Source organism: Hevea brasiliensis, chromosome 13 (assembly GCF_030052815.1).
Source record: "Hevea brasiliensis isolate MT/VB/25A 57/8 chromosome 13, ASM3005281v1, whole genome shotgun sequence".
Lineage (NCBI taxonomy): Eukaryota > Viridiplantae > Streptophyta > Magnoliopsida > Malpighiales > Euphorbiaceae > Hevea > Hevea brasiliensis.
Window position 1 is genome coordinate 79,760,973 of NC_079505.1, and position 72,089 is coordinate 79,833,061.

The 72,089-nt window shown below is 35.3% G+C and overlaps 4 protein-coding genes and 1 non-coding gene across 10 annotated transcripts; 2 read left to right on the plus strand and 3 right to left on the minus strand.

The window, feature by feature from the left end:
* The first annotated feature begins 275 nt into the window (after window positions 1-275).
* LOC110660781 (ninja-family protein Os03g0419100) lies at window positions 276-6,822 on the plus strand. Of its 3 annotated transcripts, none has more exons than XM_021819214.2 (3): window positions 276-377; window positions 3,866-4,512; window positions 6,196-6,822. In XM_021819214.2, exons 1-3 carry the CDS (start codon window positions 352-354, stop codon window positions 6,609-6,611), a joined length of 1,089 nt encoding a protein of 362 aa, XP_021674906.2. In that variant the 5' UTR covers window positions 276-351; the 3' UTR covers window positions 6,612-6,822. The 3 variants fall into 3 exon arrangements, with proteins under 3 accessions (XP_021674906.2, XP_021674907.2, XP_057988371.1); XM_021819215.2 differs by lacking the exon at window positions 276-377 and adding an exon at window positions 3,354-3,412; XM_058132388.1 differs by lacking the exon at window positions 276-377 and adding an exon at window positions 3,486-3,644.
* Window positions 6,823-28,449: 21,627 nt separating this feature from the next.
* Window positions 28,450-28,556, minus strand: LOC131172258 (small nucleolar RNA R71). The gene has a single exon (XR_009142741.1). It is a non-coding gene; the product is annotated as a small nucleolar RNA R71 (small nucleolar RNA).
* A 14,083-nt stretch (window positions 28,557-42,639) lies between these two features.
* On the plus strand, window positions 42,640-46,761 carry LOC110660783 (glycerophosphodiester phosphodiesterase GDPD6). Of its 3 annotated transcripts, none has more exons than XM_021819219.2 (8): window positions 42,640-42,678; window positions 43,222-43,409; window positions 43,904-44,087; window positions 44,262-44,336; window positions 44,603-44,712; window positions 44,984-45,202; window positions 45,677-45,832; window positions 46,352-46,761. In XM_021819219.2, exons 1-8 carry the CDS (start codon window positions 42,666-42,668, stop codon window positions 46,595-46,597), a joined length of 1,191 nt encoding a protein of 396 aa, XP_021674911.2. In that variant the 5' UTR covers window positions 42,640-42,665; the 3' UTR covers window positions 46,598-46,761. The 3 variants fall into 3 exon arrangements, with proteins under 3 accessions (XP_021674911.2, XP_021674910.2, XP_021674912.2); XM_021819218.2 differs by having other exon boundaries at window positions 42,646-42,756; XM_021819220.2 differs by having other exon boundaries at window positions 42,646-42,756; window positions 46,341-46,646.
* A 734-nt stretch (window positions 46,762-47,495) lies between these two features.
* LOC110660784 (replication protein A 70 kDa DNA-binding subunit B) lies at window positions 47,496-51,176 on the minus strand. The gene is made up of 12 exons (XM_058132389.1): window positions 50,967-51,176; window positions 50,452-50,598; window positions 50,092-50,328; window positions 49,712-49,889; window positions 49,347-49,617; window positions 49,160-49,262; window positions 48,949-49,073; window positions 48,791-48,869; window positions 48,560-48,704; window positions 48,201-48,361; window positions 47,976-48,096; window positions 47,496-47,875 (listed from the first exon to the last, which is right to left on the minus strand). The coding sequence occupies exons 1-12, from the start codon at window positions 51,092-51,094 to the stop codon at window positions 47,678-47,680; spliced, it is 1,893 nt and encodes a 630-aa protein (XP_057988372.1). The 5' UTR covers window positions 51,095-51,176; the 3' UTR covers window positions 47,496-47,677.
* A 1,456-nt stretch (window positions 51,177-52,632) lies between these two features.
* Window positions 52,633-54,691, minus strand: LOC110660688 (uncharacterized). 2 transcript variants are annotated; one of them, XM_021819063.2, is made up of 3 exons: window positions 54,395-54,691; window positions 53,089-53,827; window positions 52,633-52,986 (listed from the first exon to the last, which is right to left on the minus strand). In XM_021819063.2, exons 2-3 carry the CDS (start codon window positions 53,799-53,801, stop codon window positions 52,767-52,769), a joined length of 933 nt encoding a protein of 310 aa, XP_021674755.2. In that variant the 5' UTR covers window positions 53,802-53,827; window positions 54,395-54,691; the 3' UTR covers window positions 52,633-52,766. The 2 variants fall into 2 exon arrangements, with proteins under 2 accessions (XP_021674755.2, XP_021674754.2); XM_021819062.2 differs by having other exon boundaries at window positions 54,085-54,691.
* Between the last annotated feature and the right edge of the window lie 17,398 nt (window positions 54,692-72,089).

The following is a 72,089-nucleotide window of genomic DNA, read 5'->3' on the forward strand; positions in this document are numbered from 1 at the left end:
CTTTTTCTTGAATTTTCCTTGCATCTTTATTTTTGGACAGTGACAAATGGTCCACGACCAAAAACACTGTGATATAGAAATTGATTAACCTTGCCATTAGAAGATAAAATTTGTCATGTTCCTTTCCTTTCTTTGAATAGCAAGGTAAAATTTCAGATTCAAAAGAATCATGTGAATAAACAGCAAAACTGCTTTAGAATGCTTTGTTGTTACCGTTTCTTTTATTTACAGTTGCATTTCTTTTCAATGAGCATTTACAGGGTAGGCGATGACAATGGAGTTACAAGCATGAACTCTGTTTTGCAATTTTGCTAGTCTTGGAGGAGAGGGAAGGACGGAGACGATGGAGAGATGGGCAAAGAAGTAAGGGCATTAAGGTAATTTTCTTTACAAATTAACTTGAATAAAATTTTAATAAAAGAAATTAAAGTTGAATGAAGTAAGGAGCGACCATCAAACTTACTATAGCACAAACTAAGAGCAAGAACAAGCTCTTTACAAATAATTCTAATTAAAGAGACTAAATTATTATAAATATTGAAAATTATAAAAATTAAACTGTGAATTTAATTGTTAGAATTGTTAACTTATTAAAAATATATTTTAGTAAAAAATTATTTTATTAATATATAATATATTTTATAATTAATTATAAACACGTGCATGTCTCCTGCTGATCTAAATAGGTAATATCTGTCCTCATGACTTAGGCTTTGTCTGATTGGGGTTATTTTGTTAGGAAATTTCAAATTTTAAAAATTGTGAAAATATTGTTTGTTTGATTATTATTATTATTATTATTATTTTTTTTTTTCTTAACTTCATTGAAAATTGAGGAGCTAACTTCCTCTCCTGGAGGAAGTAACTTTCTGAGCCTAACTTAAAGAAATTGAAGTTATTAGATATAAAAGTTATTTCTTTTAATTTTATTTTTTTTTCATTTTAATGTATTTGGATTCATGAAAAATTATAAATTATTTTTTATATGCATTCATATAAAAAATTTAATTTAATTAAATTAAATTAAAAATATTTTATTATATTTTTTGATATTTTATTTATTATTATGTGAGTTGAATTTTTGAGTAGTATATTAAATATGCTATATTAAATTGAATATTTAATGGAATTTAATATTTGAAGAAAGAATATTTAAGTTTTTTTTTATTAATTTGAAGAAAGAATATTTATGTATTTTTTATTAATTTGAAGAAAGAATATTTATGTATTTTTTATTAATATTCTTTTACTTTCAAAAATTTAATATCTCAATTAAATATATTCAAATTATATTTTTAAAAAATAATTTTCTTAAAAATGTATTTTTAAAAAATTAAATTTTTAAATAATTGGTATTTTGAACCAAATGAATCCTTACTTTCATCGAAAACTCAAAACAATAACAAAGAGTGCACGTGCAACTTGGAGGGTGCACTTCACTTCGGTGTACTGAGTGATCTGATGATCCCTAACCACCCCACCCCCTCCCCAATTTTTTTTTTTTTAATTTTATTAATTTGAATCGATTCTACAATTTGGATTCTGAAAAATTAATACTACATAATTAAGTCATTTATTTACTTTTATGATAAGCAGGAAAATATTGGTATGTCAACAGTTAAGGTATTTGAATACCTTTTACCCTTAATTTATTAAAAAATTAATCCTTTAATATTTTATATCATTTCGATGATAAATAATAAAATTATCATAATTTTATTAATGGATATATATTTTTTCATTTTATATATTTTTAATTAATTTAAATTTTATTAAAATTTAAATCACATAATTATATTTGAAAATAAATTTATTATTATTCTTTTAATTTTCGGTTATAAGAATTCAATTAACTAAATTGAGCATATTTTGAAAGTTGGATAATTAAATTTTAATCTCATAATTCAAATTGGTTAAGAACCTATTTCCATGATTTGATTAACTATTATCAACGATTAATCATATTAATAATTTTTATAAAAACTAAGCTAACAAAATACTTTAATTAATAAATAATCATTATTAAATTAAATATTTTCAGTATAAATTATTATAAAATAGTCAAATTATAAAAATAGATGCCTGTAATGAAATTATATAAAATTCTCATATTAAATTTATATAAATTTTCGAAATAAAATAATATATGCAGTTAGATTTAATTAATCAATTATTATCAAAAATTAAAAATATAACCAAAATTAATATTGATTTCTTTTTAAATATTTAATTTAAACTAAAAATAAATTGTTTGATTAATTTATTTTATAATTAGATTTCAAGTGATTCGATTTAATTTTAATTTTTCTAATTTTGTGATTTTATTATTTCACATCTAATGTAGAGAAGTGCATTATTTTTAATATTTAAAATATTGTAATAGAAATATTTTTTATATTATTAATAATTATATTTTAATTAAATTTTAAAATTATGACATTATACTTTCTTGAAATTTATATTGACTTATTAATGTTATTTGCGAATTTTTAAATATTGATATTATATTTTGAAATATAAAATTTTAAAAAAATTAACTTATCAAATTATTATGCTTTTTTAGTAAATTATTTATAAGAAAAGACTTTAAAAAAATAAATGGAATATAAAGCTCACGACGTGGCAAGATCAGGGAGGCATTGAACGGTTGAACTAAGTTCCAGTGATGAACCAAGCCGCAGCAGAAAGTGTGCCAAATTGCCCGACCCCACTCTACATATACGGAAATCAGAGCTACCAAAACAACCCTGATTGCGACACGTGTCCGGAAACTGACACACTTATATTGCACAGAAATTATTACATATATCCAAGCCGCGCTTTTGTTTACTTCCCACTTTCCCATTCAAACTTCAATCACTATTGCCACGCTAACTTTTACTTCTTGCACTCTAATTTTCTAATACCATTATCACCCATTGCCAATTTTATACTTCAAATTTTATAGCTTCACGTGTGATATATATATATATATATATATATCTCACCAAATGAATATAATAATAATAATGATAATAATATTAATAATGTGTAAAAATCAACATAATTGTGCGTAATAATTTAATTATAATAAGTCTTATCCGTATTTTATCATATGTATCAATTAAAATTTATTTATTATAAATACAATGATTATAAAAAATAATTTTTCTCATTTTAATTGAATTAGCGGAAAAAGCTTTGAAATAAAAAAAAAAAAAAAAAAAAAAAAAAGAAAGAAGAAGAAGAAGAGAGCAGAAGAAAAATAGAGGACATAACAAAACTAACCCAATGGATTAAAGAAGGAACAGGTGTTTTCTGGCATCATGAGTCAGCAGAGAGAGCTGCAGCTTGCAACCTGCAAAAAGACTCAGAGTCTCAGAGACAACACACAGAGGCTGTAATAAACCGTACATGATGACATTGATATAATGTATGCTCTCTCTCCACTGATTGCCACGCGGCTCTTTTCGAAATGTGTTGTCATCTATAGAACCATAGGAACTGTCTTTGCTTCTCCATTTCATGAGTTAGCCATTTTTGGTTTCCTTTCGGGTGGATTTTTAGCTTATCTTCCCTCTGTTTGAAGTTCTTTCTCTCTGGAATCAGCCAGAAAACTGTGCAACTTCATCTGCGTTTATCACCTTTTTCTTTATATTTCTCTTGTTAGTTTCTTGCTCTCTCATTCTCTCTATTTCCATGATTTTCCAAGTGGTTTGTACTGATAATTTTGGCTTGTTTTTGGTTGGTTTTTGAAACCTCAAATGATTTCATTTCCCACTATCTTTGTATAGATTCTTCAGTTGGGTTGTCATTTTACAATGATTTTTAAGCTTTTGATTCAAATTGTTTGTTTTGTCTAACTTTATCTGCTCTCTGGTGATAGAAGAAGCAACAGGAAAGATTCAGTTCAGTCCTTTCACTTTCTTTTTGAAATGGAGGAAGTTTCTGAGAAAGTGAAGATTGAAGAAACCGAAGTTTCCCCCATGCAAAACAATGGGCAACCAAAAGACGTTTTGAAGAGATTTTCACCGCTGGAGAATCCCAAAGAAACTACCCAATTGCTCACTCGAGAAATTAAACAAGAAAAACCAGACATCAATCTTGGACTCTCTTTGGGTGGCATTTACGGTGAAAACTCCAATAAAAAACCTCTAACTAGATCATCATCAATCATTGGAGTGCTGACCCCGAACAAGGACCCTGAGGAGCTTGATTCTCCACTACCCAAGTCCTTCCTTTCATTGTCAAGGTCTTGCTCAATGCCTACTGAGGCAGAGCAAGAGCAGAGAAAAGCAACTCTGATGGCTTTAGCTAGGAGGAGAACTGAGTCCACTGACAGATTCATGACGGAGAGGAGTAGAAAGGGAGTCACCGAAAAGGAAAAATCTCCAACTAGAGAGCCAATGCCGTCTTCGCCCTCTAAAATAGCTGCCTGGGCTGCTGCTTCTGCTGCTAATAGCCCTGCCTTGTGTCGTGCCCTTGTTCAGATCAAGAGGCAGGCCTCTTTGTATGGCAACAGAAAGCTTGAAGGTATATTTTTCTTTCTCTCTTATCTGGTATGCTCGATTTAATTGAACTGAAGCTAATTTTGATTCTTTGGTTACATGCTCAAAATTACTGATGTATTTGTTTATAAAAACACCAGGTTTTGCATATTAGAAATATCACAGCAGAAATTTAGCAGCGTTTGCTTATTCAATACCAACATTTGTTTCCATAGTTGATGTTCCTCTCATTGCTTCAATAACTTTCTCATTAGTCACTTGTATATGTTAAATTGTTTGTTTTAGATTGTATGATCAGTCAGTATCACATATTAAAAGTATAGTAGAATACTAAAAAACTAAACTGATTTAAAGAAGAGTGCTTTTGTAATTGGTGAATTGATTGCAGTCTTTGAATAGAAATGAAGAATAATGCATTTTAGTGCAATTGCTAGTTTATATAGCGTCTTGTCATTGGAATTAATAAGAGGAAGCATGTAACAAAAGTCATGCCAATAAGCTAGGGAAATTTATGGGAATCATCATGCAAAGATAATCTAAGAATGTTTGGTTTTGTTGGCAACGAATGTTACAAATGATGTGATCATGTCTTGAATTCATTTCTTAGCCGAAAAAACAAGGAAGAAGATGAATTCCTTCGTTTATCGACAAAAGAAAATAAAAAGGATAAAAAATGATTTGGTGAAACAAGAAACAATATGGATTTATGTATCCATTCTGCATATCGACAGAAACATGGAAAGGATAAAATGACTACGTATTTGCCTTCTAAAGACCTCAATCTCTGGCATGTATGACAATATATATGCTTCATAGTGCAATTTGAATTTCCAGAATAAGAAGTTTTGCCAAATGGTTTCACATTTTGCATACTTGTATGCCGATTGTCGGTTCCAAGCATCCTATGAATGGCAGATTAAATTATATAGAGGCATTAAAGTGAATTGGGTTAACTATCTTTATTAAAGTTTTTACTAAGTTGAAGTGGAAAGTGGATCTCTATATCTTCATGTACATGACTTCTGCATATTCTAACATTTGTGCTCCATAATTTCTAGCTTAGGAGCATGTAGACTACTAATTTATTGATGATTCATATAACCAAAATATTCATGTCAATTTAGTATGTGCAATGAACCCATTGATTGATTATTATCTTGGTGATTTTCAGTACCTTCCAAGACAAATCACATGAAGAAATGGTAATGGCAGTTTTGAGCATAAATTAATTCTAGATTTTTCTTAAACATGTTGCAGTATATCTAATTAGAAACAGGAAAGATGAACAAATTGAACTGTATTGAAAGGAATGCATATTTTGTTCTGTATTTAAAAGGAAAACGGCTTTGTTTCCATCACAACACGTCTCTGTATCTTCTGTAAATTCTTTTACCATAAAGTTATGTATCAACTTGTTAAAAAAAGCAGCGCTTGAAGATATTAAGCACGGTTGTATTTGAAGTGCAGCAGCTTTATGAGCTAGCAGACTGATAAATTTTCTGTGCATGTAATTTGATAATGAAAGCTGTGTAGGTTACTCATTGGAGAGAGGTTTTCCTAGTAAATTTGATATATGCTCTTGAAGCATTGAAGTCCTTTGTTTTTTTGGTTTTTTCCCCTAACCTTGATCTCTGTGTATTCTCTTCATTTTCAACTTTAGCTGTGAGAGATGTTTTGAATAAGATGGAATAAATTAATTTCCATACAGGAGAAGAAGGTTCAGCTGCAGGGCAGGGTGTTAGCAGTTCAAAATCGTTACAAATGCAGAAGGATGCAGAATCCAAGGTCATGTTAGGGAGGACAATCTCAAATGGAAAACCGGTCAAGGATGCCGAAACCAAGCTTGAGAATCCATCAAAAAAGATTAAACTTGAGAACAATGGATTTCAAGATAATGGAATGGATGTGATGAAACAGATGCCTAGTGTGACAACTACCGGAGATGGCCCTGATGGAAAGAAAATAGAAGGGTTTCTGTACAAATACAGAAAAGGTACAGTAAGCATAGTGTGTGTTTGCCATGGCAGCTTCCTTTCTCCAGCAGAATTTGTCAAGCATGCTGGTGGAAAGGATGTTCCAAACCCCATGAAGCACATCACTGTCTGCTCCTCTATCTCGTTCTAGATCGCGGCTTGGCTTCCTCGCCGATTATGAGAGATATAGGAAATGAGAAAACCTGAAACTAGTAAGCTCCCCTTTTTTTCCTGTCTCGTCTCTTTTTTGCTTTTGTTTAGAAACTTCCACCCGATGGTGGAACCTTTTTCCCTTTTGAGAACTCTTGGAAGGACTGTGTTTAGCTTTTAATAGAAGAGTAGCTGCATGCTTTTGCTCATAACCCTCCCTATTCAAATTGTTTTACATTATTGCTTCCATGGTCATATATGTTAAGCACTCGATGATGGTGAAAGCAATGAATAATCCATCTACATGTGCTGGCTGATTAGATGTGATTGTGGTGTAGAATGCAGAACCCTTCTATAAACATACGATAGGTAGGTAGTGGCTGTGGCTGTATCACCTCTTCTGAAATGCTTTAGATAGAAGCTGAAAATCCCACTTGAAAAAGTAGAAATTCTATTTAATTGTCTTCTGCGAATTGCAATTTCTTATGGTATTTGTCTTTAGTGATGAACTTATCAGCAGCTATTAGCTAATAATGATACTGAAGAAAGAGACTGCTATCCGCTAATAGTAATACTTCCACATTTACATTGATAAAATAAAGAGATGAATATTGAATTCTGTATGTTTTATGGATTTTTATTGTCTATATTATATATTTAATATAGAGGATTTTATAGTTGATAAAATAAAGAGATGAATATTGAATTCTGTATGTTTTATGGATTTTTATTGTCTATATTATATATTTAATATAGAGGATTTTATAGTGAAATTTACTTAGTAAATTTCACAATTCTCATATTATGAATTCATAATGATAACAATTTTTTTAAGTTTTTTTTTAGTTTTTATTAATTAATTACTATTACTACCGTAACAACTCAAAAATAATAAAAAAATAATAATAAATTAATTAATTACAAATTAAATTAAAATTTAAAATTTTTTCAGGAATGAATCTGGACAAAATGTCTATCCAGGTTCATTCCCAGAAATTCAAAAAAAAAAAAAAGAAAACCCAGCAGCCCCTCTTAAACTCTCTCCCGTCACTCTCCCTCCCCCTCCCTTTTTCTTTCGACCGGCGAGCCTCCAGCCACCATGGCCAGCTGGCGAGGTGTCCCCCCACCCTGGGCGACGCTGGTTTCATCCGAAGTCCGATCAAGGCGATTCAGGTGGCGTTGGAAGCCTTGTTCTGAGAGCTTTCTTTTGATACTAATTTTGCACAAATGGAGGTCGGATGAGTGAGATATGGAGGAGAGAAGTTTCGAATTTTTTAAACTTTTGGGTCAGATCTAGGACGATCCGACCGTTGGATTGACGATCCGATACCACCTATGGACTGAGGGAGAGGAGAGGAACATGATGGTATGATCAGATCCGATAGATGTCGCCAGCGACCGGCAGCCGACTACCGTGCGCGGTGATTCCGGCGGTGGCTCCGGTGAGCTTTGGAGATGATTCAACTTTCAGAGGTGTCCTCAGAAATTTGAAAATGTTTGAGACACAGATAAGCTTTGGGTAATATTATTTTCATTATTTCTCTATCTGTGGAGCATAAATGCAGTGTTTCTTAAATAGGAAAAAATTGGAGAAAAATTCTAAGAAAAATATATGATGAAAGTAAAATTATTAAAGACCACAGAGCGAAATTTTAGAATTTTTAGAGATTGTTTGAGTAGATTTTTACAAAACGTCAATTATAGGGATTAAAACGTAATTTTTAAGATTTTGAGTATTGCTTAGTTTGGAGGGCCCAGGAGGGGCCATATAATGATGATGAGATATGGGTTGAGTTTAGAAGTGCTATTTGAACCATTTTTGGCAGGTTGGGTAGATCCCAAGTATAGGAAAAACTCTGTCCGATTTATGGCATGAATTAAGCTGTCTGTTGTCTCTTTATAGTTTTTTCTTTTGACTTAGTACTAATAAATTTATAATATAATTATTTAGATGATCAATGTCAGCTATTTTCCTTCATCCAGCAGCCACAATAGTCCTCGGTGTACTGTGAATAAAATATTAATTTTAATTATAATTTCGATATTATTATATGTTCAGGCATGTCCATGCATCACTTATAAATATGTATCTATGTAGTTAAATACTAGACATGTTTTATATTGCATTCATAATTGATAAAGTGTCATGGATGTTATTTGTAGTAATTTGGAGCAGTGTGCGTGCGTGTGGTATAGTATTGGATATGAAGAGAGAGACTCGCTGGGACTCGGTCCTTTATGGATAAGTCGGGGTAGATATGGCTTGAGAGACACTCGCTGCGACCCCGCATTTGGCTTATTAAGCGAAAGTCTGGCTTGAGAGATAGTCACTGGCAGAGGTTAGATTAAAAGGGTTGTATAAGATATCAGCTCCCATATATGTACTGTCTGAGCATTACTGGGTGTGTGAGTGCTCCAAATTACCTTTTTACTGTTATAAAAATTAACGTTGGTTATTTAATTGTTTTTATTATTTTTTTTTTTAAATTTGAAATCTAAAACTCTATATGTGTTAGCAGTAGTATAGACCCTATTATAAATTGTGTTAATTTAAATTCTTCAGGTTAATAAATAAAGATTTGTATGATACTTAAACAATTTGTAAATGATATGACCGGGTTGAGCTGGGCTCCCCTAATTTGAGTTTTTGATAATTATTGAGTTAAGTTGGCCCGGAATAAAATTATAATATTTTAATTTAAATTATTTTTATATGCATGTTGGGCCTAAATTATGGGCCTGGTTATGGATTTGAGAACAGTAAGGCTTACTACAGGCCTTAGGGGCTTTATGCCGGCTCAGGTCTTAGTGCCGGTCCGGCCTATAGTTTGGGTCATGAAAAGAGTGGTATTAGAACTTAGGCTCCAGATTCATGGTAAGGAATATACTTGGGAGTGTAAAAGGAGTATGCGGAGTATAAGATTCTGTTTTGTCTTTTTCTGTAATTCTTTCTTCTTAGATTCTGTGTTATACCTCGGGAAATATAAAAGTGCCTCAGTTAGTGTCTTAATTTTTGTGGAGTACATAGAAATGTGAAATAGAGTTAGTAAACATATTGAGGTTTATCATGAGGATACGTACTCCAAGAAATGCTATGTTTCTGTCAGTATGGGTTTAAGTGTCGTGCCTATATGGTGTAAGACACGAGCACATAAAGGTGATTTTTGGCAATATAGTTGCTTCATATGGGAGCGAGGATACCACTGTTAGTAGTCATTAGTGGATAACCCCGTCAAAGTAAGTGTATAGTATTAGTGAGTTCAAGAGAGATAAGATATTCGGGAAATCTAGTATGTGGGACGTACCGTAGTAACTATGCAATATTCTCAATATTTGTGCTGTAAGCTGCAGATTACAGTATCGATATGAGATCATTGTATAGAGCTGCGTGCATCCCCGTAGTGCTTCATAATGAGGGTGTTTGCGGATGGCCTCTGTTTTGGTACAGTAATGCCAGAACAGAGTTCTATATCTGCAGAGGAGTTGAGAACTCCTGGTTAAGAGTCTAGAGTTAGAATATTGAAAGGTCACAGTTGGGTGATAACTAGAGTCAGTGACTCAGTTACCCTAGCATGAGCTAGAGTTACATCAAGAGTTGCCATCAGACCAAAGGTTGCGGATTAGTTGCAAAGTAAAGGTGACATCTATAAAGTGAGACCATCTGGTCTTTAGTATGAAATTTTGGATGGTTTTTGCAGTACGACAAACGTTTTGCTTAGAGCTTAGTGAGAATAGTATACATTGTGTGTATCAGTAAGGTGTAAAGTACAACCCTACTACCTAGAGAAGGTCGAAACTATGAATTGATGATTTACAGAGCTATGATATAATAAGAGAGTCATTAATTTGACATGGTTTTGGCAAGGTGGTAAATGTAGTACCTTTGTTGCAGTAAGTTAGGATATAATCCTATCTTTTCAGAAGGGATAGAAGGTTATTATTGATAATGATGACTTATGGAATAGTATCCCAGATCGGACTGTTGCGTGAGATAGAAAGTTGTTAGCTCAGGTGTTCTGGAGATTGATACAAGTTCCATTATATGAACCATAAATGATTAGATCATGATGGATGTAAAGCCTTTGAATTGAATGACGGGTTTGGGTGCCCAGTATCTTAAGTTTTGGCTAGCTGAGTTGTAACACCCTCCCGGTAGCAACTCCGTACATTCTACTGTTCCGGTGACCGGTGTCGGTCCGGACAGCTAGAACGTCCGAAAAAATATTTAAACTAAAGTCAAGAACCAAAATTAACTCAAATATTAATAAGAAAAATTTAGAAAAAATTTTAGAAATAAAATACAACCAAGTCAAATGAGCCGGTGCTCAAGCGAGGGGTAACCAGAGGTAAGTTGCGGTTCTCGCAACGAGGAGCCCTAGACCCAGGGAAAAATTCATAAAATAATTTTTGGAACTCCAGAGAAGGGTCATTGAGGTTCCTATGGCATTAGAATGTCAAGAAAATATTTAGAAAAATTTTTCAATCGGTACAGACAATTTTGACCCGTTAAGCCAAACGGAGGGCATTTTGGTCATTTCGCCTTCAGAGACGATTTTTGGCCGACTTGTCCAGTTAAGTAAATAATTATTATGATCTAAAATATAAATAAATATTGCTAAAAATTGAATTGAAAATAAGTAGAAAAGAAAAGAAAAGAAAAATGAAAGTAAATGCTTAAATATGCCATCATGCTTAAGTAAGCATGATGCAATTAAATTTTCCCACCAATTGGAATTTGACAAGCACACACTAAAACAATTAAAAAAGGAAAAAAAATGGACAGAAAATTAGTTTTCTTCTTCTTTTTTTTCAGCTTGCCGAATCCTTCCATGGAAGCTTTCATCTCCTTCTCCACTCAAGCTTGAAAAATCTCTTCAACCTTACCTCAAATTCCCTAAGTCCTTTCACTAAAAACTTGTCTATACCTCTTGGAAAGTGTTTGGCAGCCTAGAAAGTGAAAGAAAGTGAAGATTAAACTTGGGAAAAATCTGCCACTTAAAGGTTAGTGCATATTTGTATATAAACCTCTTTTAATCCATGATGGTGACTTGAAATAAGTGAGATTTTGTAACTTAAATGAATAAAATTTGAGTGTATGCACCCCATGGATTTCGGCTGCCCTAGGGAAGGAATAGAATTGGGTGTTTTTGATTGACTTGGAATGAACTACAAATCAAGTTTAAAGTATATAAACATAAGGATATTGATTTAGTTAGTTAACTAGGGTAGTTTGTACAAAACTATAAATTTGAGCTAGGGTTTAGGAGAGAAAACTTGACTTGGCTTATGAAATTGTTAAAGAACACTCTAATGGTCAATTAGTGACCATTTTAGGTAAGTTGACCACAATTTGGACTGAAATATAGCTTGGCAAAGTGAATGTGTAGACTGCCTAAAGACAAAGAAAGAAGGTAATCGAGATTTCAGTCCACTTAGACAGCCATAACTTTGGCTGTGTAGGTCCAATTGGTGTTTGGCCAATTGGACATGAAACTAAGCTTATAATGGCACATTTTTGCTGAAGAAACCATGTCCAAAAGACCAAAGCAAGAGGACCAAAAGTTGGCCCCAATCCGGACACCCTGCAACAGTACCTGCAGAAATGACCAAATGAACAGTGGCCATAACTTACTGTAGATATGGTCAATTGACCTGAAATTTTTACAGCAACAAGTTAAGACATAGACAAACAACTTTCATGAAGAAACCTATCTCAAATTATGGCCATAACCTATTCAAACATGCACTCACAGTCACTGTTTATGTTACTGTAGATATGGTAATTTCTGCAGAATGGAAATCCGGCCAGCTGTGGTTTTTGGACCATATCTGGAGCTACAAAACTCTAAATGGTGTGATTCAAAAAAGGAAATTCAACTAGACAAAATAAGAAACAACTTTCATGTTTACCATTTCTTCAAATTCCCACTGCAACAGTGTCCAATAGAACAGTAAAATTGAGTTATAAAAACTGAAAATTCTGCTTCCCTTGGTTTAAACTTTGAAATGGTATAAATGCTTAATGCCAACAAGTTTTGAATGCCAAATGTGGTATATTGGGAGTGCCAAAGTCAATGTACATATTTTCTATCCAAAAGTCAACATTTTTGTTGACCAATGAGGTGAATAGTGACACCAAAACTTGAAATTCAAAATTTGAAAAATTTAAAAGTATCAAATGCCCTAGTATACCTAACTAGATTAGTTTGGATAGTTTGGCATGTCAATAGGGTATTGTTTTAGCAGTACTGCGAAAGGAAAAGCTTTGTGCCTGTATTCATGGCTTTATGCCCGTATCCATGGCTTTTATGCCCGTATTCATGGCTTTTATGCCCGATTATATGATATCATAGCTTTTAGCTATATTGACTGCATACGTGGTTGATGTTCTGCGTCCCATGGTATGACGGCTCGAGGCACCGCAGTGCCCAGTGCCAACGACCCGTTATCTAGTCCAGTCATCCAGTATAGGTTACTTGGGCAACCAAATGAATGGAAAAGTATAACTGTGAACTGATTATTAAAGAAAATACGAAAATTAAGTATCAGGAATGATTACAAAAATACAAGGAAGCTCAAGATCATGAAAAAAAAAAATTAACGAAATGCATGAAGAAGTTAATATCATAAAACATGATTAGCCCTCGACTAAACAATAAGTTAGTAATTACTCATTTCTTATGAACACAATAGCAAGGAAATTATTATTTTTAATTGCATATTATATTTTCTTGTATTATTGGCACCACTAAGCTTTATGCTTAGCGCGTCGCTTTTGCAACGCGTAGGTACTGAAGATTTGGACAGAGGCCCAGAGACCACGATTCGGTAAGGCAGTTCACAGTTCTGCATAGTGTCCGTGTCACCTCACCGTCTACAGTGCATTGGTAGGACACTAGGCTTCATTTTGGTATTTTGTAATTGATTTTTATTTTCCTTTGTGTAAATGAAACTTATGTAATGTATTTTGATTTTCATGTAAATAATGCAAAATTGTGTTTGTAAATGGAAAAGTGAATATTGATCCGTGGATCATTACATGACTATCAAATGTGATGAATGATTGAGAAACGAATGGTTGAAAAATATTGAGATTTTGATATTGGAGTTTGTGAATAGATGAATATGATTATTAGAAGTGTTTTTCACAGGTTCCGAAGAACTGTTTTCTCCATTTTTAGCCGGTACTCCGCCGGATTTTCTTTAAAATTTTCAGAACCTCAAATAAATTACAATTTCAATAAATGAATTATATTTCACGAGTTATATTCAAAACTACGATAAAAATAAATTGAGATAAAATAGAGTGCTCCGGCACACTGAGTGGCATAACTTGCTCGGCTACACTGTAGTCGGGTAAGGGGTGTCACATTTAGTGGTATCAGAGCACGGTTTAGGCGTTTCTGGGCCTAGATTGAGTCCATACCATGCATTGCATTTGTAAGAGTCGAGATGACACTAATGCAGATCTGTTTGTCTTTCTTATTTTGAATAGGATATGGACCCTTCATCATAGAGAGTAGTCGAGGAGGAAGTGGAGAGTCATGCTCCACTCAGAGCAGTGAGACCGGGGTAGGGAGAACCTACTCCACCAGCTCAAGCGAGCTGCCTCGGCCTCCACAGGCCATGTTCCAGCAAATGGCCGATTTCTTTAGACAAATAGCCGGAGTAATGCCAGCACCACCACCACCACCACCAGCTCCACAGCAGAAATCACACCTGGAAAGGCTAAGAAAGTTTGGAGCAGTGGACTTCTATGGTAAGAGAGAAGATGATTCTGTTGCAGCCGAAAATTGGTTGAACAGAACAGGCAGAATTCTAAAACAACTCCATTGCACTCCAGAGCAAAACTTGGAATCTGCTGCAAGACGATGCAGATGAATGGAGGGACACTGTGTCCAGTGAAGTGCAGCCAGAAATAGTGACATGGGACTTCTTTCTCTCCGAATTTAAGAAGAAATATGTGGGTACTGTATACCTAGAAGAGAGAAGAAGAGAGTTTATTAACCTGAGGCAGAGACAGTTGTCAGTGGCCGAGTATGAGAAGGAATTCGTAAGATTGAGTCGCTATGGAAGGGAGATAGTCCCTAATGAAGCTGAAAGGTGTAAGAGATTTGAAGAGGGATTAAATGATAATATAAAGATCATGATCACTGCCTTGGGGATCACAGACTTCGCCAAGTTAGTGGAAGCTACATTAAAAGTGGAGAAAGTGAGAATAAATGAACAAAATAGGAAAGATAGGCAGCGTAAGAGGGAATTTGGACCAGGACAGTCAAGTATACCAACTGATAGTAAGAAGTTTAAGGATTCTAGTTCACAAGATCAGACACAGGGCCACAGAGGCCAGATTGGAATATCTATAGCTAGTTCCCCGGGCACAATAACAAGGGGATCAACCCGGCTCGAATGTATGCATTGTGGTAGAAGATACAGAGGGGAGTGTCGATTGTTAACTGGAGAGTGTTTCAAGTGTGGGGCTACGGATCATTTCATAAGAGATTGCCCTCAGAGGAGTGGTTCAATAGCTCCGGTACAAGTTGATAGATCTTTCCCTATAGTTCAAAGGGGTAAAAGATCGGGTAGAGCAGAAATGGCTGACATTTCACAGAAGTTTGTTTCTGAGACAGTTGAAAAGCCCGAAGTCAGGGTGGCACCACAAGTATATGCTATGGAAGCTCAGGAAGAGCCAAACCTGCATAATCGATGAGGCGATACAAGGAAGTGAAGAAACAAGAAGGTAGCAACTCCCCGATTACTTAAGTCAGGTAAATTTCGAGGACGAAATTTAAATTAGAGGGGAAGAGTTGTAACACCCTCCCGGTAGCAACTCCGTACATTCTACTGTTCCGGTGACCGGTGTCGGTTCGGACAGCTAGAACGTCCGGAAAAATATTTAAACTAAAGTCAAGAACCAAAATTAACTCAAACATTAATAAGAAAAATTTAGGAAAAATTTTAGAAATAAAATACAACCAAGTCAAATGAGCCGGTGCTCAAGCGAGGGGTGACCAGAGGTAAGTTGCGGTTCTCGCAACGAGGAGCCCTAGACCCGGGGAAAAATTCATAAAATAATTTTTGGAACTCCAGAGAAGGGTCATTGAGGTTCCTATGGCATTAGAATGCCAAGAAAATATTTAGAAAATTTTTTCAATCGGTACAGACAATTTTGACCCGTTAAGCCAAACGGAGGGCATTTTGGTCATTTCGCCTTCAGAGATGATTTTTGGCCGACTTGTCCAGTTAAGTAAATAATTATTATAATCTAAAATATGAATAAATATTGCTAAAAATTGAATTGAAAATAAGTAGAAAAGAAAAGAAAAGAAAAATGAAAGTAAATGCTTAAATATGCCATCATGCTTAAGTAAGCATGATGCAATTAAATTTTCCCACCAATTGGAATTTGACAAGCACACACTAAAACAATTAAAAAAGGAAAAAAATGGACAGAAAATCAGTTTTCTTCTTCTTTTTTTTCAGCTTGCCGAATCCTTCCATGGAAGCTTTCATCTCCTTCTCCACTCAAGCTTGAAAAATCTCTTCAACCTTACCTCAAATTCCCTAAGTCCTTTCACTAAAAACTTGTCTATACCTCTTGGAAAGTGTTTGGCAGCCTAGAAAGTGAAAGAAAGTGAAGATTAAACTTGGGAAAAATCTGCCACTTAAAGGTTAGTGCATATTTCTATATAAACCTCTTTTAATCCATGATGGTGACTTGAAATAAGTGAGATTTTGTAACTTAAATGAATAAAATTTGAGTGTATGCACCCCATGGATTTTGGCTGCCCTAGGGAAGGAATAGAATTGGGTGTTTTTTATTGACTTGGAATGAACTACAAATCAAGTTTAAAGTATATAAACATAAGGATATTGATTTAGTTAGTTAACTAGGGTAGTTTGTACAAAACTATAAATTTGAGCTAGGGTTTAGGAGAGAAAACTTGACTTGGCTTATGAAATTGTTAAAAAACACTCTAATGGTCAATTAGTGACCATTTTAGGTAAGTTGACCACAATTTGGACTGAAATATAGCTTGGCAAAGTGAATGTGTAGGCTGCCTAAAGACAGCAGCAAGGTGACTGAGATTTCAGTCCACTTAGATAGCCATAACTTTGGCTGTGTAGGTCCAATTGGTGTTTGGCCAATTGGACATGAAACTAGGCTTATAATGGCACATTTTTGCTGAAGAAACCATGCCCAAAAGACCAAAGCAAGAGGACCAAAAGTTGGCCCCAATCCGGACACCCTGCAACAGCACCTGCAGAAATGACCAAATGAACAGTGTGGCCATAACTTACTGTAGATATGGTCAATTGACCTGAAATTTTTACAGCAACAAGTTAAGACATAGACAAACAACTTTTATGAAGAAACCTACCCCAAATTATGGCCATAACCTATTCAAACATGCACTCACAGTCACTGTTCATGTTACTGTAGATATGGTAATTTCTGCAGAATAGAAATCCGGCCAGCTGTGGTTTTTGGACCATATCTGGAGCTACAAAACTCCAAATGGAGTGATTCAAAAAAGGAAATTCAACTAGACAAAATAAGGAACAACTTTCATGTTTATCATTTCTTCAAATTCCCACTGCAACAGTGTCCAATAGAACAGTAAAATTGAGTTACAAAAACTGAAAATTCTGCTTCCCTTGGTTTAAACTTTGAAATGGTATAAATGCTTAATGCCAACAAGTTTTGAATGCCAAATGTGGTATATTGGGAGTGCCAAAGTCAATGTACATATTTTCTATCCAAAAATCAACATTTTTGTTGACCAATGAGGTGAATAGTGACACCAAAACTTGAAATTCAAAATTTGAAAAATTTAAAAGTATCAAATGCCCTAGTATACCTAACTAGATTGGTTTGGATAGTTTGACATGCCAATAGGGTATTGTTTTAGCAGTACTGCGAAAGGAAAAGCTTTGTGCCTGTATTCATGGCTTTATGCCTGTATCCATGGCTTTTATGCCCGATTATGTGATATCATAGCTTTTAGCTATATTGACTGCATACATGGTTGACGTTCTGCGTCCCATGGTATGACGGCCCAAGGCACCGCGGTGCCAAAGCCAACGACCGTTATCGATCCAGTCATCCAAAGATAGGTTCCTTGGGCAACCAAATGAATGGAAAAGTATAACTGTGAACTGATTATTAAAGAAAATACGAAAATTAAGTATCAGGAATGATTACAAAAATACAAGGAAGCTCAAGATCATGAAAAAAAAAATAATTAACGAAATGCATGAAAAAGTTAATATCATAAAACATAATTAGCCATCGACTAAACAATAAGTTAGTAATTACTCATTTCTTATGAACACAATAGCAAGGAAATTATTATTTTTAATTGCATATTATATTTTCTTGTATTATTGGCACCACTAAGCTTTATGCTTAGCGCGTCGCTTTTGCAACGCGTAGGTACTGAAGATTTGGACAGAGGGCCAAGTAGACCACAAATTCGGTAAGGCAGTTCACAGTTCTGCATAGTGTCCGTGTCACCTCACCGTCTACAGTGCATTGGTAGGACACTAAGCTTCATTTTGGTATTTTGTAATTGATTTTTATTTTCCTTTGTGTAAATGAAACTTATGTAATGTATTTTGATTTTCATGTAAATAATGCAAAATTGTGTTTGTAAATGGAAAAGTGAATATTGATCTGTGGATCATTACATGACTATCAAATGTGATGAATGATTGAGAAACGAATGGTTGAAAAATATTGAGATTTTGATATTGGAGTTTGTGAATAGATGAATATGATTATTAGAAGTGTTTTTCACAGGTTCCGAAGAACTGTTTTCTCCATTTTTAGCCAGATTCACTGGATTTTCTTTAAAATTTTCGGAACCTCAAATAAATTACAATTTCAATAAATGAATTATATTTCACGAGTTATATTCAAAACTACGATAAAAATGAATTGAGATAAAATAGAGTGCTCCGGCACACTGAGTGGCATAACTTGCTCGGCTACACTGTAGTCGGGTAAGGGGTGTCACATGAGTAAACATGGAAAAAAAATTAAAATTAATAATAATAATAAATAAAATAAAATAAAATTATTGTAAAACTAGTTCTCGAGGTAGTAAAGGTATTATGTAGGCTACAGGATAAGAATAGAGATCACACAATAAATGTATGACTGTAATTTTATGAGTTCCTTTTTAACTTCATATTGTTCGAAATAATAGTATAATCCAATTATAATAGTGTTATGAGTAAAAAAAAAATTAGTGAAGATAAATCACAGAAGGCCAGTGGATAGAGAAAGTGCAGAATAAAAATTTAGACAATTGATTGCAGATGCAATGTAATCTAAATGCTAGTAAAAGTACTAGCTAGAGTAGTCAAAAGACCAAATCTGAGTAGCACAGATATGTGATAATCTGGTAGAGACTCTGAAAGATACAGTTAGCAAGTACAACTGTCATGTTAGGAAGAAGAATGGAACTAGGGATAGAATAGTCAAATTCTATTTTGGGTAAGACAAATGAAATAAATGAAAGGACAACCTGAAGGGCGCAGAATAAAAGGAACAAAGTTAAGATATAGGGTAGGCTAAGTGTTATTCTTGGCAAGGTGAATGACAATGATGGAGAACCCAAAATGGGACCACATTAGTGAGAATAGTGATGGAGGTATGGAATCTAGTAATGTGATATTCATAGCATGATGTAGTTGAGGTAGTGCCAGGGGCTAAAATATAGAGCTTAGAGTTGCATGATTGGATTATACTTTATCTATTCCCTATTCCTAAAGTGAAGTGGATAGCAATAGGACAAGATTCTTTTAACTTGTTAATGGTATCAAGAAGATTAGACGAGGAATACAATAATAATGAGCAAAAGCTAGAAGGTGTGCGATGGTATTGTGGACTATCTAATTAAGCAGAGAAAAAGAAGTTAGTAAATAGTAAGTTGAATAAAAGTCAATCTAAGGGATCATGTCACGACCCAACCTATGAGCCAGACCGGCACTAGAATCTGGGCCAGCCTAAAGCTCTCGAGGCCCATAGTAAGCCTAACTGTTCCTTAACCCATGACCATGCCCACAATTTAGGCCCAATATGCATATAAAATAATTTGAATTAAACTGTTATAATTTTATTTCGGGCCAACTTAGCTCAGTAATTCTCAAAAACTAAAATTAGGGGAGCCCAGCTCAACCCTGTTACATCATTTACAAACTATTTAAAACTCATAAAAAATTTTCATTTGTTAATATAAAAACTTAAATTCATGCAGTCCCTGACAGGATTAATGCTACTACTAGTACATGCGAAGTTCTAAATTACAATTTAAACAATAATAATACAGTTAAGTAATTTTCTCCATAACCTGCGAGGAAATGAACAGGTTATTCTGAAAAATGTCTCCTCCTGTGGCCTGGAAAAATAGGTGAACAGGAGTGAGCGTTCGACTCAGAGAGTAAAATATCAATTTTAACCATAATCTCTATAGCTATCTAAAGCTAATATACGCTGTGGAGTGAAATGCAACATCGTCATAAATTTTATATAAATAACATCAAAAAGGCAATTTGGAGCACTCACACACCCGATAATGTCAAACAATACATATATGGGAGCTAATCCCCTACACAGCCCTCTTAATCCAACATCTGCCAGCGAAGATCTTAAGTCAAACTTTCGCTTAATAAACCAAATACGGGGTTCTAGCGAAGATCTCAAGCCGTGTCTACCCCGAAGGACCAGGTCCCAATGAAGATCTCAAGCGTGTCTGCCCATCCTGTCCATATCCAACACTATACCACACGCACGCCAACACAAGCACACTGCTCCAAATTACCACAAACAATACCCATGGCAATCCATCAATTAAGAATGCAATATAAAATGTGCCTAGTGTTTAACTACATAGATATATACATATAAGTGATGCATGGGCATGCTTGAACAAATAATAATATCGAAATTACAATTAAAATTAATATTTTACTCACAGTACACCGAGAACTATTGTGGCTGCTGAATGGAGGAAAATAGTTGACCTCAATCACCTAAATAATAATATTATAAATTTATTAGTACTAAGTCAAAATAAAACTCTAAAGAGACAATACACAACCTAGTTCATGCCAGAAATCCGATAGAGTTTCCCCTATACCTAGGACCTACCCAACCTGCAAAAGGCTTCAAAATACACTTCTATATCTGTCAATCACACAATCACAACTCAATCACATTACAACGCCCCTCCTGAGCCCACCCAAACAGTGAACAATCACAATTTAAAAAATTATAATTTAGCCCCTATAATTAGCCCTTTTGCAAAAACTACCCAAACGAACTCTAAAAATTCTAAAATTTTGCTCCGCGGTTCTTAATAATATTATAAAGCTATTGCAAAAGGAATTATAATTTTATGATCATCTACGAATATTTTATGAATTTTATTCTAAATCGGTGTTAGCTGAAAATGAGCAACTTGGAGTTCGAGTTTACCTATGCCAATTCTAACACCTGGAACGCGTCCAAAACGTCTAAAAATGCTAAGATTGACTATAATATCAACCACGTTCTAAGACGGTCGTCCGGCAGCCGGATCTGGTTGAAAATGCGGTCCCAACGCCGGTGAGCTATCCTCAGTCCGATCTCACCTAAATTAAGTCCAAATTTTGTTAATAATTATCATAAAATTATTTTTAAATTTTCAAAATCGAAAAAGTTCAAAAATCTCACGAAGCGATCTGGACTGTCCGATTATCGCCTTTTTCAAACGATGTCCGATAGGAGCAGGACTAATCCTATCTCGAAGTTCTTGTCGTCCTGAGTCCATCGGTGGCCTCAGATTTTCGATCCGAAGGTCGGATCGCTGGAAAAGTGGCAGGAAAGCCACTGCCATCGCTTTCTCTCTCCACTTTCTCTCTCTTCGAAACTCGCCGAAAACTCCACCATTCCGGGCATGGCTGGTTGGAAAATGGGGCTGGGTTCGTGGGGAGTTGGTGGCAGCTTGGATCGCCGGCGTTGGTGGCCGGAATCAACCCGACTTCTCTCTCTCTCTCTCTCTTCTTTTTCCTTCCCTTTATTCTCTCTCTTTCTCTTCCTCCATGTCGCTTGCTACCGTGGCTACCGCCGCCTGACATCGTCTAAGGTGGGGGAGTGCCACCGGTGCTAGTGCTGGCCGACCGGCTGGAAAACGAGAGGGAGAAGGTGAGGGGGAGAGGGTGACGCAAGAGAGAGGGGAGAGGGGGCTGCTGCGTTTTTTAATTTTCTATGTTTTTTTTTTAACTTCTAATTACACTATTAGTCCCTCAACTTTTTAGGGGTTTACAATTAGGTCCAAAATTATTTTATTTATAATTAAAATTTTTTTTTTTGGGTTATTACAGATCAAATAGGTATGATGAGAAGAAAAGAATGATAGATAATGACACATAGGCTTTAGGTTAGACTTTTGAGATAGTGAGAAGGTAGTTAGAGGTTCGTTATGAATGTCAGGCAAACATTTTTAGTGTGATCAACAGAATCACTTTGCAGTGAAGCAATAACGACAGAACAATAGTAGGGGTAGAATGAAAAGCGACAAGTATGGGTGGTTGTAAATCACTAGAAAGTTCAAAGATCAAATTAATGACCATAAATAAGGGTGGAATTAGTGCTGAAAGAATTTATTAGTGAGAGAAATCTTTCAGGATTTAACAAAAGTTAAGGGCACAATATAAACTATGATAGATATGAATCATAGGTCGAATATAAGTAAAGTTAATAAATTATAAAATATTATGTCAGGAAGGACAATGGTACGGTAAAGGGTTCATGCAAATGATACCTTATAGGTAGAGCACAATTGTGCTAGGAGATGATGAAATTTGAAGAGAAATACCAAGAAACATAGGTTAAACGTTATTATATGGACAATCAGGCGTGGTTGAATATAAGACGATATTTTTTTTTCTTTTCAAATTTAGCTCGTGCTTTTGGTTCTAGAGGGTTATATAAGGAACAGAGACTGAGTTAAGGAGACCTAGTTATTTGAGAGTTTGATAGGCACCAATTCATACACAATTTCCTGATATGAGAATGACAATAAGTGCATACTTAGTGTTAAGTGTGAAAGGACGATCATAGTAGTGATAGGAGTAAAATTGAGTTAGCTACTAAGGCTTGCAACTATTTTAAACTATGAGCTGGAGGAAATATTAATTGTGGATGAGTTTCAATATATGAAATTTTTGCTAATGGGAAAAGTTGAGGCTGAAGTTTGGAAAGCTGTGGGCAGTATATGTGGTTATATAAAGTAGAATGAACTAAGTATCTAGTTGAGAATTGTGGCAGAACACACATTTACCACTACCTCGTCAGTTCAGGTGGAACTTATAGGCTCAAGGATTGTAGGAAATAATAATATTTTGATGGGCATGTTAGGAAGGAAGTACAGGGAGAATCATATATGGTGAATATCCTAGTGGTAACCAATCGCAGAGTTAAAATTCTAGAAGTAACAGAGTTAGTAATCAAGTTGAGAATAAAAAGTATAAAGGGTACAATTAATGCTAATGGGATGAATGTCGCCAAGGGAAAGGCACAAGGCAAGAAAAGACAAAGAGGAATAGTATGAGAAGAACACTAAAGAATGTCTAGGGCAAGTTATTGTAAAATGGCAGGTTAAGAGAATAATGGAGTCTCGATCTAAGTACCAATGTTTCAGGAAAATACCTCAAATAATAAGAAGTTTCAAGCAGAAAGCAAAGAACTCCCTTTTTGGGAAAAGATGGTAGGATATGATAAGTTGTTTTAACTGGGTGGCTTAGGAATACATAAACTTTTGTTAGGTCAGAGAAGAGACCCAATCCACTTTCTAATATTGATAGATAGAATATGAACGCTCAACACTTAGATGGAGCTCTACATAACTAGTTACATAAGATGGACATGAGTTGATTTGAGAACCTTAGTAATGACACAAAGGAGATTGAAAATTCGAAGTATCATGGGAGTAAAAAGATGCATAGGTACTAACCGTTGAAGTCAAAGGACAAGTAAAGATTTAGAATAAGATGCCTATGATAGGTGCTACAGGAACCATCCTATGAAATATTATAGGATAAGGAACATAAGTCATGTCCTTGGGAAGCAGAAGGTTGAGAGTTAAGCGCCAAGGTTGATTGAAGTTAAGAGACATAAAGTCAAGTACAGAGAGGTATAGTGAATACTTGAGGTGTCAGAAAAATGGTCAATGAATAGTTAAGAGAAAAGAGCATCTCTAGTAAAAAAAAAAATGATGACAGTTAGGGTACTACAGTAAAAAAAATCCGAGAGTGAGCGAATGCGATCTATACTGCACGAAGAGTTTGGAGAATAAAGCATTTTAACCATCTTTGCTTAGCTGGAGGGGTAAATACTCGCACCTATCCCAATAGCCCTTTTTCCTTATCCCTTGTTTATTTGAAAATTCGAGTACGAATTTTTCTTAAGGGGAGAAGAATGTAACAACCCAAAAATAAAAAATTAGTTAATTAATTAATTAATTAAAAATTAAATTAAACATTTAAAATTTAAAATTTTTCTAGGAATGAATCTGGACAACATGTTTGTCCAGGTTCATTCTCAGAAATTCAAAAAAAAAAAAAACCCAGCACCCTCCCCCCTTTAAACTCTCTCCCATCACTCTCCCTCTCCCTCCCTTTTTCTTTCGATCGGCGAGCTGCCAGCTGGCCGGATCAGCGCCAACAGCAGCGCAAATGGAGGAGTTTTCCTCATCAACGCACGCACAGTGGGTAGCAAATTTCCGATGTTATTTCGGCTTCATCCGACTTCCGATCGAGGTGATTCAAGTGGCGTTGGAATACTTGTTCCGAGAGCTTTCTTTTGATACCAATTTTGAAGCAAATGGAAGTCGGATGAGTGAGATATGGAGGAGAGAAGTTTCGGGTATTTTAAGCTTTTTGGTCAGATCTAGGACGATCCGACAGTTGGATTGACGATCCGAGACCACATATGGACTGAGGGAGAGGAGAGGAACATGATGGTATGATCAGATCCGACAGATGTCGACAGCGACCGGCAGCCGACCACCGTGCGCGGTGGTTCCGGCGGTAGCTTCATTGAGCTTTGGAGATGATTCAACTTCCAGAGGCTTCCTTATCAATTTTTGAGACACAGATAAACTTTGGGTAATATTATTTTCATTATTTCTCTGTCTATAGAACATAAATACAGTGTTTCTTAAACAGAAAAAAATTGGAGTAAAATTCTAAGAAAAATATATGATGAAAGTAAAATTATTTGGAGATATTCTATGGTATTTATTGAATTTTTGAGTGATTGTAGAATATTTTTGAAAAATATAGATGGATTTTATTTATCTTTTAACATATGGGCATATAAGATTATTTGAAATTATGATATTTAAATTTTATATGATTGATTGAAGCTTGAGGATGGAGATTTAAATATGTGAATATTGAATTTGGTTGAATTAAGAATATGTTAGCTGTTGGAAACTTATGAAATTAAGTAATATTTTTGAATAAAATATTCATGAGTGATTAGAAAATTACAATTACTTTTGTGATAGCTTTATGACTTTATTAAGGACCGCAAGGCAAAATTTTAGAATTTTTAGAGCTTGTTTGAGTGGATTTTTATAAAATGTCAATTATAGGGACTAAAATATAATTTTTAAGATTTTGAGTATTGTTTGGTTTTGAGGGCTTAGGAGGGGCCATATAATGATGATGAGATATGAGTTGAGTTTAGAAGTGCTATTTGAACCATTTTTAGCAGGTTCGGTAGGTCCCAGGTATAGGAAAAATTCTATCAGATTTTCGGTATGAATTAAGTTATCTGTTGTCTCTTTAGAGTTTTATTTTGACTTGGTACTAATAAATTTATAATATAATTATTTAGGTGATCGATGTCAGCTATTTTCCTCCATCCAGCAGCCATAATAGTCCTCAGTGTACTATGAGTAAAATATTAATTTTAATTATAATTTCGATATTATTATATGTTCAGGCATGTCTATGCATCACTTATTAATATGTATCTATGTAGTTAAACACTAGGCACGTTTTATATTGCATTCATAATTGATGAAGTGCCATGGATGTTGTTTATAGTAATTTGGAGCAGTGTGCGTGCGTTGCCGTACGTGTGGTATGGTATTGGATGCTTGAGAGACACTCGCTAGGACCCCGCATTTGATTTATTAAGTGAAAGTCAGGTTTGAGAGACACTCGGTGGCAAAGGTTAGATTAAGATGGCTGTATAGGGGATCAGCTCCCATATATGTACTGTCTGAATATTACTAGGTGTGTGAGTGCCCTAAATTACCTTTTTGCTATTATAATGTAAATTGTATAAAAATTATGATGATGTTGAATTTCATTCCACAGGTGCATTAGCTTTAGATAGCTATAAAAATTGTACTTAAAATTGGTATTTTACTCTCTGAGTCGAACGCTCACTCCTATTAACCTATTTTTCCAGGCTACAGGTGATGCATACATTTTGCATAATCATTTAGGTTTAATTTCATAGCCATTTTATTTGATTATTAGTCACTTTTAGCTAATTTCATTAGTTATTTAGTTAGTTTTTCATAATTGTCAATTTTGGATTAATTTGTAAATCTTACTTTGTTTTGCAGGAAAAATGGTGTTTTTGGAAGGACTAAAAAGAAATTCTGCCATTGAGGAGTAATCTCTACAGCCAAAGATGTCAAAAACAAGTCTCAAAGTTGAAATATGCATTGGCCAAATTGCCCATAACTTGCCGCATAAGTTATGCAGATCTGCATAAGGAGAAGAAACACTGTTCCAATATCTGCCGAATTGTGCATAAGGAGAGTGCATAGCTTATGCAGATTCACGCCTCCCTTATGCAATCTCACGGAATTATGCATAACCTATGCGCTTGGTCATGCAGTTTTGCATAAGTGAGCTAGAAACCAGCCGAAAACTGCATAAGGGACTGCATGACTTATGTAGTCTACTTATGCAGTCCCACAAAGATTTCATTAATGAGCTGGCAGAAGATTCCCTCAGAAAATCTCTCCTCAAACACACCATTTTAGGGCTCCATGTCAGAAAATGTTATAAATAGCTCTATTTCCCATTTTAGAAGAAAAAAGAAAAGAGAGGAAGAAAAGGGAAAGGAGCAGGCAGCAGCTAAAGAGTCACAATCACCTCCCACACCATTTCCAATCAGATTTGGAGATTTCTTTCTTTTCTTACATTTTTCTTACATTTCTAGTGTTGAGCTTTTTGTTTCTTAGCTTAGATTAAAGCTCTATTTCCATATAAACTCAGAATATCTTGTAAATATTATGGATAGTGAGTAGTTTTCATTTGATTCTGGAGTAAGGGTTGTAATATTTGAGATATTTTGTGGATTTTAATTGGGTAATCCATATTTTGTGGTCTTAACGAGTTTTATTCATTTCTTGTGTGCTTAATGACATACTTAATGTAGGATCCTATTAAGTGATGTTCTTAATCCATGGTTGAGGCACCGAAAGGAGAAAGCCTTGTGATAGATAATCAAGAAATTTGACTTAATTAACTTAGATCTAGAAATAGACTAAGGATTAAGAGAATTCACAGATTAATTAAAGAACTTAATGGGTCTTAATTAACTCTAACTCTACGAAAGTAGGATTAGATTGATTAAGGCACTCTTTGTCTCACTCGAAAGGGTATTCAAAGGATTTAAGAATTAATCTCCTTAAAACCTGTAAGTTCCACAAGATTGGATAACCAATTTAAAATCCCAAAATAGCTTGAATATGAAATCCCGAACTCCGGAATCGCCTTTTTTATCATTGTTAATTTCTAATTGAATTCAATTACTTGCCATTTTAAATATTTCCATATTTGAATTTGCTTATTTTAATTTGATGCAAATTTAGTTAAATCATTACATAGTTGAATAGATTATTAATTTTGCACATATAGATTTCATACTCTAATACCCATCAATTTATTTCTTCAATTTCAAAAATAGTTCAATCTAGTCAACTTGTTATATCAAAAATTCAATCATTAACACAACTCCTCGTGGGAACAATATCTTTTCTATATTACTTGTACGACCCGTGCACTTGCGGTTGGGCCACATCAAGTTTTTGGCGCCGTTGCCGGGGAGTTATTTGTTTAAGATTGAATTCTTGATTATTTTAGTTATTTATAGTTTTATCTTTGTTATCTTTTCATTTTGTGTTTGTTTGTTCTTTTTTAGGTACTTTTAATCTTTTATGAGAAGAGCTAGAAACACAAGTGACACATCTTTATTGTTTAATCCTGAAATTGAGAAATTTTGTAAAGCCAACAAGAAAGAAACCAGAAAAAGGAAAGAAGCTTTGAGAGAAATTGAATTAGAAGCAGACATGGCTGATGAAAGAATTAGAATTGGTGGCGGTAATGTTGGAAATGATCGAAACAATGAAAATGTAGCCCAAGGTGAAGAGGTTGTAAATGCTAATGTGCCTAGGGGAAGTATGATGGATCATGCTTTTCCTCGTTTTGATGACTTATGAGAAAGCATAGCAAGACCAAGAATTGATGCAAATAGCTACAAGATGGATTTTGGAGTTCTTCAAATGATTCAGAATTTTCAATTTGGGGGACATCCTTCTGAAAATCCACACACACATCTAAAGAAATTTGCTATGATCTGTGACATGCAAAAACAACCTGGAGTATCTGATGATGCAGCAAGATTGAAGCTATTCCCATTCTCTTTGAAAGATAGAGCATTGGATTGGCTTGATTCTTTACCTCACGACTCCATCACAAATTGGGAGCAACTCACTGATGCATTTCTTGCACAATATTTTTCACCTGGAAAAACTCAAGAATTGAGGAATTAAATGACAGCTTTTAGACCAAGAGAAGATGAAACTCTTTATGAATCATGGATGAGATGGAAGGAATTAGAGAGACAATGCCCACATCATGCCATTCCAAAATGGATGATAAACCAGAATTTCTACACAAATGTCACTCCTGCAATCAGAGGGATTATTGATGCTCAAACAGGAGGAGAATTTATTATGAAGCATGAAGATGAAGCTTATGAGCTATTGGAGAAAATTGCAAAGAACACTCATCTTTGGAGTAGTCCAAGAGGACCAGTTCCAACTCAAAAGAGGCAAGCTACTGGAATGTACGACCTTGATCCATTTAACATGATTAATGCAAAGTTTGATGCACTTACAAATGTCTTGGCTAAGACGATGGAAGATTTGAGTATGTTGGTATGTTCATCATCATCATCTGGAAGTTCACAACAAGTTGCTTATGCAGAGGGAACTACCAGCTGTGGAGTAGACTATGGAGAGCAAGCTGCATATGTTGGTAATTATGGAAACAAACAAATGGGGAATCCTTACTCTCAAACTTATAATCTAACTTAGAGGAATCATCCCAACTTTTCATGGGGAAATCAGCAAAGTCAAGTTCCAAATTAGAATTTTCAACCACAACAGCAACAAGGAATTCCATATTAGCAAAACAGGCAACCATTGCCTAATTTTCAGCAGAGAAACATGAATCCTGCACCTCCACCAAAACAGCAAGAACAAAGTTCCACTATAGAAGCTTTATTACAACAGATTCTTGCTAACCAAACTAAGCATGATGAGGAGATGAGAGAGATGAAAGCAAGGCTAGAACAGATGCAAACACATAATGAGAATCTTTGGAAAATCAGATTGCACAACAAGCATCTTCCTCAGGTACCAAGTCTTTTGGAAAACTTCCAAGTCAACCAGAAAATCCAAGAGAGCAGTGTCAAGCTATTACTTTAAGAAGTGGGAAAGTTGTAAATAATGAGAAGAGTGAAAATAGTGATAAGAGAGAAAATGAGAAAGAAACTGATGAGGGTGAAAAACAAGAAAGTGAAAAACAAGAAAGTGCAGAAAAATGTAAAGAGAAAATTGAAGAGAAGGAAGAGAAGTACATACCTCCAGAGCCTTACAAACCACAACTCCCCTTTCCACAAAGATTTCAAAAAGCCAAGCTTGATAAGCAATTTGGAAAGTTCTTAGAGGTTTTAAAGAAGCTATACATAAATGTGCCTTTTATTGATGCTCTTTTATAAATGCCCTCTTATGCAAAATTCTTAAAAGAAATTATCTCAAACAAGAGGAAACTTGAAGACCATGAAACTGTAGCTTTGACAGAAGAATGTAGTGCTATCCTCTAAAGGAAACTTCCTCCAAAGCTCAAGGATCCAGGGAGTTTTTCAATTCCATGCCACATTGGGGAATCATGTTCTACAAAAGTTTTATGTGATTTAGGGGCTAGTGTTAGCCTCATGCCCCTCCCCATTTATGAGAAGCTCAATATGGGAGATCTTAAGCCAACCCACATTTCTCTTCAGTTAGCTGATAGATCAATTAAGTATCCTGAAGGGATTTTGGAGAATGTGCCTCTGAAGGTTGGGAAGTTTTATATACCTGTTGACTTTGTCATCTTGGACATGGAAGAGGATTCTAATATTCCAATTATCTTGGGAAGACCCTTTCTGGCTACAGCAGGAGCATTGATTGATGTTAAGGGAGAAAAATTGACTCTTAGAGTTGGTGAAGATCAGTTGGTTTTCAATATTAATAACACTATGAAGAAGCATCATTCTGAAGCTGATACTTGCTTGAGAGTTGATATCATTGATGAGCTGGTTGAAGAACACTTCAAAAAGAAATATCCAGAAGATCCACTTGAAAATTGTTTGGTTCATGGAGGAGGCATAGACTATGACAACCCTCATGTGGCTACATATGCTCAACATTTAGAGGGAAGTCCACCATTCATTTCTGCTCCAGTTTTTCAACTTACACAAAAGGAAAAAGTCAAATCTAAGCAACCATCATTCAAGGAAGAAGATGCACCTAAGGTAGAACTTAAGCAACTTCCTTCTCAGCTCAGGTATGAATTTCTTGGCACTAATAACACTTATCCAGTAATTGTAAATGCAAACTTGAGTACCTTAGAAGTTGATAAGTTGTTAAGAGTGTTGAGGCAATTTAGAAAAATTTTAGGATATACCATAGATGACATTAAGGGAATAAGCCCACACTTTTGCATACACATAATTATTTTGGAAGAAAATTGTAAGCCATCTATTGAACATCAGAGAAGGTTGAACCCAAATATGAAAGAAGTTGTTAAAAAGGAAAACCCAAATATGAAAGAAGTTGTTAAAAAGGAAAACCCAAATATGAAAGAAGTTGTTAAAAAGGAAATTTTGAAGTTGCTTGATGCAGGGATCATATACCCTATCTCAGACAGTAGTTGGGTGAGCCCAATACATGTTGTCCCAAAAAAGGGTGGAATGACAGTGGTCAAAAATGAAAATAATGAATTGATTCCCACAAGAACAGTGACTAGTTGGCGAATGTGCATAGATTACAGAAAATTAAATATAGCCACTAGAGAAGATCATTTTCCACTTCCCTTCATTGATCAAATGTTAGAAAGACTGGCTAGGCATTCTTATTTTTGCTATTTAGATGGGTATTCAGGTTTTTTTCAAATCCCTATCCATCCAAATGATCAGAGAAAACCACTTTTACTTGTCCATATGGAACCTTTGCTTATAGGAGGATGCCATTTGGGTTGTGTAATGCACCAGTCACTTTTCAAAGGTGTATGATGGCAATCTTCTCAGATTTCATTGAAGACATAATGGAGGTTTTTATGGATGACTTTTCTGTTTATGGATCTTCATTTGACATATGCTTGGCTAACCTTTCTAAAGTTTTGCAGCGATGTGCAGATACTGACCTTGTGCTAAACTGGGAAAAGTGTCATTTCATGGTTCAGGAAGGGATAGTGCTTGGACATTTAGTGTCTAATAGAGGAATAGAGGTTGATAAAGCCAAGGTTGAAGTGATAGAGAAGATGGCTCCTCCTACCAATGTCAAGGGAATTCGAAGTTTTCTAGGACATGCCGGGTTCTACAGACGCTTTATCAAGAATTTTTCTAAAATAGCCAAACCTTTGTCTAATTTGTTAAGTCATGACATACCATTTGTATTTGACCAAGAGTGTTTGGATGCCTTTTGCAGGTTGAAGCAAGCTCTTATCACTGCACTAATCATGCAACCGCCCGATTGGAGCCTACATTTTGAAATTATGTGTGATGCTAGCAACTATGCAATTGGAGCTGTTCTTGGTCAAAGAAAGGACAAAAAGGCTTATGCTATTTATTATACTAGTAGAACACTGGATGAGGCTCAAACAAATTATACAACAACTGAAAAGGAATTCTTAGCAATTGTCTTTGCATTGGAAAAGTTCAGACCTTACATTATTAACTCAAAGGTGGTTATATTTTCAGATCATGCAGCCATCGGTATTTACTCCGTAAAAAGGAGGCTAAACCTAGGCTCATTAGGTGGGTTCTGATGCTACAAGAGTTTGATTTGGAGATTAGAGATAAGAAAGGAGCTGAAAATGTAGTTGCGGATAATCTTGGTAGGTTGAAATTGGATGATGAAGAAATGAATGAAGTGCCTATTGATGAGTTTTTCTTGGATGAACAACTTTTCTCTCTTGTTGCTAAACTACCTTGGTATGCAGACTTTGTGAATTATCTATCTTGTGGAGTCTTACCTCTAGGAATGACATGGCAACAAAAGAAAAAGTTTTTGCATGAGGCAAAATTTTATAGATGGGATGATCCTTTACTCTTTAGGAGATGTTGTGATGGTTTAATAAGAAGATGTATTCCTGATGAGGAGACACAGAGTGTTATGCATCATTGCCATGCTTCAGATTATGGAGGACATTTTGGAATCTCTAAAACAACTAGTAAAATTTTGCAAGGTGGTTTCTTTTGGCCAAATCTTTTTAAGGATGTGAGGAAATTTGTGTTGGAATGTGATAAATGTCAAAGGAGTGGAAATTTGTCAAAAAGAGATCAAATGCCCCTAAATGATATTCTTGAAGTAGAATTATTTGATGTCTAGGGAATAAATTTTATGGGGTGATTTCCTCCTTCATATGGTAATAAATACATTCTAGTGGGAGTTGACTATATGTCAAAGTGGGTGGAAGCTATTGCAACTCCAACTAATGATGCTAGAGTGGTAGTGAAATTCTTGAAGAAATTTGTCTTGAGTAGATTTGGAGCTCCTAGGGCTGTAATTAGTGATGGGGGTTCCCATTTTTGTAATAAGCAATTTGAGAGCTTAATGAGGAAGTATGGTGTAGTGCACAAGATAGCTACCCCATACCATCCTCAAACTTCAGGACAAGTTGAAATTTCTAACAGAGAACTCAAACATATCTTGGAGAAAACAGTGACCAATTCTCAGAAAGATTGATCTGTCAAACTAGATGATGCTTTATGGGCATATAGGACTGCTTACAAAACCCCTATAGGAACTACTCCCTTTAGGTTGGTATATGGTAAGTCTTGTCATTTACCTGTAGAGCTAGAACATAGAGCATATTGGGCCATTCAGACCTTGAATTTTGATCTTAAGCAAGCTGGTGAGAAAAGGTTATTGCAACTTAATGAGCTTGAAGAATTGAGGATGGATGCTTATGAAAGTGCCCGTATTTATAAAGAAAGAACTAAGGTTTGGCATGATAAGCATCTTAGGAAAAAGGAATTCAAAAAGGGTGATTCAGTTTTGTTATTCAACTCAAGATTGAAATTGTTCCCTGAAAAACTTAAATCAAGGTGGACTGGTCTATATAGAGTTTCTAAGGTTTTCCCTTATGGAGCAATTGAAATTTGGAGTGAAAAATCTGGAAATTTTAAGGTCAATGGGCATAGATTGAAACATTACATAACTGGAGACCCAATAAAGGGAGCAAGCTGTTATAAGCTCTCCAATCCCTCACCTCTTTTCAGTGAAATGCATGAAAAGTCCAGCTAAGGACTATAAATTAGCCCTCTTGGGAGGCATCCCAAGTTCTTTTATTTTCCTTTTTATTGATTTACTTTTATTTACATTACTTTTGCTTTTATCTTAAATCTCCCCAAATTCAATTTTTGACATTGTTGAATCTTGTCCCTTGTAGATGTATTTCAATAGAGGAAGGTTGGTGAACTGCTGGGGAGTGACCCTTAACTAATATTTTGTCCTTCAACTCTCCCAAGATTGATTGATTTTTACTGCATAACCTGTGCAGGTTTGCTTCCTGGTTTATGCAGAGAAGAGAAGAAAAAAAAACGAAATTTTGCAGCAAAGAAAGGTCTGCAGCAGATGGCTTACGTTTCTTAGTGAGGTTGGGTGTATAACTTTTAAGTATTTGTGCTTATCATGTTAATGTGATGGTAAGTGGGTCATTTTTGTAGTTTTGAGCTTATTTGGGTTGTGAGATTCAAGGTGGACATACTGCATTTTATTGGCATAACTTGGGGAGTCCATTCTCATTTGTGGATAAATGCAACTTTATGCAGATTTTATTGAGTTTTAATGTGCTAAATGTTGATTTGCAGAATTTGAGTTAAAATGGCATGATTCACAAATGCCACTTATGCAGGATTCACTTCTACAAGCTTGTGTGATGCAATTTTGATGGATTTTGTATATAATGATGTGTTTTTTGTGACAATTTCTCATGATTTATGCTTCATAGAATTATATTTCTTCATTCTAGGGTATTTTTCACACTTGCAAATCATTTTCAATTGTAATCTCAATCTTGTTGAATTGTGCATAAGTAACTGCATAGCTTATGCAATCCTGCATAACCACAATTCTTACCATTTTTCATCTCTGTTGCAAACTGCATAAGGATGTGCATAGCTTATGCAATTCTGCATAGCCACATTTTTGTCAAATTTCATACCTGTCGAAACTTGTATAAGTGTGTGCATGACTTATGCGCTTTTGCATGACTTCAAATCCTGCATTTTCTCTTTCTGCCAAGACCTGCATAAGGAGAGTGCATAGCTTATGCACTTCCGCATGACCACACTCTCCAAAAATCAAAACCTGCCGAGACTTGCATAAGGAGAGTGCACGGCTTATGCACTTCTACATGACCACAAATTCTGAAAAACCAAAACTTGCCGAGACTTGCATAAGAAGAGCGCATGACTTATGCACTTCTGCATGACTAATTTTCTTGCATTTTCTCTTCCTGCCGAGACTTGCATAAGGAGAGCGCATAACTTATGCGCTTCCGCATGACCACACTCTCCAAAAATCAAAACCTACAGAGACCTGCATAAGGAGAGTGCATAACTTATGCACTTCCGCATAACCACCAACTCTGAATTTCAAAACTTGTCGAGACCTGCATAAGGAGAGTGCATAGCTTATGCACTTCCGCATGACCTATTTCTCTGAAATCCAAAACAGGCCGAAACTTGCATAAGTTAGCGCATAAGCTATGCACTCTTGCATAATAAGTTTTTCACACTTTTTATCTTCCACCGAAACCTGCATAAGAGAGTGCATAAGTTATGCACACCCAATTTTCCCCTTATGCAGTTTTACACAAGTCCTGTTCAAATCAAAAATTTTCTTCGGCATCCATTTTTCCCACCTCCACTTTTCGTCTTTTCTATTCACGACTGTCCCTCCACGTCCATTTATTCCGACATTACCCTTCCCCTTCTTCTCCACTCATCTTCCCGCCGCCTTTACCCTAGCTTCCTTCTGCATGCTTTATTTTCTCCCTCAACTCCTCCATTCTCACCATCGACACCCAATGGAATCGCCTCCTCATTCCCCTCAAACTTCCCCTCCAAGTCACGCCCTTGGCAATGCGGCCTCCTAACCCCGATTCCCCTCCACAAGAAACCCCTCCACCACCTCCCTCAGCCACTTACAAGAGAAAAATCAGGTCGAAATCCACCCGACCCATGGCTTCTGCACCTCCTCTCTCAAAACGCAAAGAACCACCCACCACCCCACTGTCAGAGCCTCCACCCAAAAACCCCAAAACTTCAGTCTCCACACAAGCCAAATCACCCTCTTCCAGCAAAAAGCAAATGTCAGCAGCATCACAGGTATCAAAACTACCTTGGCCCCTTCCTGATGCAACTCACAAGGCAACCTTTAAGAGACTTAAGGAAAGGAGGGTGCAACCCACTAGGTATATTTCTGCAGATTCTCTCCAATCACTTGGTTTATTTGATAATGTAGTTGCATACCTTGATGGTTTAGGTTGGATGGAATTTGTGCATAAGCAGGAAATAGTTTATCCAGCTTTAGTTTTGGAATTTATTTCCTCATTCTCTGCCACCCTGAAATTGCATGACGTAGATTATAAGCCAACTATGAAATTTAGATGTTTGGGGCAAAATAGAGAGTTATCATGCAATTTCAGGATGGCAGAGAATGAGAAGCCAACTATGAAATTTAGATGTTTGGGGCAAAATAGAGAGTTATCATTGGACCAATTTCATAGCATTTTTGGTTTTGCAATTGATGGACTATTTAGAGTACCATATACAGGGGTAGAGGTAGCAAACAAAGGTGTTTGGAATGCTGCTCAGTTTTGGAGGATTATCACAAACCAACCTCAGACTTTTTCTGCTGGCAGATCCAAAACCTCTCAAATACTAGACCCTGCACTTAGATTTATCCATAGGCTTATTGCTAGCACTATCTTGGGCAGAGGGACTAGTTTTGGTGCTGTTGGGAAATCTGAATTATTCATGCTATGGTGTGCTTTTCACAAAGTTATAGTTTTTCCTGGTTACTTATTTTGTGAGCATGTGTTACATATTGCCACCAAATTCATAGGTGACATTGTCTTGGGTGGGCTCATAACTATTATAGCCAAGCATTTTGGTTTTAATCCGGAAGAGCATCCACTACCAGCACTTTCAAACACCCTATATTTTGATGCTACACACCTATCTAAAACTGGATTCAGCTTGCCACCTTCTGACACTGCACAACCAGCAGCGGACACAGAACCCACTGCACAACCAGAGGCACAATCTGTCCCACCAGCCCAACAGCATTCTGCTGAACCTACACCACCCACTCAGCCTGCACAAGACATCCCAGCAGATTCTGCACAACCTACACCTTCTGCAGCTGGACCCTCTTCATCAACAGCCCCTCCTACCTTCAACACTAAAGCCTTATTCACCTATCTTGAAAGGCTTAGTGATGATATATACTTTGTGGATAGAAAGCTTGAATCTGGTCTTGATACCCTCAAGGATCGTCATGATCAACTCTTTGATTTTGTCATGGAAACCAGAGATAAGCAGAAAGAATTAAAGGAGATGATGAAGCAGCTCATGATATTTCTAAGAATGCCACCTCCACCTCCATCACCTCCTCCAGAACCATCACTTCGACAGCAAACAGCTCCAACCAGTCCTTTAGCAGCATCTTTGGACAAGGGCAAAACAATAGAATTAGATTAGTTTCTGCTTTACTTTTGTTCAAACTTGTAGGAGTTTTTCTTTGTAAATATGTTGAAACAATTTTAGTTTGTTTTGAATTCTATTTTTCTTGAAGTTTTATTGGATGGCTATTACATTAGTTTTTCATTGATTTTCATTGCCTTTACTGCCCTTTTATGCATACTTGTCCATACACTGTATATATTTGCATGCTTCTACTGGTGTTTGCACATTTTTCCTTGCTCATTATCATGCAGCAGCTTTTGAATATACTGCATAGGCTGTCAATCCCCTTATGCAAATGTTCTACATAGCCTGTGCAGTCCTTATTGCCACTCATGCAGAACTGCATAGCTTATGCACCCTCCTTATGCACCTTTTCTGGACAGCATTTTATTCTGCATAACCTATGCAGCTTCTTTTGCATCCCCATTATCTCTTGAATTCTCATCTGCTCTATACCAGGTACCTCATTCTTTTTGCTCTTAAATTTCACAATTCCTGGTAATTCCTGTTTACTTTGAGTTTTGATAATGCACTGCTTGAGACATTGAGGACAATGTCCAATTTTGAGTTTGGGGGTGTGCATTTTGATTTTTGCTACATTTTTCACATTTTGAGTATAGGAACATCTCATCCCATTCCATTTACATATATTGTAAATATTTTACATATACATCCATACATACATATACATTACACATTTATACACACATTATACATCACTTAGAAATTGTACACATTGCACACAAATAGATTTCCTCCATTTAGTTAATGCATTGCTCATTTTTAGGAATCATGCATCATGCATTGAAATCTTTTGCCAAATCCCTTGAGTATTGAAAAATTGCCTATGAGAGTGATTTGACTTACCTTTAGTTGGGTTTGTGGATTGAAAGTTTCCTAAGAAGTGCAAAGTTTTGAAGTGTCTATCCCTTGCCTATATCTTCTTAGCCAAAAAGCCACCCAACTAGTCCTTTAGAGATTGGAATGTTTAGGGGGAATTATTGGATATAAGGTGGTCAAATGATGTCTCACCAATCCTAGAACAAATTTTCTAAACCTTTCAAGACGAAATACCAGCTTGTACTTGAAAAGAGAGATGATTAGGCATTCTTTGATTTAAACCTTCTCATTTTAAACCTTTGATCCTTTTCCTAATTAAAATTTTCCCTTGCAAACCCCTTTGAGCCTTTTTTATCCCTAATTTTTCTTGAAATCCTTATTGCTACCTAGCCAATGAACCAAACACTCCAACCCTTTTCATGAGAATAATTATTTATAACATTAGGTACAAAAAAAAAAAGGAGATAAAAAAGAAACAAAGAAAAATATACAATAAAAGGGAGAAGAAATGATTGTCATCTTGTAAAAGTGCTAGTATATGTGCTTTTCACTATTGTCATTCAAAATGAAAGAAATCCACCCAAGTATTAAAAGAACTGAGTTTGGGGGTGGCAATTTTAGGGACAATCATCAAAAGAAAATGCAAGATACAAGTTTAAAGTATCAAAGTGTCCCTCCATTTTTTATGTGTTTTGTAAAATATGCTAGCACTTGATAATCCTCATTGTGTATTTCTCCCCCTCATATAAATATATAAAAATAGAGAAAAAAAATATAATAAAATAAGAAGTGTACCTTATGTTTCAAAATTGAAAATATTCTCATGTTTTGAATCCTTTTTACCCATTTTTCTTCTTAGCCTCATTTTTGAACCCCATGGCCCCATTACATCTCTAAAAAGACATTTGATCTCTTGATAGTACTTGCTACATTAGTGGAGATAGGAGTAGGGAATTTGCCTATGGGATTGGAAAATTATCTATTCATTCATTTAATTCCATCATTCTATATAGAGACACTTTGGTTATTGATTGTCCTAGAATTCCTTTTGAGCATGACTCTCTCTTTTGATTGGTTGGTTTGGGAATTTTGATTGATAATTGACTTGATGGCTAAGCGGTGAAAGCTTGGGTAAGCATTAGATTCTTTGCATTTTGAAGGATGGGTATATGGATTGCTGGTATGGCTAAAGATGTGTTAAGTTACTTTAATAGGTGATTTTCATAGCTCTTTGGATAAGGCACCCCTAAAAAACTGCATCACATTTTAAAGTTTGCTTGAGGACAAGCAAAAGCTTGAGTTTGGGGGTATTTGATGCATACATTTTGCATAATCATTTAGGTTTAATTTCATAGCCATTTTATTTGATTATTAGTCACTTTTAGCTAATTTCATTAGTTATTTAGTTAGTTTTTCATAATTGTCAATTTTGGATTAATTTGTAAATCTTACTTTGTTTTGTAGGAAAAATGGTGTTTTTAGAAGGACTAAAAAGAAATTCTGCCATTGAGGAGTGATCTCTACAGTCAAAGATGTCAAAAACAAGTCTCAAAGTTGAAATATGCATTGGCCAAATTGCGCATAACTTGCCGCATAAGTTATGCAGATCTGCATAAGGAGAAGAAACATTGTTCCAATACTTGCCGAATTGTGCATAAGGAGAGTGCATAGCTTATGCAGATTCATGCCTCCCTTATGCAATCTCATGGAATTATGCATAACCTATGCGCTTGGTCATGCAGTTTCGCATAAGTGAGCCAGAAACCAACCGAAAACTGCATAAGGGACTGCATGACTTATGCAGTCTACTTATGCAGTCCCACAAAGATTTCATTAATTAGCTAGCAGAAGATTCCCTAAAAAAATCTCTCCTCAAACACACCATTTTAGGGCTCCATGTCAGAAAATGTTATAAATAGCCCCATTTCCCATTTTAGAAGAAAAAAGAAAAGAGAGGAAGAAAAGGGAAAGGAGCAGGCAGCAACTGAAGAGTCACAATCACCTCCCACACCATTTCCAATCAGATTTGGAGATTTCTTTCTTTTCTTACATTTTTCCTACAGTTCTAGTGTTGAGCTTTTTGTTTCTTAGCTTAGATTAAAGCTCTATTTTCATATAAACTCAGAATATCTTGTAAATATTATGGATAGTGAGTAGTTTTCATTTGATTCTGGAGTAAGGGTTGTAATATTTGAGATATTTTGTGGATTTTGATTGGGTAATCCATATTTTGTGGTCTTAACAAGTTTTATTTATTTCTTGTGTGCTTAATGACATGCTTAATATAGGATCCCATTAAGTAATGTTCTTAATCTATGGTTGAGGCACCGAAAGGAGAAGGCCTTGTGATAGATAATCAAGAAATTTGACTTAATTAACTTAGATCTAGAAATAGACTAAGAATTAAGAGGATTCACAGATTAATTAAAGAACTTAATGGGTCTTAATTAACTTTAACTCCACGAAAGTAGGATTAGATTGATTAAGGCACTCTTTGTCTCACTCAAAAGGGTATTCAAAGGATTTAACAATTAATCTTCTTAAAACCCGTAAGTTCCACAAGATTGGATAACCAATTTAAAATTCCGAACTCCTGAATCGCCTTTTTTATCATTGTTAATTTCTAATTGAATTCAATTACTTACCATTTTAAATATTGCCATATTTGAATTTGCTTATTTTAATTTAATGCAAATTTAGTTAAATCATTACATAGTTGAATAGATTATTAATTTTGCACATATAGATTTCATACTCCAATGCCCATCAATTTATTGCTTTAATTTCAAAAATAGTTCAATCTAGTCAACTTGTTATATCAAAAATTCAATCATTAACACAACTCCTCGTGGGAACGATAACTTTTCTATATTACTTGTACGACCCGTGCACTTGCGGTTGGGCCACATCAATAGGAGGAGTTTTTTTACAGAGCAATATGTTTTTTTCCTTGTAGGTTTAACGTCGGTTATTTAATTATTTTTATTATTTTTTTTAAATTTGAAATCTAGAACTCCGCATGTATTAGCAGTAGTATAGACCCTATTAGGAATGGTGTTAATTTAAATTCTTGAGGTTAATAAATAAATATTTGTATCATACTTAAACAATTTGTAAATGATGTAACCGGGTTGAGCTGGACTTCCTTAATTTGAGTTTCTGATAATTATTGGGTTAAGTTGGTCCAGAATAAAATTATAATATTTTAATTTAAATTATTTTTATATACATGTTGGGCCTAAATTATGGGTCTGGTTATGGATTTGAGAATATTAAGACTTACTACGGGCCTCGGAGCTTTATGCCGGACCAGGTTCTAGTACTGGTCCAGCTCATAGGTTGGGTCGTGACAACTACAATACAGATAATAAATAATATGAACATTATTAGTTGTCTGGTAATAATTTATTATCTTAAATTTAAATATTTGTGATTTTATTTAAGTAATATTATCAAGTGCTATCTTTTTAATTACATAGCTAAATAAAAATTTTAATACATATATATATATATATATATATATATATATATATATATATATATATATATATATATATATATCCTTTTTTTTAATTTTCAGAATTTGATAGAACTCATGCTAAATTACCAACTTAGAGAATTAATTGTTAATGTTAGAAACAAATGTTCTCTTATCATATATTTCGTTTTCTTAATTTTACATTATCAATTTTTTTAATTAATTTATTTAAATATATTTATCTCGTGTTTATTTTTAATCAATTAAAAAAAATTGTATGCATGCCTAATTTTTTTTTACTATAAAATTTTGAGATTTTTATTTTTATTTTTTGGAAAGGTTTTAATTAAGCAACAATAGTTTTTAAGGGATGTTTATTGATCTTATATCCTCGTTAATAATTTTTATAATTTTTAATTATTGTAAATAATTTATTTCACATAAATATTTAAAAACCACAAAAATTATTTTTTTTTTAAATATTTTGATGTATCTTATCTTACTCTATCTCTATTTACCAGAGATAAAAGAATATAAATGAAATTCCTTACCTATGAAAATGAGGGATCCTGAAAAATATATTTATCCATAAAAATGTGGAATTTCTGTAAAATTGTCAATTTGACATTGTTGATTAAAAACACATTAAATAATTTATTTATGCTCCAAATTTGTCTTAAGAAAAGAATTGATTATTAAAAAAAAAAATTGGACCATAGGAAATATATATTTAAACATTTAAAAATACAATAATATGAAAATTTATGATGTTAAATTTTTAATAAAACATAATCATTAAACAAAATTATAAGATAGCTTTAATCTCAATTTTTTTAAAAAAAACAAAAATATAAAGTTTAAGTATAGAAGAAAATTAAGAAAAACCTTTTGTAATAAATAAAATTTATAATATAAAATGTATGTCTGAAATATAATTTTTTTTTGTGCGATGGTGATATATGCTGTTGTTGGCTTAGAGGATTCTTAGCCGTGGATCCATCTAGGGAGCCAAGAATATTCCTTTAAGATAATACTTTTCTACAGCTAAGCTTCCATAATTTCTCCGTTAGAAAAATGATCTCAAGTGCAATGGTTTGTTTAACATTGACGTTCGATTAAGGAGAACAGTGGTGATGATCAAGTTGATTCCTTTTTCAGTTTTTTGTTTGTTTGACTTGTGGCATTAGGTGGCGACAGGTTCATGTGGGCTGGTCTTTTGTGAGAAACGTGAATTGTACGAATTTTAATCGTAGCTTTTAACGTTTATATAATATTATGTGATAGATTTGACTAATATAGTATTTAGAGAGGACCTGTTGCTGGGAAAACAGCTAGTAGTTAGGACTTAGGACCCTTAGCAGAAGAGTAGGGGAGGAAGGGACAGGGCTTTGCGGAGAAGCTGAGCCAAATCCATGGCTTTAACATGTAAGTTGCCACACTACATCTCCAATGATTTCTGGGTTTTTCAGTTTTTGGGTAGTTTGATGTTTGATACGATCTTTGGTAACGATTCTTTTCTCTTTTCCTGGTTTTTCGTTTCTCAATTGCTGTTTCATTTGTTTTCCCCTCTTTTTTCCGGTTTGTTGCGAATGGGATGCATTCTGAAATTAAGCAGATGATGATCTTGGGGAAATGGTGTGAGATTCGCGTATAGTGGCATTTATACGTTCAATTGATATTTTAGCTACTGTTTTGTGCTAGTTTGGTTACGCATGCATATCCGTTGCATAATATGATGCTTTGATCTTATTCAATATCTTGATGGGTAACCAGACTCATACAAATTAAACATATTTCCATTAGTTTGTTCCCCATATCCTTTATAACAAATTGTAGATTAAAATCCTGTTATCAGGTTAAGTAGTTTATTTCTGATGTGGAACATAAAACAAACCTGAACTTTGTTTATTTCTGGGATGCTATCTCTTTCTTTGATTAATAGAATTAATAAATTGCTTGGTACTACAGCAAATGCAGGTTATGTTCTGCTCATATATCTGTCACTTATACTTGTGTCAACTGCAAGGCCAATCTATCCTCTACCTAGTAAAACAAGCAATGGTAGCAGACAACCTTTACAGACTTCTCGTCCATATAATATTGCACATCGAGGATCAAATGGAGAGATTCCTGAGGAAACTGCTGCTGCATACATGGTATATATGCATATGAAAAAACTTCAACGCTTTGCCCTTTTTGTTCATATATTTTATTTTTTGAGTTTGCTATATATTCATATATTAGAATTCTTAAGAAGGGGATGGGGGAAATATCAGTTGTCTCAAAATTTTCAGATTTTCAGTTATATTAATTATTAAATTGTTTTATTGTTCCTGGTCAGTCAAGCTAATAGGTTATTCAGTGACGGAAGCTGGTGCATAAATGAATGAAATAATTATCAGTTCTGATTATTGCATCTTTAGCTGGATCCCAGATTGTTCCTTCCTTATCACAAACCATATTAAATTGGACCATATTTAGATATATCTCAAAAACATCTTTTTTCTTTTCCCCAAAATAAATTAAATTGGACCAAATTAATTTCAAGTTCTTTTCAAAACCCAAAATTGGTTTCAATTTTTCTTTCTTGTTTCACTTTGCATGCATATTAAGTCCCATAAATGTTCCTGATAACCACTACTTCTTGCAGAGAGCCATTGAAGAAGGAACAGACTTCATAGAAACAGATATCCTATCCTCCAAAGATGGTGTGCTTATTTGCTTCCATGATGTTACCCTTGATGACACAACTGATATTGCAGAGCACAAGGAGTTCACAAATCGTAAAAGGTCCTATGACGTTCAAGGGGTCAACACTACTGGCTTTTTCACTGGTACTGAATCCTTGTTGATTTTCCTTATGCATGATTTTTTCTGCCGCTAAATATTGTAATTATCCTTGAGCAGAAGACTCAACAGAAACTAAACACTATTTTTGCATGTATCTCTACTAGTGTTATCTTTTACTGGGGAAAAATTAATCTGAAAGTTATTTCCATTACGTGCAGTTGATTTTACCCTTAAAGAACTTAAGACATTGCGGGTGAAGCAGAGATATGCATTCCGGGATCAACAGTATAATGGTTAGTTTCTCTTCAAATTAAGCGCATTATCTTTCATAATCTTTGACTTTCTAATCGGTCATCTTCCTTCTAAAGTACACAGTTCACTAAACATTGTTTGATTATGTTTGTTTGTATTTGCTTAGATCACTGTAAGCAACCTGCTATAAATATGCTAAACTTGTAACAAATTTTACAAATACATTTTTAATAAAAAAAAAAAGATGTTGCATTTTGGATGGCTGTGAACACAGATGATTAATTATAATCTGTTGTGTGTCCCTCAGGAAAATTTTCTATTATCACCTTTGAAGAGTTCATATCAATTGCACTGGATGCCCCAAGAGTGGTTGGAATATACCCTGAGATGAAAAATCCTGTCTTTATTAACCAGCATGTAAGGATTTTTATTCCTTAAGATATCTTGAAGAATCACATAATGTATTTAGCTTTGATGACAATGGCAGTTTGGGAGGGCATTAGTTTTCTGAAACCTTAAGAGGATGAGATAACTTTGGCAATTAATATTTGTTACCTTTCTCCATTTTCCATAAGAAAAAAACTTTGCGGAACAAGAGATGTCCTGTTTGGTGACATAATGATTTGTCACAATTTTTTTTTTTTATAAAATATTCATGAACGCTCTAATGTTTGAATTGTACCAACAGGTGAAGTGGCCAGGTGGGAAGCGATTTGAGGACAAGTTTGTTGAGACTCTTAAGAAGTATGGATATAAAGGCTCATATATGTCAAAAGATTGGCTGAAACAACCTGTTTTTATACAATCCTTTGCTCCAACTTCACTTGTTTATGCATCAGATCTGATAGACTCACCCAAAATCTTCTTGATTGATGATGTTACCATTCCAACTCAAGATACTAATCAGGTTTGTGTTTCCCTTATCTCAACCTCTGTGTAGAATACATATACTTGGTTGATCGTAGTGCTGTTGTAATTTTTGCATTATTCAACTTGAATGTGCATTTGATAGTTTTTTAAAGTACTAAATTCAGATTTTGATTTTTATCTCAAGAGTTGGCACTAAGATAATGACAGATGATACTTAACATTTGATGGATATATCATAAGAATATCTATGGACAGCACAAGTTCTATTGCAGAACGTGTCCATTAAATTGTCTAATTCCCATGTTAACTCAAGTGCTGTAAAAGTCCTTTGAGTTTCAATACAGGGGATACGAGACTGGACCCATCTTTTGGTCGGGAATTATGTGTCCAGTTAATAAAACTTTATATAAGTGCACAAATGTACAATTAATGCAAGCCAAATTTGAATTTTCATTCTTGATGGTTTGACTTTGAAACTTCTAATAGAAATGATGCCACTGACAATTTGCAGTCATATTGGGAAATCACTTCTGATGCTTATCTGGACTACATTAAGGACTACGTGGTGGGCATTGGACCCTGGAAGGATACAGTTGTTCCTGTGGTTAATAATTATTTGCAGACACCTACAGATCTTGTTGCCAGAGCACATTCCCATAATCTACAGGTAAAAACTTGTCTGTCCAGTGCTTATATAGTTTACAGAAAAATAAACATAACGTGGAAATTACTAGAACTATTATCTTCAGTAATGCATTGTAGTATTGTAATGGATGCCCTTTGTCTCTCCTTAGATAAAGGCACTAAATCAAGTAGGCCAAATGTTGATAAAACCTTGAATGTCCATAGGCTTGCTCAAGCCAAACATTATGAAGCAATTAATATGTTTGTACATGAAGTTCAGTAAGCTTCTAATGTCCATGTTTGTTTCTTTAAGAAAATTAACATAATTTTTGTCTATGATATTCTTTTTATAAGCACATGAGTATTAGAAAATTTGCATTGAACCAAATTCATTATTTGTCGGTGCAAAAAAAAAATTCTGTTCATTGATTTCTTTATAGATTTCAAAATTTTTTTATGACTTGTAGCTGAAGTGCTTTATTTTCCTTAAACGCGACATATATATATTTTCCACTGGTTTTCAAATGCTAAATTATCATTGCAATTGTGAGTTAAATGCCAGGTGCACCCATACACTTACCGTAATGAGGAAATGTTCTTGCACTTCAACTTTCATCAAGACCCATATGAAGAATATGATTACTGGATTAACAAGATAGGAGTTGATGGACTTTTTACAGACTTCACTGGCAGTCTCCATAATTTTCTGGAATGGACTTCACCTCTATCTAAAAATAACATTGGTGATGACAGTGCAACAAAATTATTGAATAAGATAGCATCGTTGGTGGCTTCATATAAAAATTGATTGGAGAACCAAAGTTATTTGTAAAGTTCAATTTCTCCAAGCGAGATTACTTATTTGTTCATAGTAGGTAGTTTCAGGCTTCAGTGAATTGCATTCCCTACTGAGAATAATTAATGTCGTTTGACAAGGTTATACAGTAGAAAAATGTAACTATATTTTGGTTACATTTTGCTTGTTTCTCTTTCCTCAATCCTCATCAGATAGCAAATTTAATTTAATTACTGATCTCAGAACCTTTTTTTTTTCCTTAAAGTCTGGTAACACTTTAAAACTGAATGATGATGGTACTGACAAACGAGAAGTTTTCTTTTCCCTATTTTTAATAATGATTTTGCACTTGTTCAAACCAACTGATTGAGGGGGGGAAACTGTGACACAATTTTGGGTTAATTATAAAAAAAAAAAGCCCATTCCAGTTTTCTTTAAAATACACTTTAATTGTTTTAAAATTTGCGCTTTTATCTCCTATACCAGCATATGTGAAAAGTTTTTTTTTTTTTTTTCCAAAGCATAAGTGAAAAGTTATCTAATTAAGACTTCAAGAACTAAATTGTTATATAAAATTAATAAATTTATTGAGCGTAATATGCAAATGCAAAAACTACGGGGGCCAGAATAGCAATTTTAGAACATTTATCTAATTTTAGCTTATGAATGGAGTTGGAAAAGTATTTGACCTTGTAAAATTCAAGCCACAAACATGCAACTTGATTCATTCTCTAGCCCTAATGTTTAAGGTCATTTTGGCTATGTTCAATCACAGACATTGGCATAGGTTGGCAGACATATGCATGTTATCCAGAATATAAGCCATCTGCAGAACAAAACCATTGATTAATTTCTCACAATGATTTAGCATGCTAAGACCATTTTATCGGAAGCTAAAAAATGCTACATATTGATCAAAACAGTTAATACTCTTTGCCTAAAATCCATATATTACATGCAATTTTTTGGAGAACCAACAATCTGAATCATTCTTGCCTTTCCCTCTAAATAGAAACTGGTATCTTAAGATACAAAGGATTGGAGTAATATCGGCCAAAAACCACCTTAAGAACAAATGAAACCAAGGTCATTCTATTGAGAACCTTTCATCTTTGAGATATCTTCGAGCAAATATCTAGATTCAGCAGCAAAATCAACTGGGGCAACAGCCCTTACTGTTATTCTTTGCCTCTTTTCATTATTGTACTCATTCTGAGCAACACTGACCCTGAAAAGATGAGGATTCCAAGTGGCTTCTTTTAATTTCAGTTGGTATGAACCCCCTTCTTCCTGAAAATATCAGCAATGAATGGATTTAGAAACTCATTTCTAGAATTTCACAAGTTCAACTACATTAATCTTTTGAGTTCATATTTTCTTAAGTAGTTACCTCTGACTTCAGTTTATCAAGTTCATCAGCAGAGCAACCAATGATCTTCTCTGCTTCTTCATTGAATGCAGAAACCCAACCTTCACCACTTGCATCTGAAACTTTAACCACCATAATATACCTTGAAAATAAAACAGAAGAAAAGATGAGGATGAGCACATGAAACTTATTAAATTTCCATTGAAATGCATCCATTATTGTCCCTTCTCATTACCCTTCTCTCACCTTAAACTACACTCTGCATCATTCTTCTGGCATCCTTCACACCAATATCCACCTCCAACACCTTCAGTCACCTTCTTATTGCAAGCCTTGCAAGCCCGGTACCACATACTCTGGTCAGGCTTAATGAAACTTGTATATGCTCTAATGCTGAAAAATGCAGGCTGCACCAGACACAATTGAATTCAATTTCCATTAACCAAATAAATCAGTCAAAATTTCATCAAGCAATATGTAGCCATTGATCATCTTCAATGCAGAATGTGATTTCACAAAAGAGGATCAACCATTTAATGTTTCTTCACTAAGGACTAAAATCAAGTTAAAGCATTGTCCTATTGTTAAAATTAATGATGCTGTACCTTGTCACCGCCTAAGGAGGGATTGCTTGTTATATGAGAGATGGAGACTCGGTCAGAGTACATAGACCTTCCTCCACTCTTGGTTGAAGGGCTCAAACCAGAGCCTACTGAGGCCATCGAAGTCTCTTTACCTTCAGAATCATACCTAATCAAGGATAAAACAAATTTAAATACACAAATAGCAGGGAAAAATGAAAACACCAGGGACAATGCTTGTTGATAAAAATCTACCAGCATCTCAGTTTCTTTGACTCAGGAATGTCTGGATTGATCTGTACAATGCTTCTACCCAATGTAGACAAAGATACACCTGAATAAACACATAAAAGAGACCATTACAAATGGGGCTACTTTCCTTTGTACAAACAGTCATAGCCACAGATCCATACCTTGAAAATCTCCAACTTTAAGAGATTTTATTGCAACTACAGGTGACTTATCAGCAAGGTCAAGTAATTCCTGCCCCAAATCAGTCGCAAGGTCATTCCATAGTGAGACCACAACTGTCTTCCTCCTGTATTTCAAACTAACAGCTTAAATATAGCTCAACAACAAATGATAAAATAAATAGCAGGAACGGCGAACGGGGAAAATGCTTACGTCTCATCTGCAATAGTTATGTCACGCTTTGGGACAATCTCATTGTTGCTCTTTCTTCGGATGCTCATTGTTGGAGAAACACTTTGAACAATTCCAATAACATCTGAAACAAAATTGGTGAAGATGTTAGAACAAGAAAAAAAATAAGATGTGCATCTATAATGGATGTCTAAGAGTGGGTTCTTACCAACAAGCTCGGTTGAATTAACACATGGACCCAATTGATCAATTGGAACAAAATTGAATTTTGTTTCAGGGATAAAAGCTGCTTCATTACTTGCCTCTTCTACTTCAGAATTCTCATTTAAAGTCATTTCATAATCATTTTGCACTGTTCTGAACTGCTTATTAGCAACTCTAAGAGTTCCCTTTGATATGTAATAAACCTTGCCCAACTGAAATTTATCATAAAATTTCCTTGCAGCCTCATTGAACATTGTCGCTTGTATCTGTGTACCCTGCATATCAAAATTTTACTTATCAAAAACAGCCCCTTTAACCCAAAAACTAAAAAACCCTGAGCACCCCAAGCAGAAAAATTTTTCAACTTACATCTTCATCTGTCAACTCCACATTGAAAACACACCCTTCTCCTCTTGCATTCTTGTAAGCACGCATATTACCTTTGCTTGTGACTCGGACCTTGATGGTCCAATTCCCTTGGTAAGGATTCAAGGAAACGAGGGGGTGAACTCTTCTTGTCATGGCCATTCGTGCTGTAGGAGCCATACTGAAATTTGGATATAGAAGAGATATAAATGAACAAAAACACACACCATAAAACACACACACACACACACACACACACACACACACACACACACACAGGGCGCTACACAAGAACAAAAAACAGTAGCAAGTTTTGAACCCTTATGAAGGTTCCATAAAACAATAGATTTTATAAATTGGTTAAGTCAAAAAAGACAACTCACTTTCTATGCTGTTCATTTACTATTTGAGCGGCTGATTTTGCAACCATTTCTTGCTTCGGCTTCAAAAGAATGCCACTTGATTCTTTTTTAACTTCACCCTTGATCTCATGTTCTTGCTTTGGCTTCAATATTATGCCTGATTCTTCCTTTTTCTCACCCAATTCCTCATTTTTCTCATCTTTGATCTCCATTGCAAGTGCAGGAGAAACCACTTCACATTTTGTTATGATCAAATAACTGGTAGAATTAAAAAAAAAAACCACTTCAAAATAAATATTGGATTCAAAATTAAGTGATAAAAAAACAGCCTAGTCTTAAAAACAATACAATTTGTGTTAAGATGGAAGGTATATTCCTTACTTCTCTGATTTACTGGGAATTTCATTGACCGTATAATCAAGAATGCGAATAAGACCCAAGTTTTGAATGTTTCCAGAGATGATCTCAGAAGACAGACGGGAGTTGAAAATTGCTTTTATCTTCATCTTTCCATCATTAGCATCAAACCTACAAGCACAAGTAACATAGATAAAATTCAAAAACGTTCTTACGACATATATTGAATGTTGACCATTAATTACTTTCTGCATTATGGATATTACTATCATAAAACCACAAAACCAAGCAAGTCGAATCCAGGACTACTGCACAAGAATGTCATTAAATTGGAAACCCCATTCAGAGAAAAAATGAAAGAGTCAACAAACAAGCCTAGGGTTTTGCAAACACTTAAACCCAGCATAAAAGCAACGATCAAAATCATTTATTAGCAAAATCATTCAAAATATGAGGAAACCAACGAACTCGATTATATAAATTAGACGTGAGATCCAACGCAAACCCAAACAACCAGAAAAAGAAATAGAGGTACGCACCCGTAAGACTTTCCTTTAGGCTCAAGCTTGGTGATCTGAACGATGATCTCAGGGATATCAGTGAGTGAATCTGGTTTGGGGTTTGAAAGCAAGGTGGCTATAGCATCTGGGCTCACCCATTGACCCATCTCTCTCTCTGTGATTTGGGATTTCTTGGTATTGGAAGACGGAGATTGGAGGAGGATGGGGCGTTTGTATAGAGAGAGTGTGGCGCGAGTCGAGTGAATTTGTTTTTAGAATTTTCGCGGTAAATAGGAAATAGGACTTGGGATGGGCTCTCAATTCTCAAATCTCAAATGAAAAATGGAGGCTCTTTCAGCTTCGATTGGCGGGAACTTGAAACATTTGGATGGCGCCAATTTCCTTAGTTTTAGTAAATTAGTGTTTTTGCACTCTTATTCACGGCTTAGGCTTAGGGTTGTGTCGCCTGGCCCACTCTAAAGGAGACTTTGATGAAAGATTTTTCCCTTTGATGGCCCAGCCCGATCAATACATATATATATTTTAAATATATATATATATATATATATATATATATATTTTTTTTAATCTTATAAACAACACATAAATACATATAATTTAAAAATCAACTACTAAAAATCACAAAGAAATTTTATATTACTTAAATTAAAAATTAAATAATTTTATATTATAAATTAAGATTTATATAAATTAATATTAAATATCTCTAAATTAAAATACTGTCTATATAATTCACTCATAAAAAATGCATTAACAAATTCTTACTACCTTTAGGTTTTGTTTGGTTGAAATTTTACTCTTATGAAAATAAGTAACTTATCCTTTAAAAAGTTGAAATAAAATACTAAATAAATAAGACAGATTTCACAGTTTTTAATAAATCGAAACTTCTTAATATTCATTCCGTTTGATTCAAATATAAAATTAATTTTGAGTGAATTCTACTTTCCACCATTAATAAATTTAAGTTGCAGTATTTTTCACTTTTTGACTAAATTTCCAATTTTACTATTGTTACTTATAGCAGTTTGTTTAATGTTTTATCCCGTTTGGTTTAAATTAATAATAAAAAAAGGTTGAATTCACTTGGAAATAGATTCTCATATCATAAAGTGTGAAAATTTAATTGAATTTTATAAAATTTATGTTTGGAATAATTTTATAATTAAATTTTATTTATTTTATTTTATAAAATATCTTCAATGATAAAAAAAATATTATTTCATAAAAATTATATTAAATAAAGAGCATTATTATTATATGATTTAGAATTAAATTATTTTTATTTCTGAAATACACTTAATATAATAAATTTTTTTTAACATTAAGTTTATTTCAATTACACACAATTTAATATTTAATAATTTTAAAATATTTATTTAAAGCATGAGAGAAAAGTAAGAGAGAGAAAAAAAATATTTATTTCAGCAAGAATTTCTCGTAAACGAATGTGTCTTGAGGAACAACAGAATGATAATACAGTCTAGAGATATTCTTCATTCTGATTTTCCTGCAATATCTTTCATGATTAAACGGTGAACAACAGCATGGAAATTAACAAAGTAACATAAAATATCAACAGAAGCGCAAATGCTAAAAATGCAAAGCTGTGTTATCTGAAAAGGAATGAGAGTGTATTGTGTCTAACCATTTAAAAAGAATCTGAAAACTCCAAAGCTAAGAAAATCAATGACAACAAAGCAGCGTACTTTCAACTTAACTGTGCAGTTTGAAGTAACAGCTGCATATACCTATTCTAGTATTTTGAAAGAGCATTGTTATAGGAAGAGTACAAGATTAGATCAGCTACATCGTCCATCAAGAACAGGATGAACAGCAGGGTAAGCAAGAGTACCATTTACCCTGAGCAGCATTTGGAGGCGCTTTAGGAGCGGGCTCTGGGTTTGGGGTTCCTGGTTGGGATTTTTGCTGTGATGAGTCTGGATCTTGGGATACTTTAGGAGTATGCGGTTGTGAATTCACGGGTGATGTTGCATTTCGCTTTTGAGAAGAATCTGTTTTATGATCCCCCGTCAATCTGCATATGCACACAACAATTAAGTACTGCAATTTCCAACATGGATGATATGCAGATCTCTTGACAAGATTTAGTTAGGAAATTCATGGGGGCATGGCTTACATTGGAAATGCAAATGATTTGCCACTGGCTCCACTCACATCTGAACGGCGAAGGCTAGCAGATTGATGTGCTATTTTGGCAGTAGAATTATGTTTAGTAGCATCAGCTTCATTCTCGCTTACGATTTCCCTCATTGCTTCAGCAGCTTTTGCTTCACTGAGTCGTTCGGTTTCGCCGGATTTTTTATTCGGCGATTGATGACTCGGATGTCGCTTACTTGAAAAATCAACCATTGGAGACAAGGGGCCAGACAGGGTAAGATCACCAACTAAACCAAGCTCTCCAGACTTACCAAACCAGTTTGCTTGGTCTTTGGTGAAGCTCATATTCCCCATGTGAATGCTGAACAAAGATTCACTAGAAGCAACACTCCAGTCATTTGGGCCTGAAGGTTTGCTGGCAAACACAGAAGATGGAATCCTATATGAGGAGGAGGTGGCCGTCTCAGTAGGTCGCTCCATCAGTTGCGTTGGAGGAGATTGTGTTGCTGATCCGGTGTTGAGGGCAGTCTCGCTTGGGGAGAACCCGGGATCTTCAAATGAAGAACAAGAAGATGAGGAGGATGCTGAGCTTAACCTTTTTTCATGGGCAGTATGATTTTCTTCACTAGAATTTGAAGCAGGATTTATCTTCAAACCATCACTAGTTTCACTCTGATGCTCAGATCCCATAACTAAAGATGTCTGTTTTGCTTCAGGCTCTGAAGGCCCCATACAATTTCATATTGCAGGAGCTCATCCTGCAGCAAGAAAGAGCACAAGTTCTTCAAACTTCAATCCATATAATGAGCAAATCACAAGACAAGAATTCAGTTTTCTCATTATTCAATGCAAGATCTAAAAAAAAATATATGACATCTTCAAAAATGTTTAATGATTGTAAGCTTCTAATTTGCCACCATCAAACCAGCTACTGCCTATTGGTTTAGTGATATTAGAGTTGCATTTTGGTTCCAAAGAAAATGATAATTAAAATTCTTATGCATCTAGAACTTACTTTGTGTAATTGGGGATTGCACAGAAGGAAGATCCATCCAAACCCCAATCAACTTTTGCACCACATACAATAATTGCGGGAGCTTGAATTGATATTTTGTAAATTCTGGTAATATACAACTCAGTTATTGTCAAGGAGATGGTGTAAAACTTATGAAATTTATTCATCCATAATAATAATAATAACAAATTCCCCAAAACTGGTCACTCCCCAAAACCCATAGGACAGACAGATGTGCAAATAAGAAGAAAATAATTATGGAATAGAAATGATGAAAACCAAGAATCAAAGAATTATGAAGATTGCTTACAAGAAGAAGGCAAAAACACCAATGATCAGAAGTGCATGAAAACGAAAGGACCATAAACCATAAATCTGCAACTTCTCCTATTTGTTTCTATGAGCTTGGAAGTTGGATCAATGGAGGAAAAGAAAGAGATGGCAAAAATCTGGAAAGTATAACGGGCACAGAGAAGGAGATAGAGAGACCCAGAAAGAGAAGGAAAGAGAGAGACAGAGGAAGTGAGTGGGGGAAGAGGGGTGTAAAAGGATTTCATGGTATGGCTTAGTTTTAGGCATTGGTTTCTCTTTCACTTCAGAAATAACCAACTCCCCTGTATTTGGAATGCAAATCATAAAAAATAATATATATATATATATATATATATATATATATATATATATATATATATATATATATATATATATATGCTTTATCCAGGATTCGTTTTACCACCCGCCTTGTTCCGATTCAACTCTCACATTAACATGATATTAAATATTATATATGCCCAGAAGTATAATAGAAAGTGGCAATGATAGATCTATTGGGTGTCACCTCAAATTCTGTTGTAAGTCCTTGCTTTTGAGTTTATGTTATATGGAGAATATCAACATGTGAATTCAGGTCTCAAATTTAAGAAAGTTACAACAATTATAGTCGAAGAGTTCTATTTTTTTTTTTTTTAATCTACTATTTATTTTTAATCTATAAATTTAATCATATAATAATCAATTTTAATTTCATCACATAATCTCATGAATTATAAATAAAATTTTTATATTCCCTCTGCTTTTAAATTGAAATTTTATAAAAATTGAATCTATTTAATTTTTTAATAATTTTATATTTTAAATATAATCATGTAAAGAAATATTTAATTTTTTAATTTCAAAAATTATTTAAAAATTAAGATTATGTATGTTATAATTGAAATAAAAGAAACGATTTTTTCCAAACTTTGGTTTGTGATTTGGCTCTACATTCAACAAGACAAATAGCAAACCTAAGTTAAACACCTTGAATATATATTGTGTGAATGCATTTATAAATGAGGTTACATTTTGAAAAGAAATTTATTAAAATATTAATATAATTAAAGAAATATTATAATGAATGTCACGACCCAACCTATAGGCCGGATCGGCACTAGGACCTGGGCCAACCTAAAGCCCCCGAGGCCCATAGTAAACATAACTATTCCTTAACTCAACTCTAAGGCCCATTTGGGCCTAATTTCAAGAATTCAACCGGATAAAGTTCGGCCATAAAATGAACCATTTAACGAGGAGTTTTTGACTCGCCCTACCTGTAAACACAATATATAATTTTTTGGGGAGCTCAGCTCATCCTCCATATAATCAAATGTCATAAAAATAAATGAGAGATCGGCTCCCTCATCCAATCCAACTATACATGCATTTAATAAGTTTACAGTCCTAACATGACAATTATATTACAGACCCAAATCAAATAAATATTTATAACACATGCGGAAATTGTAGGAGTTAACATAATTATACAAACATGAATAGACGACCTGCGAAGGAGAAAAATAGGTTAACCACAACAATGATCCTATATTGAACAGGAGTAAGCGTTCCACTCATAGAGTAAAATATCAATTTTAACCATAATCTCTATAGCTATCTAAAACTAAAGCACCCTGTAAAGTGAAATGCAATATCGTCAATATTTTCACATCATAACAGCAAAAAAGTAATTTGAAGCATTCACACACCCGGTAATGTCAAACCATAAATATATGGGAGCTAATCCCCTATACAACCCTCTTAATCCAACATCTGCCAATGAAGAACTCAGCCAGACTTTCACTTAATAAACCAATACGGGGTCCCAGCGAAGTTCTCAAGCTGTGTCTACCCATCCTGTCCATATCTAACACTACACTACACACACGTCAACGCACACACACTGCTCCAAATTACCACAAATAACATCCATGGCACTTCAACATTTAGAAATGCAATGTAAAACGTGCCTAGTGTTTAACTACATAGATATATACATATATATATATATATAAGTGATGCATGGGCATACTGAAACATATAATAATATCGAAATCATAATTAAAATTAATATTTTACTCACATACTCAACTGAAGTCACTGTCGCGGCTGGGCGGAGGAGGAAGGCTGTCTCGGCTCATCTGACAATTTTATTACAATCATTTAATAAATTTGACTCAATACAAACTAAGAAAAAGACCAAAGATGTCATAAGTCGTGCAGAAAATCTGGCAGAGTCTCTCCTATACTTAGGACCTACCCAACCTGCAAATGTTTAAAACGCACTTCTATATCCACAAACCATACATCCACAACTCAATCACATCACACAGCCCCTTCTAGGCTCATCCAAACAGTCATCAATTGTCACGACTCAACCTATGGGCCAGACCGGCACTAGGACCTGGGCTAGCCTAAAGCCCCCGAGGCTCGTAGTAAGCCTAACTATTCCTCAACCCAACTATAAGGCCCATTTGGGCCCAATTTCAAGAATTCAATCGGACAGAGTCTGGCCATAAAATGGACCTTTCAACAGGAAGTTTTTAACTCATCCGACCTGTAAACACAATATATAATCAATTGGAGAGCTCAGCTCCCTCATCCAGTCCAACATACATGCATATAATAAGTTTACAGGTCCAACATGGTAATTATATTATAGACCCAAATCAAATAAGTGTTTTTAACACATGCGAAAATTCTAGGAGTTAATAGAATTATACAAATGTTAATAAACGACCTGCGAAGAAGAAAAGTAGGTTAACCACAACAAATATCCTCCTGTAGCCTGGAAAAATAATAAATAGGAGTGAGCGTTCAACTCAGAGAGTAAAATATCAATTTTAACCATAATTTCTATAACTATCTAAAACTAATGCACCCTGTAGAGTGAAATGCAACATCAGTAATATTTTCACATCATAACAGCAAAAAGGTAATTTAGAGCACTCACACACCCGATAATGTCAAACAATACATATATGGGAGCTGATCCCCTATACAACCATCTTAATCCAAACTGTGCCAGCGAAGAACTCAAGCTAGGACTTTCGCTTAATAAACCAAATTGGGGTCCCAGTGAAGATCTCAAGCCGTGTCTACCCGTCCTGTCCATAGCCAACACCACACCACACGCACGCCAACTCACGCACACTACTCCAAATTACCACAACAACATCCATGGCACTTTAACAATTATGAATGCAATATAAAGCATGCTTAGTGTTTCACTACATAGTTGCATATTTATAAGTAATGCATGGGCATACTTGAACATATAATAATATCGAAATTACAATTAAAATTAATATTTTACTCACAGACTCAATCGAAGTCATTGTGGCGGCTGGACAGAGGAGGAAGGCTATCCCTGCTCACCTGACAATTTTATTACAATTATTTAATATAATTGACTCAATACAAACTAAGAAAATACCAAATATGTCATAAGTTGTGCTGAAAATCCGACAGAGTCTCCCCTATACCTAGGACCTACCCAACCTGTAAAAAGGACTTAAAACACACTTTTATATCCACAACTCAATCACATCACACAGCCCCTCCTGGGCCCATCCAAACAGTCATCAATCACAACATGTAAAATTACAGTTTAGTCCTCATAATTTAACCTTCTTGCAAAAACTACCCAAATGAGTTCTAAAAATTCTAAAACTTTGCCCCGCGGTCCTTAGCAACACTACTAAGCTAATGCAAAAAGAATCATAACTTTCTGAGCTACCACGAATATTTTATGGATTTTTAATTCCATTCAAGCACTAGAAAATTACGAAAAAGCAAGGTTCGGGTTTACCTATGCCAATTCCGACTTTGGAAATGCGCTCGGAACGTCTGACAACAGTGGGGTAGCTAAAATCTTGATCCAATTTCATGACTTTTTCGGTAGCCGGTCTAGCCAGAATTTCACAAACCTGGACAACCGTCGAATTTCTGTGAATTGAAGGTACCTACATAAAGCCCACAACACGGGGGTTAGTATATAATTTTTACGGAATTTTCTAAGCTCATTTAATGCTCAGAAAAACACTACGAAGTTTTGTGGGACCCATCGAAAAACAGTGTTGGAAAATTTAGAAATTTATATTGCCACGAAGCTCTCGATGAGCGGAGCGCTCTGGTACTCTCAGTTTTCTCGTGGAGTTCACAGTTTGTGAGAAATCTAGCCCAAAAGTCGAAATGGGCTAAAATTTTCCTGACAAAAATTGGGCAAACCGCTCGATGGATTTTGGTGATCTTGGTGTATATGGAAAGCTCTCGAGGTGTAGATGGTGTTTGACACAAGACTCGGCCCAAACAGTGGCCAGATCAGCCGGATTTTGATCGAGAAAGTGAGGCATATCGCTACGCGTCGTGTGACTTCGCAAGCGTTTTCTTGGCGTTCTAGGTGGTGGCCGGCGAGGGGGATGGTTGTTGGAGGGGCGCCGGTGAGCTGGGGAGGCTAGGGCAGTGGCTGGCCGGAGTGGGGAGTAGGGAGGAGAGAGAAAATGAGAGAGAGAGAGGAAGAGAGACAGCGTGCACGCGAGGAAGAAAGAAAATGAAGAAAGAGGCCAGTCCAATTCGATTCGATCCGGCTGGTTCGATTCAGAGTACCTAAAATTAAATTTTTACTTTGCCTTGAGATAAAAAACGAGGTCCAAAAATTCTAAAAAAATTCTAGAAAACTCAGAAAAATTCATAGAATCTGTGGGGGTTGGGGCGTGAGGCGAAATATCATCCATTAAAATTATATAAAATGCACCAGGTAATGCCCAGGAAAGATGGTGGAGTCACAATGGTCTCACTTAAGTACCACCTCCTTAGACAGCATTTCCTAGACATGCACTTCATACAATCCTAATAGAATCAAACCACTGGTAAGTACCGTCTTCCCATAACACTACCACGGTACTAAGGATTTATGCCACGAAGGCATAGATATACAGGAGTCACCACCCGGGTAATAACCGGGACATATTCAGAGTTTCTTTTGAGGGTCATTGATGGCAACTTACTCCTTGCAGAGTTTCCACAACCGTCATTACCATAGCCCAATGTCTAGGTTCGGGATAGTGGGTACGTAAGGGGAAGGTGTTAGGCACCCCTTACGCCTGGTCTAACCTCGTTGATTCGAGTGCCAGTCCTCTACTAATGTTTCTAGAAGTCTTGTTTATTATTCATTTATTAAACTTTATCCTAAAAAATGCAATTCTAATCCTACACATGCAAGTAATTCACAAAAGGGTTGTTGTTTACACACAATTTTCATGCACAAGTAATTCCTATCTATGGGGTTGCTAATTATTTAAACGATATTTATCAGATGGCTAAAATTAATTTATTATTGAGAATTTAATTTACAAACAAATTCAATTTCAAATAACCCTACGTTTCTATTTAACCTAATTAATTAAATTTCACCAAGTTACCCTAAGGATAATTGAACTAAGTTAATTATGTACATGTGTAATTTATTCTAATATCACATAAGGCTCAAACAATCACAACCTAATAAAGATTTCTAATATGCAAATTTATTTTATAATTACCAAGTATTAAATTAAATTTATTTTACATGCCAATGTTAGTTTAATTTATAAACAATATTAATTTTAATTTACAAAGTATTTATTTAAATTAATTACATGCAAAAGTCAGTTAAATTAAAAACAAAATTAATTTTAATTTACCAAATAAAAATTCTATTATTACTACAATTTCATGTCAATGGTTATTTAAGAAGTTTAGAGCTACTTACCTGTTAGTAAATACAGTTGCCATTGGGGCAAGCTACCCTTAAAAAATGGTATTCTTTTCTAGTATGGCAATGATATCCCTGGCTTACTCCCGTTTAGCTCTATATAAGCTCCATGCAAATGCCCTCTTTGGTACTTACCTTAGGGCTACTTACCCATTTTGTTTGTAATAAAAAAATAAAGAAACTAAAGAAAATAAAAGAAATAAAGAAAATATTAATAACAATTTACATTGGATTCTAACTCTAGTCTCTTAAAGGGATAAGATTCCTAATTAGTTACAACTACCTAATGGTCTAAGTCTTCTAACATGATCCAAACACTTTATAACACTTCATGAATTAAAAGAATACAGAAAATAGATCAAATATCAATTAAAATCTAAGAAGATACAAGAACATGCATAAATATACAATTTTCAAATTCTGGCAGATTAACAGTAGCAAGAAATTCGATTTTTTAAAAATAGTTAAACATGCCTAAAAATCATAAAAAAATTACAGAAGACAGCCTACATATCATACAATAACATAAAATTTATAAATCAAACAAAACCTAGCCGAATGGTCTACATAAATCGTAACTCTTCTAAGTGACAGAATCGTACTACTTTTTTGTAAAATTCATAACTCATTAACCACAAAAGATATGAATGCAAAACCAATTGAAAAAGATTCATAAGATTCTGAAGTTAATTTTAGACACTGGATTTGCACAAAAATATTAAGGAACAAGGGAGATATGAGCTCCACAAGTCAGATATCCTGCAAATCAAATTTTGCAGGAACCCTAACTTCAAACAGTCATAACTTACAAAATATTAAAGCTTTTTTAGTTATTCTTGAGCCTAAAATTAATAGAATTTCGTGTAGAATATGAATATGATTTTTACAAATTTTTTACAGATTCAAAAAATAAAGAAAAATAATAAAAATACAAGAGATAGAAACTAAACATGTACAGAGTTGTGTATCCCCTTAAATTAAACATGATTACATGATCTATATGAACATATAAAATAAATTGAAGACAAAGAGCATAGAATTAAAATATTGTGTGGTATAGATCTTGAAAAGAAAACAATAAAAAACTGACCTTTCAGAAATCTTGTATGAAAATCTTCTTGAAGAAAAGAAAACAATAAGGAAGAACTCAAAGAGTCTTGAATATCTCTAAATTTCCTATAGCTCTGAATTTTCTCTTCCTCTTTTTTCCCATCCTCCCTTCTTCCTTTCTCTAGTAGGGTATTTATAGGGTTTTGGGAGAGAGGTGTGATATGGTTTGGAGTCTTAGGATGATAAAGTTTAGATGACTTAAACAACTACAATTGCATAATTCGAATAAGACTGGGATATGGGTGAGGTGTTTCAACTTCTTCCTTTCTCTAGTAGGGTATTTATAGGGTTTTGGGAGAGAGGTGTGATATGGTTTGGAGTCTTAGGATGATAAAATTTAGATGACTTAAACAACTACAATTGCAGAATTCGAATAAGACTGGGATATGGGTGAGGTGTTTCAACCAATAGGAAGACAAGAAAAAATGGAAGGCACCAATAGGGAATGAGGAAGAGGTGTGGTAGGATTTGGAGTCTTAGGGTGATAAAGTTTAGATGACTTAAACAACTAAGATTGCAGGATTCGAATAAGACTGGGATATGGGTGAGGTGTTTCAACCAATAGGAAGATAGGAAAAAATGGAAGGCACCAATAGGGAATAAAGAAGAGGTGTGGTAGGATTTGGAGTCTTAGGGTGATAAAGTTTAGATGACTTAAACAACTACGATTGCAGAATTCGAATAAGACTGGGTTATGGGTGAGGTGTTTCAACCAATAGGAAGACAGGAAAAAATGGAAGGCACCAATAGGGAGTGAGGAAGAGAGTGGGGCCAAGGAGGAGAGAGATATTTTGTTATTTTAATTTTTAGAAAATAATTAAATGGGTCCCATTTAAAATTCCTAACTAGGCTTTCTTAGGCCCATAGAGCCTAATTAAACTTAATTAGATCCATTTAAGAACTACCCATATTAAATTTAAACAAAATAAAATTTTATTTAAATTTAATTAAATTAATTTCCCCAAAACTTTATTATTATTATTTTTTTTTTCAAGATCATGCCACGGAATTAATAATTCAGCTCCATGCCTTCAATTACATCTTACAGTCATATAATTTTTCATCATCGAGTTTCCCACGGCCTCAATGCACATACTCATCACAAAATAAGGGTCTACAGTTTGCCCCCCACTTTGGCAAAAGTTGAAATCAATGCGAAAGCATTGCTCAAGTTTTGTCAAAGTGAAACTCAAATTTCTAATAACTATAAAACATTGGCTATGAGAATCAAGTATATCTTGCTCGGTCGACATACTCTATGTTATGAGACTAACTACGGTCTCATAACAGTAATAACTGTGTCATGTGAAAAATGAGTGTATCTTGCTCTGTCAATACACTCTGCGTCATGAGACTAGCTACGGTCTCATAACAGTGATAACTGTCTGATTTGAAATGTTGTGGATTCGTATTTAGGACCGCAGTCCTAAACTACCTACGTATCCCCCTCATTATCCTGAAGAAGAATCAGACCCACTCGTAGTTCGACACTTGAAACTGTGGTGATGCATGTTCTTTTACGCCTTACACACCTACAGGTGACATGTTAATGCGTGTTCTTCTACGCCTTACACAACTATGCCATATGCCCTAAACAACGTCTAAGGACTTACCAAAAAATATCTGTCATGAAATGTTGTGGGTTCGTATTTAGGACCGCGGTCCTAAACTACCTACGTATCCCCCTCGCTATCCTGAAAGAATCAGACCCCCTCGTAGTTCGACAATTGAAACTGTGGTGATGCATGTTATTCTACGCCTTACACACCCACAGGTGACATGTTGATGCACGTTCTTCTATGCCTTACACAACTATGTCATATGTCCTAAACAACGTCTAAGGACTTACCAAAAAATATCTGTCATGATTTGAAAAATTTAGAATGATTGGGTCTCAAAATTCTCTCTGATTTTTATGTTTCCTGTATGCTACTTCCTATCATGGGCATGCTGATTTTACTAAAAATTCCAAAAAAAAACTTAGTCCTCTGGGGGATCTCTTTTTGCAAAAACTTTCTTATAGCCTCAAAGTTTTTTTAGAAGAATTGTTCACCAAAAAAGACTTCCTTAAGGTCACAATACAATTTCTCTCTGATTTTTCTTTTTTCTTCTCTCCCCCCATGGTTTCTATCTTGACTCATTTCTCTTTCATGAACTCCATTCTCTGTGCCTTAACTTTTGCCTGAAATTTCCTTTTGGATTTTCATCTCAGCGGGCTTGCTTTAACTTTTACCTAAGCGGCCCTTTCGGGTTTTCCACCTAGCAAGCTCCCCTTTTTTTTTTTTTTTTTTTTTTAAGAAGGCATAGATTAAATCAAAAGAATGCAGTTCAATTACTTAATCATTTGATGTATCCCTCAAGGCACAAACATTCACGATCATAATTAAATAAAATTCATTCCTAGTTAATGCAATAAAAAAATTCTTTATTTATTCAGGTACACCATTACTCCCTCTTACATTAGGTTTTACTAAATTTATAACCTTCCAAAGTTAGAAATAAGCTTTATAACCTGCTGAATGACCTTTTTAGGTTTTCCATTCAAATCTTCTCTCATCTCTCCTTTTGCCTAGACCGCCTTTCGCAAGTTTTCAATCTAGCATTTTTTTTTTAACCCTTACTTTTGCCTAGACCGTCTTTTGTAAGTACAGCCTGGCGAGCCTATCTCACACAAAGTACCGTTTGAGCTTGTCTAAGTTGACTGGTTCTTGAAATTCATTCCCATCCAGGTCTGATATTCTTACAGCACCTCCTGACAAGATCTTTTTAACTATGTATGGACCATCCCAATTTGGCTTGAACTTTCCTCTTGGATCAAAAGGGATGGGCCGAGCTTGTTTCAAAACCATGTCTCCCTCTTTGATCTTTCTTGGCTTCACCTTCTTATTAAAGGCCCTTGCTATCTTTCTTTGATAAGCCTGCATATGATACAAGGCTCGCATCCTCTTCTCATCAATCAAAGCTAGTTCTTCATATCTTTCTGGCCCACTCATTTTCCGAATCTTAGCTTCTAGTATCACTCTCAAGGATTTGACCTCTAACTCAATGGGTAGCTTCGTCATCCCATACACTAAAGAGAATGGAGTTGCCCCTGTGGATGTTCTTATAGTAGTGCGATAACCCCAAAGAGCATAAGGGAGCTTCTCAGGCCAATCCTTATAGTTTTCAACCATTTTTCTCAAAATGGTTTTCACATTCTTATTTGCTGCTCTTTGCTCCATTAGTGCGTGGCTGCATTTGGTGAAGACTTGTGATGCTTAATCTTGAATTCGGTAATTAATTCTAAGAAATCACCTTTGAACTGGTTGCTGTTATTTGATACTATCTCATGGGGTACCCCAAACCTGCAAATCAAGTTCTTTCGCACAAACTTACTTATCTGCTTGGCCCCTACTACTTTATAAGATTCAGCTTCAACCCACTTGGTGAAATAGTCAATTGCCACAATGATAAATCTATGGCCATTAGAAGCCGTGGGAGAAATCTTCCCAATAATGTCTATGCCCCATATTGAGAATGGCCACGGTGAAGTCATACTGTAAAGTTCACTGGACGGTAGGTGATTCAAATTCCCATGAATTTGGCACTCATGGCATCTTTTCACAAATTTAGCGTAGTCGGTATCCATGGTAGACCAGTAATAGCCCAATCTTAAAATTTTGCCTGCTAAAACCCTTCCATTCATGTGAGGACCACACACTCCTGCATGTACTTCCTCCATTATCTGCTCAGACTGCTTTTTTGTCACACACAAGAGCAATAGTCCTTCGAAGAACCTTTTGTAGAGTTGCCCCCCAGCCAAAGTGAACTGAGTGGCTAATCTACGAATTGTAGCTCTATCCCTTCTATTGGCTGACTGTGGGTATTCTCTTACCTCTAAATATCTTCTTATGTCCTCATACCATTTCATCTCATCTTCTAGATCTAAATGTGCTATTATTAACCCTTCATAGCATGGGATTCTACTCCTCATCAGGATAACTGGCTGGGTCAACTTCTGATCACCCTTCTCCCATAAGGATGCCAGCGTGGCTAGAGCATCAGCCATCTGGTTCTGAGCTCTAGGCATGTGCTTCATTGTCACTTCCTCAAAGCTAAATAATAGTTTCTTAGCATACTCCAGGTATGGCCTCAACTTTTCTTCTTTCAATTCCAATTCACCTTTAATGTGGGAAACTACTAGCATTGAATCTCCAAACACCTCCACTTTTTTAGCCCCAACAGCTATTAATGCCTCTAAGCCACAAATGCAAGCCTCATATTCTGCAATATTATTAGTGATTGGGAAACATAGCCTTTTTGACATTAACAATTGTTCTCCATTCGGTGCTTCCAAAACTACCCCTATTGTGACACCCCTTACCCGTCTACAGTATATCCGAGTAAGTTATGTCACACGGTCTACCGGAACACTCTATTTTCTCTTTCTTAATTTTTATCATAGTTTTGAATATAACTTGTGGAATATAATTTATTTAAGTCATTTATTGAAATCATAATTTATTTGAGGTTCCGAAAATTTTATAGAAAATCCGGCAGAGTACCGGCTAGAAATGCAGAAAACAGTTCTTCGGAACCTGTGAAAAACACTTCCAATAATCATATTCAATCATCTCAAACTCCAATATCAAAATCTCAATATTTTTCCATTTCATTTCTCAATCATTCATCTCATGTGATAATCATGTACAAGTCACAGATAAATATTCACTTTTCCATTCACAAACACAATTTTCATTATTTACATGAACATCAAAATACATTACATAAGTTCAATTACATATGAGAAAATAAAAGTTAGTTACAAAATACCAAAATGAAACCTAGTGTCCTACCAATACACTGTAGATGGTGAGGTGACACGGACACTATGCAGAGCTGCAGGATGGTCTCACCCAGTCTGCGGTCTACTGGGCTCTCGATCAGTATCTCCAGAACCTACGCGTGGCAAAAGCAACGCGCTAAGCAATAATGCTTAGTGTTGCAAATAATAAAATAGAAAGAAATAACAGAAATAAATATGCATTGAATGTATCGATGTTTTACTTGTTTTGTACTTGTTATAATCATTTATTTTGTTAACTTTATCCACTTCCATTCTTTTGGTTGCCCAAGTAACCTATACTAGACGACTGGACTGGATAAACGGGTAAACTGACACTGGGTATCTAGTACCTCGGGCAGTCACACCATCGGTCACATATGCATCTCCCGGTGTGCAACAGAACAGCTAATAAGCTATAATAACATCAGGCACAAGGCCAAATCTCAACACAAGGTCAGAATGGCTAAAAGCCATGGAATCACAGAATGGCATAATGCCATGTGCAGTACTGCTATTCTTTTGGTTGCCCAAGTAACCTATACTAGATGACTGGACTAGATAAACGGGTAAACTGGCACTGGGTATCTAGTACCTCGGGCCGTCACACCATCGGTCACATATGCATCTCCCGGTGTAATGAGCGACTAATAAGCTGTAATAACATCAGGCACAAGGCCAAATCTCAACACAAGGTCAGAATGGCTAAAAGCCATGGAATCACAGAATGGCATAATGCCATGTGCAGTACTGCTAACTGAACCCTATTGGCATGCCAAACTATCCAAACCAATCTTGTTAGGTATACTAGGGCATTTGATACTTTAGAATTCTTCAATTTTTGACTTTCAAGTTTTGATATTACTATTCACTTCATTAGTCAACAAAAATGTTGACTTTTGCATAGAAAATAGGTACATTGGTTTTAACACTCTCAATGTACCACATTTTGCACTCAAAACTTGTTGTAATTAATCACCAATACCATTTCTAAGCTTAAAACTAAGGGAGCAGAATTTTCAGTTTTTGTACCCTAACTTTACTATTTCATTAGTTACTGTTGCAGTGGGAATTTGAGAAAGTGATAAACATGAAAGTTGTTCCTTATTTTGTCTAGTTGAATTTCTTTTTTCGAATCACTTCATTTGGAGTTTTGTAGCTCCAGTTATGGTCCAAAAACCATAGCTGGCCGGATTGAAAAATTGCAGAACTGACCATATCTACAGTGCAGTGAACAGTGACTGCAACTGCCTTGTTGGATAGGTTCTGGTCATAATTTGGGGTTTTTTCATGAAAGTTGTTTGTCTATATCTTAACTTGTTGCTGTAAAAATTTCAGGTCAATTGGGCCATTCTACAATGAGTTATGGCCAAATGAACAATTACTGTTCATTTGGTCATTCTGCAGAATCTGGTTGCAGGACATCCGGATTGGGGCCAGTTTTTGGCCCACTTGCTTTGGTCTTTTGGGCATGGTTTCTTCACCAAAATTGTGTCATTATGTGTCTAGTTTCATGTCCAATTGGCCAAACACCAATTGAACCTACACAGCCAGAGTTATGACAGTCCAAACAGGCTGGACTCACAGCCTCACCTGCTGCCCTCACTAGGCAGCATACCAATTCAGTTTGTAATACTCTAATTCACTTCAAATTATGGTCAACTTACCTCAAATGGTCACTAATTGACCATTAGAATGTTCACTCACCATTTCATAAGCAAAGTCCAAGTTTCACTCCCAAAACCCTAATTTCCATTTTAAATTTACACAAGATATCTTAGTTAACTCACTAATTCATTATCCACATATATATATACTTTAAACATGATCTCTAGTCCACTCTAAGTCCATAAAAAACAATAAATCTTATCTCTTCCTTAGGGCTGCCGAAATTCATGGTGTACAGACACATAAATTTTATTCATTTAATTCACAAATCCTTACTCATTTTAAGTCTCTAACATGGAATAAAAGAGATTTATGTATAAATAGGCACTAACCTCTTGTAGGGCAGAATTTTCCCAAGCTTGAACTTCGCTTTCTTTCTTTTTCTTGGCTGCCAAACACTCTAGCAAGGTTGGGTGATCAATTTTTGTGAAGGGACCTAAGGGTTTTGGGGTAAGATTAGAGAGATATCCAAGCTAAAAGGAAGAAGAAAAATGGAGGGCTTTCATGGCTATGTGGTGCGGCTGGAATTTGGGAAGAAGATGGCTGATTGTTTTTTAATTTCTTTGGTCTTTATTGTCTCTTTTATTAGTTAATTAAATGGTTGTTTAAATGTAATTGGTGGGAACTTTAAATGACATCATAATGATGTCATAATTTACATTATATTGTATTTTTCTTTTCTTTTCTTTTCTACTAACTTTAAATTAATTTTTCATCAACATTAATTCATATTTTATGTCATAATAATTATTTACTCAACTGGACAAGTTCGCCAAAAATCGCCTCTAAAGGCGAAATGACCAAAATGCCCTCCGTTTGGCTTAACGGGTCAAAATTGTCTGTACCGATTGAAAAATTTTTCTAAATATTTTCTTGGCATTCTAATGCCATAGGAACCTCAATGACCCTTCTCTGGAGTCCCAAAAATTATTTTATGAATTTTTCCCCGGGTCTAGGGCTCCTAGTTGCGAGAATCGCAACTTCCCTCTGGGTTACCCATCGCTTGGGCACCGGCTCATTTGACTTAGATGTATTTTATTTCTAAAATTTTTACTAAATTTTTCTTATTAATATTTGAGTTAATTATGGTCCCTCACTTTAGTTTAAATATTTTTCCGAACGTTCTAGCTGTCCGGACCGACACTGGTCACCGAAACAGTAGAATGTACGGAGTTGCTACAGGGAGGGTGTTACAACTCTTCCCCTCTAATTTAAATTTCGTCCTCGAAATTTACCTGATGCAAACAGTTGAGGGAACTGTTGCCTCATCGTTTCTTCACTTTCCCAAGTTGCCTCCTCGGTGTTGTGGTGCCTCCAAAGCACTTTCACCAGTGGAATCTGCTTATTTCTCAACTCTTTCACTTCCCGAGCCAGGATCCGTAGAGGTTCTTCTTCATATGTCAAATCCGATTGTATTTCAATTTCTTCCCTGGAGATGACATGTGAAGGATCTGAGCGGTATCTTCTGAGCATGGACACGTGGAACACATTGTGGATCTTGTCCAGCTCTGGTGGTAAAGCTAGCCTATAGGCCACTGGACCCACACGTTCAATGACTTCATATGGGCCAATGAACCTAGGGCTTAACTTACCTTTTCTTCCAAACCTCAATACCTTCTTCCACGGTGACACCTTGAGGAACACTTTGTCGCCAACCGCATATTCTATTTCTTTTCTCTTCAGGTCGGCATAAGATTTCTGTCTGTCTGAGGTAACCTTCATATTGGCTTTGATTAGTTTCACTTTCTCCTCAGTCTGTTTCACCAGGTCTGGCCCCACCAATTTGTCTTCCCCCAATTCAGTCCAGCACACTGGAGTTTTACATTTTCTCCCATACAGTACTTCATACGGGGCCATTTGGATACTAGCTTGGTAGCTATTGTTGTATGCAAATTACGCGATGGGAGGTATCTATCCCAACTTCCTCAAACTCAATGACACAACCCTCAAAGATATCCTCAAGGACTCGGCATATATTTCATGTTATTATTATCATTTTAATTCAATATTTGTATCAATTCCATTGGTTTCAATTGTTTACTGATTACTCTTTCGGATTGCCCATCCGTCGAGGATGGAAAGTCGTCTTGAAATGGAGTTGTGTACCCAAGGACTCATGCAACTTCTTCCAAAATCTCGATGTAAACCTTGGTCTCGATCGATATGATGGAAAGTGGAATTCCATGCGATCTAACTATCTCAGCGATATACAATCGCTAACTTCTCCGTGAGTAGTCACCCTAATCGGCGTAAAGTGTGCTGACTTTGTCAATCTATCAACTATCACCCATACTGCATCATGTTTCTTCTGGGTGAGAGGTAGACCACTTACAAAATCCATGGTGACCCGATCCCATTTCCATTCAGGTATGCGTATAGGCTGTAGCAAACCTGATGGAACTTGATGTTCTGCCTTGACTTGCTGACATGTCAAGCATTTAATCACATAGTCAGCTATGTCCTTCTTCATACCAGGCCACCAATACTGAAGCTTTAGATCATGATACATTTTTGTACTTCCTGGGTGCATAGCATAAACACTGGCATGTGCCTCTTTCAGAATACTGGCTTTCAATTCCCCATCATCTGGTACACACAGTCTTCCTTTGTAATACAAACACCCATCTACTTTCACCCCATAGTTAGTTGCTTTTCCCTCTGAGATTTTGCTCATAATAGCCATTAGCTTCTCATCTACCTTTTGCCCATCTAAAATCTGTTGTAACAGGTTTGGCCTCACTTGCAACTCAGCCAAAATAGCTCCATCTCGAACCAAAGATAGACGGGCATTCAATGATCTCAAAGCTGCAATGGATTTTCTGCTCAAAGCATCAGTAACTACATTTACCTTCCCAGGATGGTAGTCAATTACACAATTATAGTCCTTCAGGAACTCAATCCATCGTCTCTGTCTAAGGTTGAGCTCCTTCTGGGTTGGCAAGTATTTCAGACTCTTGTGGTCTGTGTAAATGTAGCACTTTTCACCATACAAGTAATGCCTCCATATCTTCAGTGCGAAGATAATTGCTGCAAGCTCTAAATCATGGGTAGGGTAATTCTGTTCATATGGCCTTAGCTGCCTGGAAGCATAAGCGACCACCTTTCCCTCTTGCATCAATACACACCCTAACCCATTATGAGAGGCATCACTGTAGACCACAAAGTCCTTTCCTGACATTGGCTGTGTTAACACTGGTGCCTCTGTCAACATAGCCTTCAACTTCTCAAAACTGGTCGGACACTTGTCATTCCGGTCGAATCTAACGTTCTTGTGTAACAACTTGGTCATTGGAGCAGCTATTAAGGAAAATTCCTTCACAAATCTTCTGAAATACCCAGCTAGCCCCAAGAAACTTCTGACCTCAGTTGTATTCCTGGGAGGCTTCCATTCCATCACTGCTTCTATTTTCTTGGGATCCACCCTAATCCCATCAGCTGACACTATGTGTCCAAGGAATGCAATCTCATTCAACCAGAAGTCACACTTGGACAACTTAGCATACAGCTTCTTTTCTCTCAGGGTTTGCAGAACAATCCTCAAATGCTCATCATGTTCTTCATTGTTCTTGGAATACACCAAAATATCATCAATAAAGACCACTACGAACCAATCTAAGTGTGGATGGAAGATACGGTTCATAAGGTCTATGAATGTCGCTGGTGCATTTGTTAGGCCAAAGGGCATCACTAGAAACTCATAATGCCCATATCGGGTCCTGAATGCAGTCTTTGGCACATCTGCATCCTTCACCCTCAATCGATGATACGATGCGAGATCAATTTTAGAAAATACTCTTGCTCCCTTCAACTGATCAAACAGATCATCAATTCTAGGCAACGGATATTTGTTCTTCACAGTCACTTTATTCAACTGCCGGTAATCGATGCATAGCCTCAAAGTCCCATCCTTCTTCTTTACAAACAGCACTGGAGCTCCCCCATGGTGACACACTGGGGCGTATGAATCCCTTATCAAGCAACTCTTGCAACTGAGTTTTCAACTCCCTCAATTCAGTGGGTGACATCCTATAAGGAGCAATGGAAATGGGTGTCAGATCTTACAGAGTCTCAATAGCAAATTCAACTTCCTTTCGTGGCAACCTGTGCAACTCTTCAGAAATACCTGGGAAGTCTCTTCTGTGGGTATATCACATGATCCGGCTTAGCCTCGCCTAGTATCCACCACATGTGCTAGGTAGGCTTCACACCTTTCTCATCATTCTTCTTGCAATCGTGGTCGAGATAACATTGACAGAAATCTGTCCTTTCACCCACAATGTGATCTCATTACCTTGAAGTTTTCAGAGAAATTCTCTTCAATTTGCAATCAACTATTGC

Excerpts from the sequence above, each read along its gene's own strand:
- LOC110660688 (XM_021819063.2), bottom strand. The coding sequence starts at position 53,801 with ATGGGGCCTTCAGAGCCTGAAGCAAAACAGACATCTTTAGTTATGGGA. Across the intron at positions 52,987-53,088 it reads AAATCATTTGCATTTCCAAT|ATTGACGGGGGATCATAAAA; the intron begins GTAAGCCATGCC and ends GTGCATATGCAG.
- LOC110660784 (XM_058132389.1), bottom strand. The coding sequence starts at position 51,094 with ATGGGTCAATGGGTGAGCCCAGATGCTATAGCCACCTTGCTTTCAAAC. Across the intron at positions 48,097-48,200 it reads GATGCAGAGTGTAGTTTAAG|GTATATTATGGTGGTTAAAG; the intron begins GTGAGAGAAGGG and ends TTTATTTTCAAG. Across the intron at positions 47,876-47,975 it reads TTGATAAACTGAAGTCAGAG|GAAGAAGGGGGTTCATACCA; the intron begins GTAACTACTTAA and ends TGATATTTTCAG.
- LOC110660781 (XM_021819214.2), top strand. The coding sequence starts at position 352 with ATGGGCAAAGAAGTAAGGGCATTAAG. Across the intron at positions 378-3,865 it reads AAAGAAGTAAGGGCATTAAG|AAGAAGCAACAGGAAAGATT; the intron begins GTAATTTTCTTT and ends CTCTGGTGATAG. Across the intron at positions 4,513-6,195 it reads TGGCAACAGAAAGCTTGAAG|GAGAAGAAGGTTCAGCTGCA; the intron begins GTATATTTTTCT and ends ATTTCCATACAG.
- LOC110660783 (XM_021819218.2), top strand. The coding sequence starts at position 42,666 with ATGGCTTTAACATGTAAGTTGCCACACTACATCTCCAATGATTTCTGG. Across the intron at positions 44,088-44,261 it reads CACTACTGGCTTTTTCACTG|TTGATTTTACCCTTAAAGAA; the intron begins GTACTGAATCCT and ends CATTACGTGCAG. Across the intron at positions 44,337-44,602 it reads CCGGGATCAACAGTATAATG|GAAAATTTTCTATTATCACC; the intron begins GTTAGTTTCTCT and ends TGTGTCCCTCAG.